The sequence below is a fragment of the Dipodomys spectabilis genome, unplaced genomic scaffold (assembly GCF_019054845.1).
Source record: "Dipodomys spectabilis isolate Male_0828 unplaced genomic scaffold, ASM1905484v1 ptg000157l, whole genome shotgun sequence".
Lineage (NCBI taxonomy): Eukaryota > Metazoa > Chordata > Mammalia > Rodentia > Heteromyidae > Dipodomys > Dipodomys spectabilis.
In genome coordinates, this window is record NW_024870834.1 from 9182602 (window position 1) to 9254690 (window position 72089).

General features: G+C 38.0%; 2 protein-coding genes across 5 annotated transcripts; one reads left to right on the forward strand and one right to left on the reverse strand.

The window, feature by feature from the left end:
• Positions 1-1337: 1337 nt before the first annotated feature.
• On the reverse strand, positions 1338-11639 carry Gpr65 (G protein-coupled receptor 65). Of its 3 annotated transcripts, XM_042692776.1 has the most exons (3): positions 11561-11639; positions 5404-6523; positions 1338-2288 (listed from the first exon to the last, which is right to left on the reverse strand). In XM_042692776.1, the coding sequence occupies exons 2-3, from the start codon at positions 6064-6066 to the stop codon at positions 2253-2255; spliced, it is 699 nt and encodes a 232-aa protein (XP_042548710.1). In that variant the 5' UTR covers positions 6067-6523; positions 11561-11639; the 3' UTR covers positions 1338-2252. The 3 variants fall into 3 exon arrangements, with proteins under 3 accessions (XP_042548710.1, XP_042548708.1, XP_042548709.1); XM_042692774.1 differs by lacking the exon at positions 1338-2288 and having other exon boundaries at positions 3984-6523; XM_042692775.1 differs by lacking the exons at positions 1338-2288; positions 11561-11639 and adding an exon at positions 10518-10588 and having other exon boundaries at positions 3984-6523.
• An 8383-nt stretch (positions 11640-20022) lies between these two features.
• Positions 20023-59020, forward strand: Galc (galactosylceramidase). Of its 2 annotated transcripts, none has more exons than XM_042692596.1 (17): positions 20023-20342; positions 24710-24778; positions 25018-25081; positions 27230-27343; positions 29654-29793; positions 31223-31261; positions 34098-34228; positions 37177-37332; positions 39399-39523; positions 41787-41914; positions 45518-45607; positions 48415-48501; positions 50856-51006; positions 51962-52142; positions 54254-54417; positions 55949-56025; positions 58382-59020. In XM_042692596.1, the coding sequence occupies exons 1-17, from the start codon at positions 20136-20138 to the stop codon at positions 58526-58528; spliced, it is 2070 nt and encodes a 689-aa protein (XP_042548530.1). In that variant the 5' UTR covers positions 20023-20135; the 3' UTR covers positions 58529-59020. The 2 variants fall into 2 exon arrangements, with proteins under 2 accessions (XP_042548530.1, XP_042548531.1); XM_042692597.1 differs by lacking the exon at positions 20023-20342 and adding an exon at positions 24354-24613.
• Positions 59021-72089: the final 13069 nt, after the last annotated feature.

Below are 72089 nucleotides of genomic sequence, written 5' to 3' on the forward strand. Positions count from 1 at the left end.
CTGCCTTTAATTTCCAGTTCTTTTTGTTTTTGGGGGGGGGGGGTGCGCTGCGGGGAGCTACACCAGCAGCCACTCTTGGCTTTTCTGAAAGTAATGAACAAGGTTCTATGACAGGACATGATTGCCACCTAGTGGTTTCAGCCAGGACATCAGCATATTATTATTATTATTAGTGTGTACACATATATTTATATATGTATATATTTGTATATATGCATATAGATGCATATATACATATATATGTGTTCAACGACAAGTTATCTAGCAAAAATAGGATTTCTGGAGTAGAAAAAGACAATCTCCATCCCACATCATTTCTTTATCCCAACTTTGACCTACAGGTGCATCCAACTAAAGTAACCAAGAACACACACCTAATGTCAATGTGCTCCATCATTAAGCTGTTTGAAATGCCGGAAGGGAAGAGCCAATAGTGCTCAAGTATCTTTTCTACTTGAATTGGATCAAGCACTTAAAATATGAATGAAAACCTGTTTGGACAATGTTTTTGCTTTCTTATAATTAAATATTTATTAGCCTCCCCCAGGTGTCTATCTAATAAATGTAAACAATCTTGATCTGAGGTAATTTTTCCCAGAATAACACAATAATGATACAAAGTAGATAGGAGTCTTCTTACCACAACTCCTCTAGCAGCCCCTTCCAGAAACAAAGAATGAGAGATGGGAAAAGAATCTCAAAAATGTCCTCCGCTCAGGCCCAGAAAAGGTGGTGAGCACCTGTAATCTGAGCTACTAGGAGTTGGAGATCAGGAGGAATGCAGATTTAGGCCAATAGGCCTTTATCTTTACCAAAAAGCCACACAGGGTGGTACATGTCTATAGCTATAGCTGTACAGGAAATATAGATAAGAATATCTTGGTCTGAGGCCAGCCTAGGCAAAAACAGAAGCTATTATCTGAAGAACTAAAGCAAAAGGGGCTGAGGGTGTGGCTCAAGTAGTAGGGCACTTGCCTGGAAGGCTCAAAGCCCTGAGTTCAAAGCCCACTACTGGAAAAATTCTTCTGAAGAATTATTTGTTGACAACAATAAATAAAACCAGATGGGGCATTATTTTAAATACCAAGAAGGTAATTTGTATTCTAGTTAATAATTGTTGATACCTTACAAAACATTCCAGGCATGTGCTCAAAGGGCACAGAGATTTAAAGGAATGTGTGTGTGTGTGTGTGTGTGTGTGAGAGAGAGAGAGAGAGAGAGAGAGAGAGAGAGAGAGAGAGAGGAGAGAGGAGAGAGGACGGGGAGAGAGAGAGAGAGAGAGGAGAGAGGAGAGAGGAGAGAGAGAGAGAGAGAGAGAGAGAGAGAGTGTTGAGGCAAATTGTGAGTGTATGTTATGTTTGCTTGTTTCCATTTGAGAAAATCTTCTGATTTCCTGACATGGGCACCTGATAGACAAAGAAGTCTATTGTCACAAAAGCCTGCTTGGGTCAGGATGTTATAGTAGAAGTTATGTTGCCATAGCAACTGGTGGATGGGATGGGTTTTACCAGAAAAGAACAGGGCCCCACGCATGGATGGCAGAATTGTGACTGTGGTTACTGGGTAGAAAGCAGCATTGAAGAAGATGAAAGTGCTGTAAAAAGAAATGGCTACATACTCTATCAGACACTATTTTAAAATCAAAACCACCAAGCTAAAAATAAGTGAACTGAGTTAACAAAGTAACAACAGGCAAATGGTAAGTAATTATTTGTCTAATCATTCCTTTAAAGAATAGATAATATCCTGGAGAAAAACATCGGTCAGTTTAACTTGAAAAAGAAAATAAAAGGAATAAATAAGTTTGGGTAAATAGATTTACTTCAGATGATCCCAGAGATAATATTATCTAATTTAGACAGAAAAAGTTGTTTTTTTAAAATATCTTTTAAATTGCCCTCCATCCATAAATATTTCCCAGACATGGTAAGAAAACTAGAGTTTTAAAAATCTATATTTAATGTCTTCCTGGATTGTCTGTATAATTAGCATTTGTTACATTCTGAATAACAAAATTCATAGTCAAATATGTTTTAAAACATTCCTTTTTTAATATGAATCACCATGTCATGATAAACATCCAAGTGGATGTTTATCCATGTGCTGAAGTTCATAGTGTGTCTCCTCTCAGAGCAGATGCTACTGAAAAGAGACCCACAGCACCACAAACCATGAAAGTCCTTGAGTAACTTGAATGGATGTAGTTAACCTTCTGGAAGGAGTCACTCAAAGCAATGTCCTGGGCCAGCTTCTCATAGTTCCTGTCTCTTGGGCAGCTGTCCGACATGCTGATGAAGATAGAGCAATTAAGTAATACTGAGACAGCTCACCACAGGCACAAAACATTTGTACATCAACTGGTTACAGAAGCAGGTATCCTGCAGCTTACAGAAACTGAGCCGTGAGAAAAATCATGAAACATTTTCAAACTGCTACTAAAGTGAAGGGCCTGCTGCTCCAACTTAGGTCTTCTAACACCAAGATTCCGCATATTACAGCTAGAAGGTGTTTTCTCTTCCAGAAATACCTTCTGTTTCAGGGGGCTATCTACTTATTTACTTATTTTCGGGAACCCTAAGGCTCTGTGGGAAACCATGGATGAATGCATGGAGAATGAATGAGGCCAGTTGAAAACTTCTGGTTGTGGGATGGCTTTGGCAGAGTGTGTCTAACCTTCTGCAGTAATCCTGTCAAAAGACAGGAATGAGTGCGAGTGTATATTTTACCGATTCCTGGTGTTTTGGATTTGTTACTAAAGCTTCTTATCTTACTGCTTCCTGATACCCTGTTATCTACCACACAGGACAATGTGGCACTATAAAAGCAAGGGTAAAGGAGACATCTTGGGTTTAATCATGCCTGTCCATTAAAATTATTCCTTGTTCATGTTATTACTGTCCATTTAAATTAGTCCTTGTTCCATGTTATTAAAAGATTATGAGTTGATAATGCATGGACATCTTTTCATCTGTCACCCCAGTGTATGCTCATTGGAACTGGAATTTATTAATTTAAATTTATTTTTTATAAATTTTCATTTGTTGTGTAAAGGGGCTTCATTTCAACACATCAATTATGAATATGATATCTCTTGATCATTATCACCCTTTCTATCTCTCCCGACATTTATTCCAGCTTCCCACCCCCATTTCCTCAAATTACCTGGTTCCATTACTTGGCTGTACATGTACTATTATGACTATGGTCACCCACCATTCCTGTCTCCATTGGTCCTTCTTTCTTCATAATAAGACATTTTAATGAAGAATCTAAAAAGTTTTTTGTTTTTATAATGAAAGAGCTAACTGTCCAATGTTAGTCATTTTAGATCATGCCTACCATGTTCTGTCCTGAACGCTATGGGTATCCTGTCTTATTAGTTCTTCCATGACTGACTCTATTCTGAGAGAAAAGACAGGCTGCTAGAAGTTTTGGTGACTGACTCAATTGGACACTAATCCTGTAACAACTAAATCAATGTTTTGCTGCTGTCACTGACGAGAACATGGGTGTTAAAGTGGCCCAGATTTGTACTGGCCATGTCTGTTTTCATAGCCAATCAAAACAATTGAATCAGCTTATTATTATCTATATTATTAATTATATTCCCAGAGGGGTTGGTTAAAGAAATAACTCCCTGACAAGTCCAGCAGTTATACTGAACAACTCTTCATGCATATGTTTTTGTTAAGCATATTCTTGGCCTCAAGATCTATCTTCGCTTTCAGCCAGTGGTGCATCCTGGGGTTACGCTCTTAATCTGACTTTCCATATGTGGGCCCAGTCGTTTCTGAATCTTTTACCTTTAAGCATATTCAACTTACATGCTGCCAATAATTTACCAGTAATTAATCAAATAGCTCATATTATTTTAATTACTCGGCATTTGCATGCTATATCTCTAGTACCTAAGTGTTGTGTGGGTATGTCTCAGAATGTAGACAGCCTATTAATTTTCTAAAAACGTCATGAACAACAGCATGTGAAGAATAAAGAATGCACCAAAGCAAGGTGGCTTTTTATTGTATACACATTGTCCCAGAAGACCTAAGTGGAAAATTACTATCATTTATTCATGAACTGATTTTTCACTAGTGAAAGGATATTAATGTTTCTTCTTATCAGGGTTCTCAGGAGCACAACAGTCAGCATCAAGATATTTGTTATCTGATCATTTGTGGAGGAGTTAAAGGATAAGAAAGAGGTGAGATGGAAGGAAAAAGAGGAAAGATTAGGATAAAAATCTTAAGAAAAATGTTTATCTGGTTCCTACTTAATGAGGCTGGACAATTTCTACAATGAAGAAACAAATAGTATACTTATACTTCCCAACTTCTCTACGTTTGAAATGAAACCTCTGAATATAAATTTTGCTATCACTATTTATCTGAATATAAGTCTGATAATTTCAACTTTCATATACTCAACTATAATTTAAAATCCAAACAAAGCTCAGAGCTTATTCACTTTTTCATCTTATATAGAAATCTCCCAAGCTTGGTGGCAAAGGTTCTGAATGAATGGAAACTTCATGAAGGTACCACAGACAATGCCTTTTGTAAACCCTGTTGTTAAAGCAACCCTTTGTATGAGGAGTAGGTTCAATAAACATTAGTGAATGATAATCTTAGAAGCAGTATTTAGTAACTCAGGTTTCTGGACACAGATAAATATCAGTGATAGAACTGATAGGTGACAACCTGAAATACAGAAGCTAACCATAAAGAGAAAGCAAGAAACATCATAAAACCAGAGATGCTACTGATTTAAAAATGAACAATCCTATACAGCTTATTAGCTCTGAAGAACTGTACCACAGATTCAATGATGGATAACATTAATGGCACTGATTCAAAGCCACTAAGAAAATACTAAGTTTTGCTTCACATACCTCATTAATAAGTGAAAGAAGTAACTGTACAATATACATTACAAATATTTCCATTGAACAAGACTGAAACATTGGCATAGAACACCTAATCCTTTTCAAAATGGGATTTTGATTACATCACACCACGCACCCTTAATCTTTCCCACCCCTCAAAACCCTTTATTCTATTCTAGGACTTCTAATTGCATGGTATCTCTTGTAGATGTAGAAAGCATGTGTTTCCTTTGTCTTTGTGCTCTACTATGTCTACAAGCACAGGACTTTAATATATTCCACATATCTGATCTTCCTGTCTCTGTGACAAAACAGTACAGGATTGGATCAGCAACACAGTTTAAACTAGTTAATGCTACAGTGATTCTGTACATTGTAAAAGTCTGCTTTCCAGACTTGTGGTCATCAAAATTCACTTCCCGTTCCAAAATGCAGCGAATCAGCACCATCACATGAAAGGGAGTAAAGCACAGGACAAAGGTCAGTGTGATGCTAATGAGCAGTTTTATGATTCTTACTTTTTCACTGTTTTCTGTGGCTTGATTGTGCCGCACAGCTTGGTAGACTTTCTGGTTGCAAACCATGATGGTAGCCAAAGGTATTACATACCCCGTGCATGTCCTGAACAGGTTGAGGTTGATCTGCCACTTCTCCAGTGGATATTTGTCATAACATAAAGTGAAGTTAGACTTCTCGGCATCGCAATATTCAACAGTTGTCTCATCTTTCCATAAAATGACTGCATTAAAGATGGACTCTAATATCCAGACAGACAGGCTGACCATGAAGGCGAACCTTCTTGTCCGTAGAAAAGTAAACTTCAGAGGGTAGACGACTGCTAAGTAACGATCGATGGCGATGCAGGTGAGGAAAGCCGTGCTGCTGTAAAAATTCAAGTACATCAAAAAGGCACTGCCTTTGCACAGGGCAGGGGAGAAAGTCCAGTTGTCTTTATTCCAAGTATAATCAATCCACAGAGGCAGAGTTAATGCATAGAGCAAATCTGACAGTGATAAACTGAAGAGGTAAATTCCTAGTTCATTTGCCTTCTTTGCCTGCAGGAAAGACACACCGAGAGACCCAATATTGGCAGGAATGCCAACTATAATCACAAATGTGTAAACAATTGGGAACAAGTAGTGATCTAGTTCATGTTGCTCTTCAACACACGTGCTATTCATGGCTTCTTTTTGTGGTGGCAATTTACATTAGTTCTTAGAAGGTACCCAGGAAAGCAAGGTTTACCTTGTTATCATTTGACAACCTCAATTTCTGATTTACTGAGATTTCTTTTTTTTTATTATTCAATTTTCTTTTGGTTTCTAATGTTCTAGTCAATTCATCAACACTTTTAAAGGGTGGGCAAAGGGAAGTTTTCTCCAAATCAGTCTTGTGGATGTGACAATCCAGGCTGTGGGCAGTTGGCTAAAGTGAATTCAATGAGCAGGATTCTGCATGTTCGTTGTCACTGAATGCTGACGAATCGCCAGGGTCAGCTGGGGTACCCCTTAGCTTCCATAGAGAATTGGGCCAATTTCTCTTCTTCAGTCTCGCAGGAGATTGGGAAATTCATATAAATATGAATAGGTAAGGCTTTATCTTCAGAGTTTGACACAACATTTTAAGATGTCTTTGTTTCTGTAATGAGAGATGAGCTAGAATAGGTTAGATGTTTTCAAGACACAGAATCTCATAACAATTAAGATTTTGGAGCAGTGTTTTATTTATTAAATATGTTGAAAATGTTTTAAGTTACAATAAAGGTATGTAAAGTGGAGAAAATTACTTAGTTGACCTCAGTAAATAAAAATCAAGGTGAGATATTTCACCTAACTCAAAGAAGAATTTCCCCCTGCATGTTGGATTAGAGAAGATATTTCTCACCAGGCAAAGCTATTCTAGCAGTTAAGGTAGAAAATTCAAGTGGGGCCTCCTCATGAGGTGGGTGGTTTATCGAGTAGGGATCTTCAAGGAAAAAACTGGTAAGAGCATGAGGCAGGGCATCAGAACTGCTCCCTTTAAGTTCTGTTGAACTCCAAGCACAGAAGACCTGCCTGCACAGAACATGAGAACCATGTCCAGAATCTAGCTCATTCTTAAAACAAAATAGAGAACTAGAAGGTCTTTAGACCTTCTAATGTTATTGCACCTAGAGATATGAATAAAGTGTGAGAGCCTTTTAAAGTGAAAGACCACTTTCTAAAGAAGAAAAGAAGTGTGATGGAAAAAGGAAGTGTTAGATGAAGGGGATAAACAGAAAAGCTGTGCTCATTCGGGAGGCACTTGGCTGGCCTACAGGAAAGGGAACTTCTGGATCACAGAACTGAGGCACAAAGTTGGATCTATACAGGTAGGAAGGGGTCATTTGTTATCAGGATCTTCTGTCTCCTAGGAAGAGGCAAATCAGAAGATAACATAAAAATCTCGACAGATGTTAGCAGACAGCACAGAAAAGTTAGCCAGTTCCTTACATAGTTCTGCCCACTTCAAGGAAACGAATGTGCTCGACTTCATTAGTCATCAAGGAAATGCACAACCACAATGAAATACCATCACACACCCCAGAAGACCTAAAATGGAGGAAAGGCAAAAAATACCAAATGCAGACTACTGCATTCTTGTTGATTGGGAAAGTATTTATGCTTATGCATATCATATAACAATTTTACTTCTAGGTATATGTTTTCTAAAAATATTTACATATGTTTGTTAAACAACACATACCAGAATCAGAATGTCCACAGTAGCACTATTTGCAGTATCTGCTATCTCTAATGCCCCTTAGCAGTAGCAAAGATAAGTAAATTGTGGTATATGAATGTAAGTGAACTCTATACATCAGTGAAAATGAACACATTATTGCCACATGCACTGACCTATTTAGAAGCTCACAGATGTAAAGCTGAGTGAAGGAAATCATATGAAGCTAATCTGAGTATGCTTTGCTTGCTGAAATTTATCAAGTTGTATGTTTAGCACGAATATACTCCATTTGTATATGATGTCCAAAATATACAAAGAGTATATGCATTCATCTGCATAAATATTACAACTATAAAGTAAAAAACTGGAGCTAAGATTGTATGGGTTAGGATGCAAAGCATCTTGGCAAAGAAGCAGTATCTATTTGATATGCAGATAGAGTACATATGCCTTGCTTAGAAGTATGACTTTACTTCTCCCCTCATATAAAAGTCAACTCAGAAAACCCAAATAAGCAAATGATTTAATTATTAAATCATCATATAATTAAATCTATTAGTTAACTTTAATCATTAAATAATTTGTTTATTTAATGATCACAGAGATATATTTACCAAAGATATAAGTTTATTGCCTAAAGCAAGTGAATTCTATGCACCTGGAAGAAAGAAATACAAATTTTCCCTTCAGGAAGCATTCCTCAGCTTAGGTTGCCAAGAATCCCAAGAAGTATGACATTCTTAAAAGAGAGAGAGGAGAGAGGGAGGGAGGGAGAGGAGAGAGAGAAGGAGAGAGAATACAACTTGGGAGCTTGAGTAGAAATAAGAAATTAAAAAAAGGCTGGGAAGGTGGCTCAGTGGTAGAGTGCTTGCCTTGCATGCCTGAGGCACTGGGTTCGATTCCTCAGCATCACATGAGCAAAAAGAAAAAAGCCGGAAGTGGCGCTGTGGCTCAATTGGTAGAGCGCTAGCCTTGAGCTGAAGAGCTGAGGGACAGCGCCCAGGCCCAGAGTTCAGGCCCCACGACTGCACCCAAAAAAAAAAAAAAAATCTTAAAAAAAAAAGAAATTAAAAAAAAACTAGATCCAGATAGATTTTGAGATTAAATATAGTAGATATGGAACACAAAAGAAGTGTGCTTAGTATGTTTAAAGAAAAAGAATAGGGAATGTGAGCAGAAGAGGAAGGAGCAAGAGAATATAAAAAAGTGATCATGCATATTTAAAAATATTAACATATACTTTCTAGAAGTAAAAAAATGCAATAAGTGCTTTTGAAATAAACAGATTAGTTCCAACTGATGAGAGACTTGGTGTGCTCCAAAATAGAATTAAAGAAATAACCAAATATCAATGTTAAATATATGGGAAAGTCAAGATCAGATTCCATATCAAAAGTGCACTTAGTTGGGTGCACTTGACTCATGACTATAATTCTAAAAACTCAGAGAAGTCCACTAGAGTCCATCTCCAAACTAAGCAGCAAGAAAAGCATGGGTGGAGGCTGTGTCTGCCTCAGAGGGATTCATAAATCCTTACATTTATGAAGCCCGTCAGTCCTAGATGGGGTTAACAGCAAATTAAAATAGAAATCTAAAGACATATTTACAACCAAACAGAAACTAAGCAAAAAAAGACTTGGAAATGATGGATTGCCTACAAAAGAAAAATCTTAAAGTGATAAAAGTCTATCAACAGCAGAAGGCAGAAGATTACTATTTCCAAGTTGCTAAGAAAATATGCCATCCTAGGATTATTCCCAAATAGAACTAAATTGTAAGGACCAGAGGAAAAAAAAAACTAGACATTTTTATACAAATCACTATTGAGAAAATGTGCTCCCATTCTTGATTTAACACAAAGGGTAAGTTTTGTTTTATGGGTCAAAGTTAGATCTAATTTATAAATATAGATGCAAACATATACGGGTTTATATGCATATATAATACAAACATTAACTGAAGTATGGTAAATGCAGGGGAGTATTCCAATGGCCTAACTCCTTTAAACAAGTTGTTATTATAATGTAACAAAATGCATAATAGGAAGCTGTAATTTGAGGCTCAGAAGTGAAGTCAAGGAGAAGGGGTAGATGAATGAAGAGAGAAAGGGTGGAGAATTCAGTCACAATATTCAATGTATCTATATCTATATATCTATCTCTATAGATATATAGATAATGGACCTAGGAAAATTGAAGGGATGGATGGGGTTGGGAGAGAGAGAGGAGAATAATAAAAAGATGTTTTACTCATCAGCTGATATGTTGAATTGAAATCCTTTGTACAACTACGTAAAGACAATTTCAAAAATAAATAAAAAGCAACATCTCATCTAAAGGCTGTAACAAAACAGGTAAAGAATACTATGGCAAAGTGTGAGATACACAAAGGATTAAGAAAGCTTCTGAGGATGGATGGAGTCCTCTCATAAATGCTCAACATCACCTCTACAACAAGGCTTATGCAGCTAGCGACAACACCGAACAGCGACAGTGTCCCGAGAGAATGAACAAGCAGGTGCCACTTCCTCCTTTGCCCGTGTTATGCACTTGCTTTTTAAAATCTCTAACAAAGTAAGAGAGAAAAATGATTTTAGGAGGGATGTTTAAAGTTCTCAGTGGAATGAATTTCTTTAGCGGCTGAGATCATCTCCTGCCTTGCCCCAAACAACCACGGACTGAATGGCTTTTGAAGCAGGGTCCTGGCTGTTGCATCACAGGGTCAGTAGAAGCTTGTGATTATGAGCCTGGATTCTGTCAACAATGATAAAGGCTCTCAATAGCTACTGAGGGATCTATGACCCCGTATGTTTCTTCTCTTCAGTTCCAGTTTCCAAACGTGTAGGTTAGCACCCACGTCATAGGGGTTGATGTGGAGGTTAAAGAAGACGACCCACTCAGCAAAGAATCCAACACAGGGAAAATTTTACCATATAGTAGTGGTTCCTGTTGAGTCAATGACAGTCAGTAATGTGTTGTTCTGTGGCTGTCTGCTACATTTCCTGGAAGGAGATTATCTTTGACCATTTGGGCAGAGCACTCAGTGTGATTTCTGTAGTAACACCTTACACTGATACTACTGGTTATATATAATACTCCATAATTTAATGGGCATGGATCTTAAAATTCAGAGGAACAGGTAACAACTCCTATTATACATGCTATCTTTTCAAATATCACTTTGGTGACTTTAATCAAATTTTAATAAAAAATGTATTTAAAACCAGCACTAAGAAATTTGGATCCTTTCTATGCTTCTTGTAATTTTTATTAACCAAATGTCCTCCATCAAAGATATTCTATAGTATCTTAAAGCATCTCTAATCTTAGCTAGCTCTAAAAAATAATACAAATCCCTGATGACTCATAGAAACGGCCTTCCTATACTGTTCTAAAAAAGAAAAATGCTAACTTTCATTTACCAGTTTATTAGCTGCTTATCAAGCCTCTCTGTTTCAGACATTGTGATAGTGGCTTAGAAACTTATGATCACAATCAGTACTTATTGATATTGGAAACATCATTTCCAATTTTACATTTCTTGATGGATATAAAAAGTATTTTTGTAGATTATTGTACAGAAGAGCAAAACAGTGCTAGAGAGCTTTGTAGCTAGGAGATGGTTGATTTCTTCCTAAATCACGCAGCTTGCCAATTATACCATTTCCTGAGAAGGATGTGGAGGACAAGCATCCTCCTTTTGTATATCCATAGTTTTACCTAACTTGCTCTAAATTTAAATTTTGACATCCTTTTACCACTGACAAAGTGGAGGAAACCATGTGTCTTCCTCATTTCTTTTCCTTTCTCATCAGGCGCGGTATTTCAACACTTACACAGCCTAAACCAGCGAAGATGCCATGATCATTCTCTTCAATTCTAGTTTCCACATGGGTATGTTAGCAACCATAAGCATGGCAAAGAAGCCTCTCCACTTGTAAACCTTATTGAATGTTTCTAATCTTCTACTTACCTGTTTCTTGGAGTGATGGTTTTGTTGACCGGGGAGGCTGATAAATCGGCTTGCATCAAGAAAAGAAACCAGCATTGTGAAGGGGGCAGGAAATTGCACTCACACTTCGTCACGAACCAATGAGGAAGCTGAGCCCTAGTGAGAAGCCTCACATTGACCAAGTTTGAAGGAAAGGGAGTCTCTTAAATTATTTGTAACCCTTTTAATTGGTCATTTACTGCAGTACTTTTTATGTCCTTTTCTCTTTATGTCTTTATTACAAATACATTAGACATGTTTTTCTTAACAGAATCTAGACTCAATCATTGTCTATCATATCATCAGGACATTATAGTGGGAAATGGATAGGACTTGGCTATTACTCAAAGAGGAAACTATCAAGTGAAGGAGGGCTATTCAATTATAAGCAGGATGCAATGGAAATGCAGATGACTCTAAAAAATGTAATGTACAAGTAGAGTAAGATGAGTTTGCTTGGATATGTGAGATAGGGCAGGGTATTGTAGATGAAGTCAAGGTGATCAATTTCCTGGGAACAAGACATAAGAGGAGGAATGGGGGTTGGGTGATTTATAGTGGATATTGTGTGGTTTAATAGCAGTATGAGAATGGAGTTTGGAGGAGGTTAGGGTGACCAACTTTGTAGTCCTATGGTTTTTCCTTTTGAGGGATTATTTGGCTCAGCTATATAATATTGGAGAACCATTTTCTCTTTTATTTTCCCCTAAAGCCCGTTGAACAAGTTGGCTTAGGCAAATAATTGCATGAACCTTGAAATTTCACTTGAGAATAATATAGGTATTTAAAAAAACTCTTGCAGTGATTTGATAAGTTAAAATTTATTGCTAGGTCTATAAGTGGTTTAATACAAAGTGAAATGAGCTCCTAGAACTTCATACTTTTGAAATGTAAAAAGGTAGACATTAGTCTTCAAATGTGTCATCATAAATTTTTATTTAAATTGAGGGGAGACTATTAGTTTACAAGGCAGGAATTGACTTGGGATGCGTTTTTTTTTTTTTGGGTCCGGTCGTGGGTCTGAACTCTGGGCCTGGGTGCTGTCCCGCAGCTCTTCAGCTCAAGGCTAGCACTCTACCACTTGAGCCACAGCGCCACTTCCGGCTTTTTTTCCCCCTGTATATGTGGTGGTGAGGAATCAAACCCAGGGCCTCATGCATGCAAGGCAAGCGCTCTACCACTGAGCCACCTTCCCAGCCCATTGGGATGGAAATTTTAAGCTTAATTTTAGAGTTAATTGGCTGTGTGTTTGTAAAGAGAGTAAAGGTTGATACTGGTGGTTTGGCTTTACCCAGGGATAGGAAAGGAGAACTTGTGATATAGCCAAGATCTTTCCATTTTGGAGTTAGTCAGGGTATGAAGAATATCAACGTTTCTGAACTTTAAAAAAATTTTTATTTTGTTGTAAAGATGCTGTACATTAGTAAGGTAATGAGTACATTTCTTGTTGGGCTTTGCTACCCACTCCTGAAACTTTTTTTTGTGGGTCTTTCTTGACAAGAATAAAATGTAACACATTTAACCAGGTGCTGGTGGCTTGTGCCTGTAAACTTTGCTACTAAAGAGGTTGAGATCTGAGGACTGTAGTTCAAAACCAGCCCAGCCAGAGGCATAGTATGGCTCAAGTGGTAGAGTGCCACTTGAGCAAAAGGACAAGTGAGAGAGTGAGAGTCTTGGGATCAAGTACCAGTAATGGCAGAAAAGAAGTGTAAAGTGCCCAAGAGTTTGCAAAGTATACAGTGACTTAAAATTCAAAATAGGGTATTATTGAAATGATGAAGAATTAATACACAATATGGAAGTTTAGTAACAAAACTTCTAAACATTTACAAACATGAAAGTAATGGCTTTAGTTTACTCATGACTACAATCCAAACTTTTCATTTTTTACTTGTTTTTTTTTTTTCACATCTGCTTCCCTGTAGTTTCTATTTATGGGTGTTTTATGACTCACACAGCATCTTGTTTTATCTAAATAGACTCTACTTCTGCTTTTAGGGAAAAAAAGTATTTTTATACTAATAGGAAATACCTATGTATTTTGCTGTTCAAAAAAAAAAAGGATGTAGTTAAAGAACACAAGAAATACAACTAAACTTTAACTTCCCTTTATTAAACAGGAGAAAAATTATGACTAACCTACTATAAAAATGTGATAATTTCACACAATAAGAAATCTAGCAGCTGGTTTCAAATTGGCTTCTTGGGTAGCCCAGAAAAAATTCGTAGTGCTACATCTTTTTTTTTTTTTAATTTTTAATTATAACATTGATGAATAGATGGACATTTCAGAGCCCAGAGGCCCAGTGACACCTGATCAGGTTAAAGGTAAGACCAGACTAATTTTCAGCTGTTTAGATCATGGGCATTATGGAGTCTATCTTCTTGTCCATTCAGTTTTCTGGTAGGCATCAGACTTTGGTCATCCGCAGGGCAGTGGGCTGCACACAGGAACAGAGGAAAAGAATGTGGATCTGCCTGGTTCCAACTTCTCCACAGGGCAGACAGTGCTGGGGTCCCGTTCTGCTGATGAATGGTCCTTTGTGTGGCCACATCCTCTGTCTGGCGCAATTTCACTTGTGAAAGCATCTAAATAGGAGAGATTTTGAAATACTACATTCTTCTCAGCCTCATTTCTTTGTACCCAGCCCTCACATTCAATGAACCATTTTGTATTGAGAGGACATTCTTGACCAGAAGTTAGGAAAAGGGAAAAGAGCATTGTGTGAGTTTAGAGTTGCAAAAGTTGGAAGCAACCGAGTGGAATAGAAAAGTCTGGGGCAAGCTGGGTGCCAGTGACTCATGCCTGTAATCCTAGCTACTCAGGAGGCTGAGATCTGAGGATCATGGTTCAAAGTCACCGGGCAGGAAAGGCCATGAAACTCTTATCTCTAATAAACCACTCAGAAAACTGGAAGTGGCACTGTATCTCAAGTGGTAGGGCGCTAGCCTTGAGCTGACAAGCTGAAGGACAGTGTCCAGGCCCAGAGTTCAGGCCCCACAACCAATCAAAAAAAAAAAAAAAGAATAAAAAAAGAAAATCCTCAACAAAATGCAGTAAATAAAATTCAACTAGAAATCATTTACTGTGATCATGTGAGATTTATTCTGGAAATACAAATGTAGTTTGATAGACAGAAATCATGAGTGTAATCTGTCACATTCTATTGCCCCAAGAGATATAGGAATTTATATGATAGATTCACATTCTTTTGTGATAAAACTTTCAATAAATTAGGTGTAGAATGAATGTTCTTCAATATGACAAAGGCCATATATAATAAGCCTACAGCAGCAGCACTGTAAGTGGTAAAAATTTGAAAATTTCTCCTTAAAATCAGCAATAAAATAAAGATGCCTACTATTGTCAGTTCTATTCAACATAGTAGTGCAGTGCTGACCAGAGCAACGAGGCAAGAGAAAAACACATAAAAGGCATCCAACTGGAATTGATGACTTAAATTGTCCCTTTTGGCAGATAACATGGCCATCCATATAAGAAACTCTAAAAATTCCCCACAAACCTGTTAGAACCAGTAAATAAGTTCAGTAAAGTAATAGAACATAAAAGCAACAACAAAAAACCATAGAGCATCTATGTACTAACAATAAACTATCTGCAAAAAGGTTAAGTGAATAATTCCATTTACAATAGCAGCAAATAAATTCTAAATGAACTTTAAATGTAGGAATAAAGTAAAACCAAATGATGAAAGAACTGAACATGGAAAATTATGAAACATTAATGACACTATTAAAGTTATAAATAAATGAAAAATATCCTATTGGTGGGTTGAAATATTATTTCTTTGTGAAAATGTCCAAATCACCCAAAACTATCTACAGATGTAATGCCACTCAAAATCCTGATAACATTTTTTCCACAGACATTAAAAAAAATCCTAAAATGTGTATGAGACCACAAAAGACTCTAAACAGCAATCTTGGGCAAAGAGAACAAAGCCTGAAGAATCACACTATCTTACTTCAAAATCTACTGCAAATTTGTAATAATCAAAATGACTTGAAACTAACATAGAAACACACAGAGACCAGTATAGCAGACTGGAGTGTCCAGAAATAAATTGCTGCATTTCTTATCAGTTGATTTTTGACAAAAGTACTATGGGCATACAATGACAAAGACAATGTCTTGAATAAGTAATATTAAGAAACTGGGTATTTACATGCATAAAAATTAAACCTTTTGGGAGGGGATGGTAGGGGGAAAACAATGGAGGGGGTAACAATGTTCAAGAGGAAGTGTACTCATAACCTCACTCATGTAACTGTAACCCTCTGTATAGTAGCTTTACAATAAAAAAAAAAAAGAAAAAAAAAATTAAACCTTTTTCTCATACCTTATAAAGATAAATCTAAAATGAAGTGAAACTTAAATGAAATACTTGAACTTATATAACTACTCGAAGACTTGGAGGAAAAATTTGCTGACAACAGAACGGACAATATGTTTTTGACCATGATCTTAAAGATGCACAGACAAGAGAAATGAAACAAGGCAGATGGGATCAGCTTAACTAAAAAGGTAAAACGCATATGTGTGGCTGGGTGCCGGTGGCTCACGCCTATAATCCTAGCTACTCAAGAGGCTGAGATACGAGGATCGCAGTTCAAAGCCAGCCTGGGCAGGAAAGTCTGTGAAACTCTTATCTTGAATAAAGCCCTAGAAAACTGGAAGTGGCACTGTGGCTCAAGGGGTAGAGTGCTAGCCTTGAGCTCAGGGACAGCACCCAGGCCCAGAGTTCAAGCCCCATGACTGACCAAAAAAAAGCATATGCTTATCCAAGGAAGTTATCAACAGAATAAAGAGACAACTTATAGAATGAGAGAAAATAACCATATATCTAAGAGACTAACATCTATCTATATATATACACACATATATATATACACACATCTATACATACATATACATATATCAACATCACATGTCACCAGGGACATGCAAATTAGAATTGCAATTTTTTGAGGTATGATTTCATGTCTGATGGAATGGCTATTATCAAAGAGAGGGAAGATATAAATTGATACAGCCATATGAAAAACTACAAGGAATTCTCAAAACAAATTAACATGGAACTGCCATATGATACAGCAATACTTCTACTGGGAATGTATCCAAATGAAGTAGAATCAGCTTTGTGAGAAAAGCTCTTTTCTGCCAAAGTAGTGTGCTTCTTTTTGTTAATCTTGAGAAAACTTTTTCTCATGGGCTCTGCTTTGGCTAGGTGGATTGGCTCTTCTTAATTACATTTTAGTTACATCCTTTTCCTGAGTACTTTAATAAGACATCTTGTTAGAAGCTCCTCGGATTTTAATTGCATCCTATTAATTAAGACACATCTTTTATTTTGCAGATTGTGAACCCGAGCTCAGCCAATAAGAGCAGAGGGGCAGGGTCTGTTGGGTTAGGGATAAAAAGGTTACCCTCCCTGTTCTGTGTGTTGGCTTGACAGATTTTTAGTTGATAGTGCACGCTTCTGAGGAAGTAAATTTTACTTTGTCAAGTTCCTTTACAGCTGGTGTCCTTATTCCTGTGAGACACTCCAACATCCCATGCTATTTCTTTTTTTTTTTTTTTTTTTGTCGGTCGTGGGGCTTGAACTCTGGGCCTGGGCGCTGTCCCTCAGCTCTTCAGCTCAAGGCAAGCGCTCTACCACTTGAGCTACAGCGCCACTTCCGGTTTCCTGGTGGTTTATTGGAGATAGGAGTCTCACGGTCTCTCCTGCCCGGGCTGGCTTTGAACCGTGATCCTCAGATCTCAGCCTCCTGAGTAGCTAGGATTACAGGCGTGAGCCACCAGCGCCCGGCCCCATGCTATTTCTAACAATTTGTTAGAGATCTTTGCACCACCACACACATTGCTGCAATATCCAGAGCTATTAGTATATCATTGGATGAACAGATAAATAGAACGTGATATATATATATATATAATGAATGCTATTTAGATTTAAGAAGTCAGGGAACTTTTCCCTCTGTGATAACATAGACAAATCTGGTGGACATCAAAAACAAGGCACAGAAAGACAAATGCTGCAGTTATATGAAGAATCTAAAAGAGTTGAACACACAAAAGTAGAAATTAAGATTTGTGGTTATCAGCAATTGGGGGTAAAGATGTTTTGGGGAGATAAGACCAAAAGATACAAAATTTGTTACATGGGAGAATTAAGTTCAAGAGAACTATTGTATAGGGTGATAGCTAAAAGTTATTGTATTCTTGAAAATTACTGAGAGTAGACTTTTAAGTGTTCTTACTACAAAAATAGTGGGGACAATTCCTATGTTAAGTATCCCAATTTAGCCATTCCATAATGTATATATGCTATTGGGTCACGCATGACCCAATTAAGGATATTTATCAATTAAAGATTAACTTAAGAAAGAAAAAAATTGGACATACAAAGAGACATCAGTTATCTGCACAGAAGAAAGTTATCTACACATCCATAAACTAAGGAGAGAGACTTCAGGAGACACCAAACTTACACTCTCTTCTTGGACTTCTAGCTTTCAGTGAGAAATGCCATTCAGTCTGTGGTATGTTGTCATACAGCTATAGCAAACTACAGAGACACTTATCTGTCACTGAAATCATGTGATCTTTGCATACCAAAAAGACTATTAATTCAAATTCAGCTGTTTCATATGCACAAAATACACTCAAGAAATGTGAAGAGCACAAAATGAATGTTTACGTTGAATACAATAAAATGATGTTTTAGATATTTGTGGTTAAATAAAATATACCTAAAACTACATGTTTCCTACTTTAATGTAGTTACTAGAAAATTTTAAATTGGTTATGCATTTTGCATTATATTTCTGTTGGACAGGATTGTACTAGGTATTTAAAAAAAGATCTTCAGGGCTGAGATTGTAGCTTACTGGTAGATTGCTTGCTTAGCAAGTGTGGACTATGGGTTCTATCTCCAGCACCACTCACACCAGACCCACACACAAAATTGTCTTAAACTGTCAGTTTCTTTATGCCTGGGGCTTTGGAAGCTAGGTGGACTCCTAATGGGTATTGAGAATCCAAAGGGGAATGAACATCTCACAAGTACAATAGAGGAGGATCACAAACTTTCTTGCAGTTCCATCCTTCAAGTAAATCCATGCAGTAACAATTACTGATAGGTTTTAAAGTGGGGAGAATGCACACACAGAGGCTGAGAATTCTTTGCTATGATCTCATTAGCAAATGAGTGGTTAGAACTACGTAGGTGTGAATGTCTCAAAGTTCTTTGCTGTAGGCAACAGAAACTATCTGTGGTTGCCCTGGACAGAAAAATGAATGACTTGGTGAGCATTCAGGAGATGACACAGGGCTGACGAAGCAGCATCAAGCATTGGAACCAGGATTATTGAATTGGTTTGAGTCAGGATCAAAAGACAGCTAGGTCACCCTGCTTGGGCCTTCAGACTGGGATGATACTGTTGACTCTGCTGTGCTGGGCTCTTGAGGTCGCCTCTGATGGTTTTTCTGTGTGGCTGCCTCCTCTCCATTCTGTTAGGGTTCCATCTCAGCTTCTAGTACATTGGTTACCTTTCCAAGTTGAAGATGCAGATTCAAGGAACTGGCTGATAGAGATAGTCACTGTCAAAACTTTTGCTGCTTGATAGCAAAAGAGGGAGGGTCTGGCTCCTTTATTCATGAAGGAGGCAGACTTGCTTTCTATCCTGACTCATGTAGGGGAATCAGCTGCATTAGATCTGGGTTTGGGTGATTATAGACCAAAAACAAAAAAGCAAGCAAGCAAACAAACAAAAAAACCCAAAACTCCAAAGCAAAACCAAAACATACACTAAAAAATTTACACAGATTCATACTTTAAATAACAAAAAATACAGACTAACACAAAGAGAAGAATAATCCATTTATTTTTTTGTTCCTGATGACCTTACATGTGGAAAGAGAAGTACATTCAAAGCCTTATTTTATGTGTCCTGCCTTCCGCTCCTTTGCTAGGTGTGTGTGTGTGGGGGGGGGGGGTCCCCGGAATGGGTGGCTGTCAATGTTGCCCTGGTACAGATGGTCACTTACTGTGTGGTGCTGGGTACTCTGAGCGAGGAATGACTAAAACTTGATGCACTTCATCGGTCTCTCCTTTACAAATGGACGGCCTGAACTCCAGAGGTGAAACGCCTTAGTCATAATTGCCTAGTAGGTGGTGGGGAGAGGTTCGTCTTGCTCTGCCGTTCAGTGGCACGTGGTGGGTGCACCCCAAGACTGGGGTAGGTCATGGTGGGGCCACGCATGGCTCTGATCCTCAGGGGGACCCTGGCTATTTACCATGTTCCATCGGGTGAAGACCAACGGAGTGGCTTAGAAACGTGAAGGCCCACGTCTACCCAATCACTCGCAACCCAACTAAAGGAAAAACCAGATTTTCTCCCCTCACTTCCCCTCCCCATACATCCTCGGGCTAAACGCGGCCCGTAGTCAAAATGGCGGCGTGGGCGTCAGCCACCTCCTGCCCTTTTCCATCATGGCGGCGGCCTGACCCGCCTCCCCAGGCGCTGGAGTCATATGACCCACACAATGGCTGTGAGCCCACGGGAGGCTTCCCGGCAACGCCGAATCCAAGACATGACAGCCGCCGCGGGTTCGGCGGGCCGCGCCGCGGTGCCTCTGCTGCTGTGCGCGCTGCTGGCGCCCGGCGGCGCGTACGTGCTGGACGACTCCGACGGGCTGGGCCTGGAGTTCGACGGCATCGGCGCGATCAGCGGCGGCGGGGTGAGCGGCGGGACGCGCGAGCGCGCGGGGAGCGCCGGGGCTGCGGAGGAGCGGGCCGGGGGCGCGCGGCGCGAGGGAGGGCCGCCGAGCCCGCCCCGCCCCGCCCCGCCCCGTCCCGTCGGCCCCCGCGGCGGGCCGGGGGCTCGATCCCTCCCCTCTCGGCTCGCGGGCGCCTCGCGGCCGGCGGTGGGCGCGTTCCGCCGCGCCCCGCGGCATGGAGGGCTCTAGATAGCTCCAGAGGCGGTTAGGACGGAACGCACGAGCGTCCCGGGGCTGGGAGGTAGAGGATGGGGGGGAATGAATGGGGGCCGGGACGCGGGGAAGGGGCGCGGCGTCTCCCCTCCGCGGGACAGGCTCCATCTGGGGTGCTGGTGGCTGGGTCCCGTGTGGCCAGGAGGAAGAAGGCCGGGTACCCCGAGCCCTCCCGTCCCCGGCCCCCGCCGCCGGCGCCGCCCCGACGGCCGGGGTCGTGGGAACTGCCAGCTGCAGGTGTGGCCCCTCTGGGAAGGCCCCGCGGGCCCGCCAGGGCAGGTGTCCGCCTCCCGCCACCCGTGTGTACGCGGGGAGTCGGTCCTGTTCCCGAAGACTCCAGATGCTTCTTCCAGACTCAAAGACACGCTCAGATTTTCCCTCCCTGATTTTACATCCACAGAGACATAACCAGGTGGTAGTGCTTTCGTCTGGATCCTCTCATCCCATGCCACAAAGCCACAGCCCACACTACTCGCCAGCCTCTAGGTTATGGGATCTCCTTCGTTCATAGTCCCTGGTGGGAGGCGGGGCGGGGGGGGGGGGTTCTGTTCTAATAGTTAACTAGGGTAACTGTGCAGGTAGCTGGCCTGTGTTCCTGGTCTTGGTTATGGCGATTGGGATTAAATATGGCTTGTTTGAAAAGGAAATTCCAAGGTTATTGTAGCTTTAGATGTAAATATTTCCTTAATTTACCCAATGTGGCCTCTGGAACTTTTTTTTTTTAATAGCTTTAATTCATAGTTATGAGCAGTGAACTAATAATCATTGGTTCCTCAGTATTAACATTCATACATATGTAAATGTGTATTAATAAATGTGAATATATGCTATCTCTGAAATAGTTAACTCTTTCATATAACTGAAACTGGGACCCCAGACCCACACTCCAGGAGTTTCACATGTCAGGGTCTCCACTTGCCATATACCTCAAATAAAGAGAGAGGGTGAAGGGTCATAGATTTATTGCATGACAAGAAGTTCACTGAAAGATAGTATGTCATTAAGTCTTAGTCCAGACATTTGCCTTTGTTGTTCTTGGAGTATTTTTCCTTATCTTTGTTACCCTTATCTTTGTTTTGCCACTTTATTTGCAACTTCTTTTGCCCCATGAGATTTATGCTGTCAGATACTTGGACAAGGTTTTCTTTGTTTTGTACCTCAGATCACATGTAGTGCTAATTTTGATTGAGAACGTTAAGGCTCAACTCTTAAAAGTTGCTGGTTTTATTGGGTTCAATGAGAGGGACCTTACATCTTTCAATTCAACTCAGAACAAACCTGAAGGCTTATGTGCTGCAATTCAGCCTGCAGTTGGATCACAGATAACCTCTTGGGGGGATGGTGCTTTCTTGATTTTTTTTTTAAACTAGCTTCAATTTCTAGTTATAAGCAGTGAGCTAATGCATTGGTTTTTCAGTATTAGCATTCATATACATGCAAGTATATATGAATATATATTCTATCTCTGAACTAGTTAAATCTTTCATATAGCTGAAACTGGGACCCAAGGCCCACACTCCAGGAGTTTCACCTGTCAGGGTCTCCACTTGCCTCTATACCTCAAAGAGATATGGTGAAGAGTCAAGAGATTTATTACATGACAAGAAGTTCACTGACAGTATGTCAGTAAGTCTCCATGCAGACATTTGCCTTAGGTTGAGTAGAATTGGTGGTAGGTAGGGGGTGAGGAGGTATGCAAAGATCAAATAGTTTCAAGTCACAGATGGGTTCTGAGGTGGTCAGAGTTGGCCTCAGAAGTGCTCTGATGGTCCATCCTCCCAGGATTGGTCAGATAGACATTACCAGAGTCTTTGATCCTGAAAGCTAGTTTTCTTCTTGGATTTTAAAATGGCTGCAAAAAGTTACTGCAAGAGAAAAAGGAAAGAGATGGAATTAAAAAAAAAAAAGTTTAGTGTACCTAGTTTGTCCTGCTCTCAGTTAATTTGTGGGAGTTAATGATTCTTAACAAAAAGCAGCTTTTAAGAATCTCTTAGATAATGAGGTTCAACCTTTCTGATCTTTACTGTGATATATTTGATGTATAAGTCAAATTTGTATTTATTTAGCTCAACTTGATTCTTAAAATAAAAAAATAAGAATAGGAAAGCCAGAAGACCAATAAATAATGAGAATGATGGCAGCATTGTGTTTGCATACCAGTTAAAATGAATGTCCATGGCTCATGCCCGTGATTCTAGTTACTCAAGATGCTAAGATCTGGTGATTGTGGTTCAAAGCCAGCCAGGCTGGAAAGTCCCCGAGACTCTGATCTCCACTGAACTACTGAAAAAGCCTGAAGCAGAATGGTGCTTCAAGTAGTAGAACCAAAAGCCTTGAGCAAAATAAGATTAGGGACAATACCCAGATTTTGAGTTCAAGCCCAGGACTAGCACCCCTCCTCCCAAACAAAACATTTTTGTTAGTCTCTGACGCCTAATGCAGTATGTAATAGTGTTATAAAAGGCTCTCATTTAGTTGCCAGTATCATAGGGAAACATTTTGATAGTAATGAAGAATTCAGGTCCCAGAAATTATTGTGTACATTTTATCACTTGCCACTTTATGGAAACTTAAAATACTTGGCAGGTTACTTAATTTCTCTACTTGCCTGGTAGAGCTTTGCAAAGGGTAAATATAAGTGAGTATAATTTCTGGCCCAGTAATTTTGGAGATTAGGGAAGAGGAAGTTAACAAAAGTTGAGAGGGAAGGGTGGAGAAAGTAATTTTGAAATCTTTCAAAAGATTTCAAATGTTTTCAAGGCTTATCAGGTGTAAGAAGAGGGTTTAATGATTATTATTGCTTTGGGAATATTAATGTGATAAACAGTTTTGAGGGAAGTACATCAGACAGTGATGGTACCCTATTCTAATAAGGGGAGCGCCTAAGTTACATCAGTGGAGTTGAAGAGTCGAAATGAACTTGAGATGATTATTTAGGATCATTGTTAACTGAGGGAGATGAGAAATTTGATGAGATGGAGAACTCAGGCCAATGTTACTTTTTTTTTCTTCCGTTATGATGGTCTCAGGGGCTAGAGTCTTCCTGTGCTTTTTTGTTCAAGGCTAATACTCTATAACTTAAGCCACACAGCTCCATTTCTGGATTTTGTTGGTTAATTGGAGTTTCACAGACTTTCCTGCGCGGCTGGCTTCCAACAGTGACCCTCAGTTTGTGACTTTCTGAGTCACTAATGTTACAGAAGTGAGCCACTGCTTCCCAGCTGCAATGATATTTATTTTTTTAGTAAGATAGCAAAAGCAGGAGCAGGAGCAGAAGTGCTCCTACAGGAGCACTGCAGGATGTGTTGAGCTACATGAGGTGAGTCTGTGACTCAGTGTCAGGGACTTGAGAAGTTCTGAGTGTGAAAGACTAGATATGGGCACTACTCATGTCTAGGTATGACAGTGTAGAATGGAAGGTTGAGTCCATAAACATTAAGTAACTGGCTCCTGGCATTTACCTGGCAAGTCAATAGTTTGAACATAGGGCCCTATCTGGTTTCCAAGTGTAGGATAGGCTTCTGTTCCTGTTGAAAATCTACCTTTTATTTCCCTTGCTTATCTTGCTCACCAAAAAGAACAGATTTTTGCTAGTTTTGTGATTTCTCTCTGTAAAACTGTCATCTGTCATAGTCTAGGTATGAATGGGTATTGCCCCAATGCTCGCAGTATATGTTTTTCCATTCTTCCTGGTGCTGATCTTGTTTACGATTTCCTTAGTGCATGCTGCCTGGCTGTAGGGATCATTCTTAATAATAATAGATGGAGAAGGAGGGACAAGTTTCCTTTTAGCATTGCTGCTTGTAGAATTTGTTTCAGCCCCAAGCTATTGTTGACAAATGATCCTAGCATAGAATGTCTTAAGTTTCAAGCCAAGTTTATAGTAATGATGTTTAAGACTCTCAGGCCAGAACAATTAGCTGCTGGAAAAACACGAGCTCTAATTATCCAAGGACTGGCAAAGCAAATTCTGCCCAGCAACTTTGGAAATGAACTGTACTTGTCTAAGAGGTAGCCAGGTATGGATGTTCCAGATGGTAGGTATGAAAATTTTAGGCAACTATTTATGACTTGATTTTATTTATTTATACTTTTGATTTTTTTTCTTTTTTTAGGCAACCTCCCGATTTTTAGTCAGTTACCCAGAGCCCTTTCGTTCTGAAATATTGGATTATCTCTTTAAGGTAATTAAAAATAATTATTTGATCAAATGTGATAATGTAGAAAGTTTATGGTGAATTTCAGCTTTAAAATTGATCAGCATTACATTTGAGAAAAATATGGCAAATAACTTCTGGAATAGGCTGCCATTGCAAGTTTTGCTTTTGTTTTCTCACTTGTAAAGCCCAAGGCAGTTACTGATAATTGTCTTGAAGTTTCATCCGATGTAGCACAGTGACAGTACTGTTACTTCTTTCCACAGCCAAATTTTGGTGCCTCTTTGCATATTCTGAAAGTGGAAATAGGCGGTGATGGGCAAACAACAGGTAGGAGCTTTTGGGAAATAGAGTTCTTACCCCAGCATTTTCATCCACCCTGAACCTGTGGAATAAGATATCAGCCTTGTAATAATACCAGTTCTTTTGAGGTTGATTGCTGCTTAGCAGGTTCTTATGTTTTCCTTTCCCTCTTGTTACTCAAAAATTTTATTAAATTATGAATTTTCCAAAAGTATTCAGACTTCAGGTTGCTTATTTAGTTTGGGTAATCAGGAATCAACACCTGCATAGTTTTCTAAAAACTTTATACAATAGAGTAGAGGGACAATTTGAGATGTTTATGGAGAAGTTAAAAAATGATTTGAATTTAGTCTTGAGCATGTAGTGTTGTTAACTTTAAAAGTACGTTGTAAAAATGTAAGTTATCTGTATTTTAGAGTTACAGCTTTAACAATATTATTTTTTAACCATAAATCTTCAGTCTTTATGGCCACCATGTTGAGTGTAGTACCTGTTACCACTTAGTAGTTCATTGGTTCCTGTTTGCCCAGAAGAAAATAAAATAATTTAATAATTAGATATAGCTTAATATTTGTAGGTCAGATTCCCTTATATCTATCTTAACTATAGAGTATCTTCTGTCTACTTGTGTGTTGGTATTCAGTAGACTTTTAGGGTGAAGGGCTTGGCTTTCAAAGGCCCAATGGAATAGGCTCAGTCACCTGCCATATTACGTCAAACAAAGAGTGCGGCCATACTAGGAAGAACAGGAAAGGTGAAGCAGAAACTGTTTTTGAGGGATTGACAGGGAATTTAAGATTTTATTAAAAGGAGAACAAAGCAAGAGTTGAGGGCATTTGTATAGCTAGAGGCTTTTTTTGCATAGCTGGGAACAGTTGGTCAGACTATGGGTAGGTTGACACTAACTCAGGATTGATTCTACAGAGCTGTGAAGAAGTGCTCATGAGAAGCCGAATTGAGTTCCTCCCACCATCTGTTCTGCAGGGTTCATTGTTCCTTGGGGGTAGTTTTGGCCCCTTGTCATAAAAATGTTTATTTTTAATATTTTCATAGTTGCAAGTAATCTATTTTGGTGGTATTGTTTCATCCTCTTTATTAGCCCAACCCTCTTGTGTTAGTAGCCAGCCTCCTGCTACTGATGTTTATTAATTATATACCTGTTCTTAGAATCCAAGGTAACTAGCCACAGGAGACATGACTGAGGAGAGAACTCAGAAGCAAAAAAAGGGGAAGAGGCAGAATGGAGTCAGAAAGGGACAAAATGAAGTTAGTTAGGTCAGTGACTAGTCTCACCTCCAGAATTGAGTGTTTATGTTGGAAGAAAAAAAATGTAAATCGGAATCAAAGGAAGCTCCTATAATAGAAACTTTTCCTTAGCTCCTATAAGATGTCTGGCCAGCTTCTTTTGCTGAAATTATTTAGAAGTAGATATCCCTAAGCAAAAGCAGTTCTTGTCTATTCTGATATTTACCTTTAAGAAGAAATGTATCAGTTTTTTGGTAAAGCCAAGGACAGAGGTTTGTGAAGTATGAAAACATATGAAGACTTTGATGTCAGTTACCTGTCTCTGAGCTTAATGATGTTGCATGTACTATGGATGTTAGCTTGGAATTTTGTTATTGTTGTAGTTGACATGTGTACTAGTTCCTTTTTTCTGGAAATTTATTATATCAAGGTAGTCTATAGATTTTATGTTATAAGGTGTAATAAGAATAAGATTGCAGAGAATAGGATCTCAGAAGTTCAGGGATTCATATTTGGAATGTCTTTGAAAGGTCAAGGTCCAGCTGAATCTCTATCTCTATCTCTATCTCCTTTGGTTATTTGAGGTGATCTCAGTTTTCTTATATATTATTATATATCATATATTCTTCATATTTGGAATGTCTTTGAAAGGTCAAGGTCCAGCTGAATCTCTATCTCTATCTCTATCTGTATCTCCTTTGGTTACTTGAGGTGATCTCAGTTTTATTAATGCTACTTTTAATGTAAAGTTGTAATTCTGTTATTTAAGACCTTTAATGTGCTTTGAAAATGAAGGAAATAATATATCATTCATATAAGATTATTCTTACTTGTCTAGTATTAGGATTGGAACCTGAACACTGCTTTGTGTGTGTGTGTGTGTGGCACCATTATAAACTATTTCCTTTCTTTCTGTTCCTCCACATTCAGATGGAACTGAGCCCTCTCACATGCACTACACATTAGATGAGAATTATTTTCGAGGCTATGAGTGGTGGTTAATGAAGGAAGCTAAGAAGAGGAACCCTGATATTATACTTATGGGTAAGAAGAGAAGCTCATGTTTCTTCAGTCTCTTTCACTTTTTGTGAATCTAGTCTGTTGATAATGAAATAATAACAGTGTTGTCAAGGCCGTGGGCTATCAGCTATAAAACAGGAATTTGTGTCAGGAGTGACTTTTTGTTGCTCTTGCCATATTATGTTTTATCTTTATGATGCTTCCACAGTGAAGTGTTACTCTTCTTGTTTTACAGTAGAGGCAGGGCCAGGGCTAGAGAGATTGTGTAACTGATCTAAGGTCACACGTAATAAAATTCAAAATCAGGTTTAGAACCTGATTCCTTTGCTGTTGTTATTATTGTCTGGTATGTGTAATGTGTTCCTTAATTCAACACCTCAACACAATCTCGCTAATTTGTAAAAGTATACTACTACTTATAATACTAAATTTTGCACTAGTAGGCTCCAATTTTAGAAGAGATACACATGAGATCATGTATTTGCTTTATTTATTTTTTTGTATTTGAACTTAGAGCCTCAAACTTGCTGTCATTTGCTATCACTTGCTACAACTTAGTCTTGCTCTACCACTGCAGCTACACTTCTAGCTCTTTAGCTACTTTTCAGATAGGATGTCATGCTTTTTTACCTAGACCAGCCTTGGACAGTGATCCCGCTTTTGTCTCCCCTGTTAATGTTTTCACATTCACAGATGTAAGCCTACTCTTCCATGGGTTGAGCAATACAGTTCTCAATTCCTATGTACATTGGATATAATTTCTTTGGATAATTGCTCAAGTAAGATTGGATTCATTTCTTGGTTAATTATAGAGCATTACTTACAGAGCCTGTAAAGTATTTCAAACATCCAGAGTAGTAGGATGGTTGCATTGTTTAAAATTTTGCTATTTTGAAACAGGCTTATAAACATTCAGCTTAAGTAATCATCTCTTAAATATTTAACTTCAAGTTATTTAAAAATAATTTTCTCAAAAATCAAAGGAAAATAACACTTTGTAAAATGAACAAAAAACAAAACAATAAGTGAGTTTGTTCTTTCAAATGGGCTTTTGTGAGAAATTACAGAAATGTTTTGAACAATAAAAGCATCACTGGATAGAGCTGTTTTCAAGGCCAAACCTCATTTCAGTATAGAAAGTCAAGCATGTCTAACAAAAACATTCAGTAGCTGAGCATTAAGGTGGTATTTACCATTTCATTGTTTTCAAATGTTCCATTAATTTATTTTTTTAAGTTTGGGGCTCCTGGCATTTAAATTCAGGGCGTCTTACTTGCTAGGCTGGTTTTCAGCACTGTTATTCACTAGTTATTTTTAGGATAGGATCTTACTTCCTACCTGGACACATGCCTGAGTCATGACCTACCTAGTTTCAGCTTCCTGTTGTAGCTGGAATCACAGGCATGCACCCCTGAATCCAGCTCCTCTCTGTGGAAATCCAGTTTTAGCATGTTTAGTGCTCAGCTGTGGGTGAGAAGGGGTCTTCTGAGCTTTGGTGCCTGCGTTGGACTTGCATTTCAGTCCTCCCATCCTCAGCCTCCCAAATGGCTAGGAGTACTGTCCTCTGGTGCTCAGCTAAGGTCACACACTTTTTAATGTAGTGTAGTTAGTTATTTAGAAAAACAAGGATTTCATTGTTTGAATTTTTTCAGTAGTGAGCTAGATTGAAAATATATTTAATACCTCAAGAACTTACCTGTTGAGCTCCTTTTAATATATTATAAATAATATATATTAATATATTATAAGTAATATATTATAAATTATTTAGGATTTGAAATGATAATTAGTGCCTTTCTACTATGGCTATTTTTAAACTTAATCAGTTATTTGAAGAATATGGATTTACTTGATTTATATCATTTGATATACATTTTCCTGTTGAGTCATTAGCATTTACATTGGTATCAATACGAAGTTAGGTTTGCCAAATTTGATTGTTCAACCTATTAATATTTTAAGTAGCCTGAAATTATAAGATGTACTTGTGAATGAGAAATTGCATCATTTGAAATTACCTCAGAGAGGTAGGGCTGTCCTCTGAGAACAGGAATTCAATATTCAACATCTCTACAGGCAGTAGAAATGTTAAGCGAAAAATGTACTATTTTTCTATTAGTAAGTGTCTTTGAGAGCATGATTTATTTTTATTTCATCTTCGTGAAGGGACGTTTGGAATTTGACTCTGGGGATCAATAAGAACTTTCAGTGCCCATAATAGAGAGGGATTTTAGGGATGTGTATGTTTGGTCTCTGGCCTCACTGAGTGATTTTTGGTTGGTTTGTTTCTGAAGTGCCAGCATTTCTCACTCACCTCTTTCCCTCTGTGTACAGGATTGCCATGGTCATTCCCTGGATGGCTGGGCAAAGGCTTAAACTGGCCTTACAAAAATATTCAGCTGACTGCCTACTATATCGTGAGCTGGATTGTGGGTGCCAAGCGTTACCATAATTTAGACATTGATTATATTGGAGTAAGTAGTGTATTTAAGATACAATTTGTTTTTAGACTTTTATTTAAAATAATTTTTAAAAGTAATTTGATTCTATGGTACTTTGTTGGTTGACTGTTTTGTGTCATGTGGCTAATTAGTTTCACTAGTGTCTACTAATAACACAAATTAACCACATATGACCTTTGATTATTCTCTACCCATCCAACTTCTTTCCCACCTTAAAAAGACAAACTGTATGGAGAATATATCTTCTGAACTAGTTTTTAATTTTTTTAAATGCCAATATTATGTTTAAATATTTAAACATAATATTGTGTCTTTCCAGAGCTGCTCCATTGACAGGCTGAAGTATGTTTTAGACTGCATTGTACCTATAGAGTCTCACACATAGTAGATTTCTGCCAAAATTGACCTTGAAGTTTTTCATGCAGTCATGACTTAGATTATCAGCGAGCACATACTGATGAGTTCCTACTGGTGTCGCATGAGTATAACTATAATATTCTGGGAATAACAAAATAAGCCCTTGAGCTTAGTGAGAGAGATAGACATTGGAACAGATGTACTCAACTATTACAAGAAGATTTAGGACAGGAGGAAGAATAGTGCTGTAGGAAGTCAGCAATGTGAACGCATTTGATTTTGTTCTCCTTTTTCAGAATATAATTGAAAATTACGCTGAGAATTCTCTTAAATGTCATAACATCTTTAACTCATAGTGAGACTGAATGTAGGATTGCATTACAATAGTTTTTTATGATGTTAGATATTTAAAAAATGTTACTTGTAAATAATGGGTGAGTCATATCTCAAACTCTTGAAGATCACTTGCTGTAGAGAAGGACTTTGATATGAAACTTACTGTAGCACTTGGACTCAAGGCTCATCTCTGTTGCTGATTGTCTTTGACTACAAAAGCTATAGTTAGAGCTCTAAGTTCCCTTTTAAGTCTAAAGCCCCATGCTCTTAAGAGATTTGATACATTTCCTTTTATTCTTCCTTTTTCATGAAGAGTTTTCTTTGCGTATTCTACCACATCTTTGAGATTCTGCCTTCAAAATTGTTCTGTACAGTATCCTTACTAAGATTCAGCTTTTAAGTATACCTTTAGAGGTCAGGTTGGAATTGGTATAGCAATCCTTATATCTATTAGTTCTCCACTGCTCAATATAGTCCTAGTACAAAAAAAAAACTACCATCCTTTCTTGGATGAATGTATATTTCATTGTTGGAAATCCCTGTATTTAGAAAACATCCACAAAATATTTTAAGGATTTTTAAAGAATAATAGTTTAGAAAGATAAGTGCTGTCTGATTTGTATCTGTAAATTCTATGAAAACATATCCTGTAAGGTGGGAAAATGGCTTATTAGATACAATAAGAAGTGGAACGAGAAGACAAATATCTTAACTCTGAATTTAAACTTTCTGACTATTTGTTTTACAGATTTGGAATGAAAGGTCATTTGATGTCAATTATATCAAGGTTTGTACAACTTCATTATTTTACATATTATTTTGTTACTTGTGAATAATTCTTTATGTTTCCATACATGGAAATAATAAGAAATTAATAGTAGAAACACTACACTTTTTCATAGAACAATTATTATTTTGGTAGTTTTGATATTAAACTGTAATCCTCTGCTAGGATTATTCTAGACATATACTAATTATTACAAATGAGAGAAACCATGAAGCCTATGTTTCTTTGGGTCTGGCTTACTTCACTTAATATGATTTTTTTCCCAAGTCTTTCCATTTCCTTACAAATGGAGTGATGCCATTTTTTCTGATGAAAGCATAGAATTCCATTGTGTATATATATTGCATTTTTTGATCCATTCATCTACTAAGGGCATCTGGGTTGGTTCCCTATCTTAGCTATTGTAAATAATGTTGCAGTGAGCATGGTTGTGCTGGTGGCTTTATTATGGCCTTGTTTGTGGTCACTTGGGTAAATGCCCAGGAGTGGGATTGCTGGGTCATAGGGGAGCTCTATGTTTAGTCTTTTGAGGAATCTCCATACTGCTTTCCAGAGTGGTTGAACAAGTTTACACTCTCACCAACAATGTAGTAGCATTCCCTTTTGGTCACATCCCTACCAGCATCTAGTGTTGATTTCTTGATAATGGCTATTTTACCTGGGGAGCTGTATACATACGACCATATAAAATGATGCTTATTGAAATGAACTCCAAGATATAGAAACAAGAGTTTTTTCTTTGTTGTTGTTGTTGATTTTAATGTGCTGTGTGAAGCTATTTCTTTTTTTTTTCTTTCTTCCCTTCGGTTTATCCCCTGTTGTCACTGTATTTGATTTTGGTACCCTGTGTCTTGTACACACATTTATCTGATTTGGGAAAGGGAAGTGCAACAACAAAATGGTGAGACAGAGGACAAATGGTGAACCAATACAGCAGTGATACTCACAAGACACTATGTTGGAAATGAATTTTACAACTTTGTGAAGGGAAGTTGGGCGGGAGGGAAAGTGGGAGGAAAATGAGGGAGAGTTAACAATGTTTGACAAGAAATGTGCTCATTACCTTACATAGTTAACGGCAACCCCTCTATATATCACTTTGACAATACCATTAAATTAAAAGATAAAATTGCAGTAAAATCTTAAAATTAAAGCACATGTAATCCTCTGATATTTCTGTATCTAAAGAGTTTGATTGAGTTTCCCTATTTTAAAATTCACTAGCTTAATGGGGTTGAGGGATTGTAGCTCAGGGTGGAGGGTATACTTAACATGAAAAAACAAATACTAGTTTTAGACGGATAGATATAAAGCAGTGTAACAATTTTGAATGGACTCTTACTTTATAACTTGTACATTTTGAAATGTTCTAATATATTGTGTATAGAGTACAGGATCTTAATGGTGATTATCTAGGAGAGCTAGAAAAATCTAGAAATAGTCATGGTTCCAAGTGCACAACTTGACCAAGTTATTCTTTTTCAGCTCTTCTTGCTGAATGGATACAAACAAGTCACTCTGCTTTAAATTCACAGTGTTTGAAAATGGCAAGTGCACAGTAGCAGATGCTCAACATTATTGATCAAATTAATAAAAATAATCAAGAATAATTTTATAAGTTCTCTTTTTACATTTGATTTTTTCTGAATGTCGGAAATTTCCAAATAACAACAAATAACAAAATATCTAATTAAATCTGTGGTGTATTTTACAATAGTTTCTCAAAACTGATGTGTTGTTACATATTTAGAAAATGTGAGAATAAGAGTGACAAGCCAAATTTATCTTCCAAGCAAGCTCATTTGAGTCCAAGGGTATCCTGAAAACAATTGACTATCAAGCAGTTCCTTAGAGTAAATACAGACTCATGCTCAGAGATACTCTGAGTTACAGCAGATGGGGAATCCCTATCTCTCTATAAGGAGATACATGCATTATGAGCTCCATTACAAGTTCTTTTTGCACAATCCTGGGGATCTACTACTTGAGTCTGACTTCTAGTTCTAGTTCTTTTGTTGGGTTAATTGGCGATGAGAGCCTCAAGTATTAGTTTACTTGGCTGGCTCCAAACCACAATCCTCAGGTTGTGGAGGCTGAGGCCTCCAAGTAGCAAGGATTATAGGCATAAATCACCCTGGTGCCTAACTGTTTTGGTGTTCAAATGTGTGTTTGCACCAGACCCTGTTTTATGCTTCTTTTATAGTTCTTGTGGGACTCAAGAATAGTATTCAGTGCCGATGAAGGGCTCTGTACTCTTTGTTGATTTATTTCCTGTTAAGCTTCTTTTAATTTTTGTAGATAAATGGTACTATAGATAGATTTTATTTTCCTATCTTTTTTAACCATGAAAGTCTTGATATTAAGAATGGAATATTTCTTATTTATACTGGTGTAGTCTAAAATATTAAGAATTATGATGTTCTGTTGTTATACAAATTATTAAGCAATTTAAGACCTTGGAAAATACTTAAATAGAATGATAGGCTAAAATATTTTACCAAATTGTGTGACTAGGAGCCCAATTTTATTGTTAAGTCTGTATAGGAAATTCCTAGAAGGAAGCATACCAAAATAATAGTAATTACATCTGGGCTTACTTCCTACCATTTGATTATTTTTACTTATGTTGCCCCCTTTCTATACTCCAATTTCTATGGTTCAACATACTTTTAAAGTCAGAAGGGAAATCTCTCTAAAACTTCTTTTCCCTATGAACAGTTGAGAAACACTATTGAAACTGTCATCCTGAGTGCTGAGCTTTTGAAGCTACTTCATTAGCTATTTTTGTTATAATTCAATAGCTACAAACCCTTCCTTTGATCTTATCTCTCAAAAGGTATTAAGAAGGATGCTGAACTACCAGGGTTTCCAGCAAGTGAAAATCATAGCAAGTGATAATCTTTGGGAGCCTATTTCTTCTTCTATGCTGTTTGACCCTGAACTCTTGAAGGTGATTGATGTAATAGGGTAAGGCCTGTTTTCCACTGGTTGATTGCTCTAGGTGTGACTGTGATTTTCTTCCCTCCTATTTGATTATATTCTGGGTAGGTAATTGTTTACTTAAGGGAAATGTGTACAGCCCATACTTTATCTTATTCTCTTTGAGATTTAGGTATTTGAGGAATCTTTCTACAACATACACTTAAAAAATGTTGATATTTGGAGTCATAAAATGAGGCCCTTATTTTGAGTAAGTGATAGTATTTAATTTTAGGAATTATGAAAGCAGTGTTGTAAAGTTAGTTCTTTAGGTTTCCTGCAGCTGGGAGGCCTTATATTTGTAAATGGTTTGGCATGTGTGCTGACTAACTTTTATCATAAATCCTTAGTAATGTAGCTCTGATCCCATTCTTTATTCCATTTCTACTTTATAGTCCTGTTTTCTCTCTCATCTTATTAAGGTACCACAGTATTTTTTTTAAAGTAAATTTGTATTTTACCTATCATGAGACAGTTCATAGCATTTAAAAAATAGAATATATATTTGTGGATTTGCTAATCTGTTATGAAGACTGTGACTCTGCTTGATGTCTTTTTAAAAAATGTATTTTTTGTTGTTGTTGGTAATGCTATTCTTCTCCTTTCCCTTTTCCTTTTATCCTTTCTCGTTCCCTTTTCCATGCCCTCTCTCCTTCCTTTCCTCTCTTCCTTGTTTTTAGTGCTAGGGATCAAACCTATGACCATGTACATGGTAGAAAAGTCCTCTAGTACTAAGTTATACCCCCAGCTTAAGAATTTTGAATGTACACAAAAGCAAGCAGGCTAGTATAACAAATATCTTAAGTTCCAATCACTTGGCATCAAAAACAGAGAAGCCATGACCAATTCTTTTCCTAAATGCCTATTCATTTCTTTTTACTTCTTTCTCACATTACTTTCAAATAAACCTCAAATGTTATTTCTTCTTTAAAACTTTTCCATGTCCCTGTAAATATAAGGACTTTTTTCTCCCCCACCACAAATAATATCTAAGTGATATTGTCTGCTTTAGCTATCTGGAGTTACCAGGGATGTTTGTTCCCTCCTCTTAGTGGATTTTTGTTTCAGTCATAGGAAGTTTTGGCTGTATGATAGTTACCACTTTGTTAATTGGTACTATGATTTGTAACTGTTATCAATAGAAAATACCATTTTCTTGTCTCATTAAATTTTCTCGACTACATGGTATAATGAAGAAATTCCTGCTTCCTTTACTTGTATGTTTCTGCTTTTTGCCTTTCAAGATAATTTTGTTTGAGTGTTGTAGAATGCTGTTATGTTTTTTGTTTACTTCCTAATTTGTAATTTTTGTATTGTTGTTCTTTACACCTGTTCTGAAAAATCTTGATATTTTGATGAGTTAACTAAACACATGGTATTTTTTGGTATAACTGATATTTGTGTTCTTCATGTTGCAATAATGTCTTGCCTACTGAGTGATTTATACCTCTAGCAGTGCAAAATGTTTTACTGTGAGGTTTGCTTTCTTTATTCTTGCTTAAGAATAAAGAATGAAGATTTCTTTATTCAAGCTTAAGAATAAAGATTTTTCCTTTTTTATCTTTTGCTTTTAGGAAGACTTATTTTTTGATTCCAGAGATGGAGTTATATGAAGTTGTAGCTATATTTGTTGCTTTATAATGAGTTGTTCTCAGCTAGAGGTAATTTTGTCTTCCAGGGTACATTTGGCAATATCTGAAGCTTTTTCTGGCATCCAACTACTGATTCTACCTTTCTTTGCTAAATTACTTGCTCTGATTTTGAACATAGTTAACAGTTTCATCATTTTTTGAATTGAGGGATATACCTCCTATAACTGTAGTGTAGAGTATTTTTCAAGTTACTAAAGTAATACATGCTTATTACAGCAGAGTAGGACAATGTAGAACATTGTGAAGATATAGTTAGAATTTACTCAGAATTGACTCAGAATCTAAACATGTTCGTCACTGGTAGCATAATAGTGTATACTTTCTAGGATTTATTTTTGTATGTGTGTGTGTATGTGTGTATATGTGTCTGTGTGTGTGTTTGTACTAGGTGTTGAACTCAGGATCTGGGCCCCCTGTCCCTTGGCTTTTCACTCAAGGTTGGTGCTTTATCACTGTATTCAACCGGTGCTCAACTGCGATACTCTTATTTTCCCCCTATAAATCTTTGTTTCAATGGTCTGTTCCTGTGCATTGTAGAATGTATAGCAACATTTTTCCTCTGATTACTACATACAGTTATCAAACTTCCCTTCTCTAGAATAGAACATTAGGAAAACTGTCTCTGGATTTTGCCAAATATCCTTTTCAGGGTCAGATCATTCAGGTTGAGAACCATTAATGGTTTGAGATAGTAACTGTGTTTTCCCATTTGTATTTTTTGTTGTTTTGTTTTCTTTTTGCTTTTATTATATTATTATTATTATTTTGCCTGGAAGTTAATGCCAAATTTATGTCTACTAGTGGTAGAAATATGGAAAAAAGTGTTTCTTCATATAATAGGTGTTTGTGTCTTATTTTTGGCATCTTTGCTTATTCCCTATTCCTGTTCCTAGCTCTCTAGCTCCCCCTGGGATGTCCAAATCCTAACTCGATCTTGCTGTCTTCCTACAGTGTTCTAGGCTCTGGCCTTTTCTTCCATTAGTCAATATGGTTTTATCCACTTCAAGAATCTTCTTGTCCATTAATGATCTGTGTGACTGAATCTACTCCTAGATTCAGTGTGTGGCTGTAATGCTATCCCTTTTTGTTTTCTTTGTTGTCATGTCATGGTTACTGAAAGTAGGCAGCAAATGCTGGCATTCTGTCTTTCATCTATTTGGAAACTGCTCAGTTGTTTTAAAGTAGAAAACTGGAGAACACTTATATCTTAATTCAGTTAACACATATTCATGAAACTGTTTTATCCTGACCATTATTTACTTATGGTTATACTTTCTTTCCTAGGGCTCATTATCCTGGAACCCTTTCAGCACACAATGCACAGTTGACTGGGAAGAAACTTTGGTCTTCTGAAGATTTTAGTACATTAAACAGTGATGTGGGCGCAGGCTGTTGGGCTCGAATATTAAATCAGAATTATATTAATGGCTATATGACTTCGTAAGTTATTAAGAACCTTTTAAGAATTTTATTATAAAAAATTCTGAAAACAAGTAGAAAATGCTACTCTTGTATTCTTACGGTCTCTATTTGATGATCTTAAATCATCATTTGCTTGTTGGCTTCATTTACACCTAATTTACATCTAATCTGAACTCATTTTCCTATATATGCGTATAGCTTATATTAAGAAAAGTTAGTTTGTTGAGGCACAGTTAATGGGTAGTAAAATTTATAAAAAATGATAATTTGTATAAAAATTATAAATTGCTTTATGTGCTTTGCCACTGTATACCTACATAGTTCTGTCTGTGTTTCCCAAACATAAGGATATTTTTACATGACTACACTATAATTTCTATGCATATTGATATTTAAAAAATACTTTGTCAGTACTGGGGTTTGAACTTAGGTCTCGTGCTTTCCAGGTACATACTCTACTACTTGAGTCCCACCCCACCTTTCTTGCTTTGGTTAATTTTTGAGTAGTGTCTGACATAGTATGCTGGTCTGGGCTGTACTAAGGTCCTCCTGTGTATGCTTTCTGTGTAGCTGGAATAGTAGGCTTGTACTACCATACATGGATTTTGTTGGTGAAAATGAAGTCTCAAAAACTTTTTCCCTGGGCTGACTTCAAATTGTAACCCTCCTGATCTCCATCTCCTGAATAGCTAGGATTATTGATGTGAACCCAAACTTGCCTTGTCGGAAGAAGCACCTGGGATCCTAGTTACGTTGATTGCTAGGTTGCTGTGAGGCCTCACTGAATCCGGGTCTACAAGGAGGGATCTTGGGATATTGTTTGTCTAGTCCAGGAGATTTTGATTCTGCACAAGTTTGGGAAACACCAGTGTTGAGAATGTATTATGCCTCATTGAATATTTTTCTCTTCCTAGAAAAATACAAGTTATTTTAATCCATAGCTTCATACAAATTGAAATGATTAGCCACATATAAATATATTTGTGCATACCTGTAAATATTTTCTTAGGGTGTATCCTTAGATATGAAATATCTAGGTGAGAGGTAATAGAGTTTGAAGGCTTTTGTACATCTTTTACAAAATGCCTTCCAGAAAGTTTATCTGATTGATTGATCTATCTCTAATCAGAGAAGATACCAGGACTTACCAAAACTCTGAGCAAAATCATGTAATGTTCACTGATAGAATTTTCAAAGTTGAGAGTATTATTTCTACTTTGTTTTGAAATAATTAGAAAAATTTTATTGCCTAAGTATGGCAGTCTGACATTTTGTGATAAGTTCCAGCTTGATCAGAAAAATAAAATTCTATAAGTAAACTATTATTATTATCATTAATATTACTACTACTACTATTTAGATGTGAGAAACTCAGACTGGTATAAGAACTTCTCTTCTGTGTTTGGCTTTTCTGAGTCACAATTTTAGGGTTCAGTATTTTCTGTGGACTTTTAGGACTGATCAATTGAAAGAATAAGCCATAAAACACACCAGCAAGTAGATCCAACTAATGTTCATAGCTGAAACAAAATGCTATATCAGTAGTAAAGCTCAGACCTTGATCTTGATTCTTTTTTATATGCTTTAATATGTTTAATATTCCCAACCAACTTGTGATTTAAGTACACATACTATCCTTATTTTATAGATGAGAGTACTGAGATCCAGAGAGGTTAAATGTTAGAGTCAGTGTCTGAACCCAGACAGTCTGACACTTCAGAGTTCTCCATTGTAAAACTTTGCAATAGCAAGTTCATAAAAAATTATGTCATAAGATGGGGACATTATTGAAGGCTGGCTGTTGAAAGGAAAGCAGGTATAGACAGCTTTCATTTACATTTGGCACTAATCAGGAATGTGTTATTGTTGGCTATGAATTTGTACATCCCATATGCTTTTGTATTTTTTATGATGTGATTCATCATTAAAATGTTTAATTATTTCAAAGTGTGAGTAAAGTTAAGCAATTTTTATTTTCTTGGTTTGGGTGATCATTTTATATTCATTTACATGATAATTATGGTAAGTATTCTTTACTCCATGTTTTTATCACATGCTTTTATTTTTTTAATCCAATACTTTAGGACAATCGCTTGGAATTTGGTGGCTAGTTACTATGAGGAATTGCCTTATGGCCGATGTGGACTGATGACTGCCCAGGAGCCGTGGAGTGGGCACTATGTAGTGGAATCTCCCATTTGGGTGTCAGGTATGGTTCACATTCTTTTTTTCTTTTTTTTTTTTGGTCCAGTCGTGGGGCCTGAACTCTGGGCCTGAGCGCTGTCCCTCAGCTCTTCAGCTCAAGGCTAGCGCTCTACCACTTGAGCCACAGTGCCACTTCCGGCTTTTTTTCTTTTTGCTTATGTGGTGCTGAGGAATCGAACCCAGGGCCTCATGCATGCAAGGCAAGCACTCTACCACTGAGCCACCTTCCCAGCCCCTTCACATTCTATCCTACCCTAAATTCCTCTCTACAAGGCAAAGCAGAAAAAACCTACAGGAGATGCTGTACACTCCATGTATCACAAAATCTCTGTCCATGTTTTGTGTGTCTCTGTTTTAAAAGAGATTTGTCAGTGTTTTAATAAAATTATTTTGAGAAATTAGACTACTTTCTGTATTCTGTATTTGATTTTTCATGGACCAAAATCTTAGAAATGACACAAAGAAGGGAAAGGAGCAGGGGAAGAAGGAATGTTAGTGATGGAGACAGAAATAATCACCTAGAACATATAATCACAAGTCATAATGGCTAATAAAGTGAGATATCGATAAAGATTTATTTCAGTTAACAGTATCTAAATTAGGTCTTAGAGACACTTTATTCTTTTAGATTAACTCAGTTTTGTGATCATTGTGCTAAGAAAATACTAATTTACAACAATTATATTTATTGAATTGTTGAGTAAGTAAAATACCATGACTGTTCCCCAAATCTATAAGTATGCATTGTTAAAAGGTAATTTTCAGAAAAAGACACAATCTTGTCTTGAATATAAATAGGCACACATGCTAAAGATTTTGTGTTACTTGTGTGAAGAAAATGTTAGAACCAGTTCAGAGGAAAAATCAACATAGCACAAATTTGAGATGAATTATAAATGGAGATAAGTTGAGTTTTCTGCAGTTGAGTTAAATGTCTTTTAGAGAAAAAACATAATTAACATAGTTCAAAGACAGGCCTATTGATCCAGCCATTTTTTTTAGTTCTTTCATTCTTTCTTATTTTTTATTTTTATTTTTTTTGCTAGTCATGGGGCTTGAAATCTGGACATGTGTGTTGTTCCTGAGTTTTTGTGCTTAAGGCTAGTTAACTCTCCCACTTGAGCTACAGCTCCATTTTCCGGTTTTCAATTTTTATTTTTTTATTTTTTATTTTCCTGCCTGGACTGGCTTTAAATTGCGATCCTCAGATCTCAGCCTCTTGAGTAACTCTGATTATAGGCGTGAGCCACCGACACTGGCTCAGATCCCGCCACTTCTGTTGAATAACAAAACGACATTGTAGTGTCATTCATTAGTCACAAAGAAAGTTGAGGTCACATAGATGATGAATGGTGTGTTCCACTTTTTCATTGAGGGTTGTAATTATATTAATGACAAAATGAATGTAACAAATTTTAAAATCTGTTGTTTAATAAAATTTTTGGGTTTTGGTAAAAATATTTAACATTGGTGACTATTTTGTTTCTAAAATCATAACCACTCACTGTACTTAAAAAAAAAAAGATTTCTCCAAATGTAAGATGCTTTCAGAGAAGAATTATAAATCAAAGTGAACATGCTCAAATCTTAAACCTTTATTTTCTTGATTATCTCTTTTAGTTGATATGCTGTCCTCAGAAATTTTTAATCATGACCTTAGTAGTTATGTTGTAATATTATTCTAAATTACTTGACTTGTTCTTCTGAATATGTGAAAAATTAAGCTAGACTTACATGTCTTTTTTGATGAACTATTTAAGTGTTTAAATTGTTGTTTCCAATTTCCTAGGCAATACGTACTTCTAGTCTGGGTGTGGGGGTGGGAATGTGAAATACTGTTTATTAGTACAATGACAAATTTGGAGGTGACAACAAAACATATATTGTAAGACAATTAAGGCCATAAAAGCAGTTTTTGAAATGCATTATTATAATTCTTTGTTAGTTCTATTAGGTTGGGTTAATGGAGATAAGCAAAGAGAGGTGTAGCTAGAGGAATAACTTAACTTTGCTCTTGGTGAAAAATAACCACCCAATGTATACTAATGTAAGTTTATTTTTACCACTCTGTCATTCCAAGAATCTTTGTGCAGTTATACCATTTAAGTGGATTAGTTAAATGTGATTGGCATATATTTTCCTCTAAAGTAGAAAATAGCTTGCTAGAATAAATCAGACTCCAATTGGTTAAACTGCCATATTATTTTTTTATAGAAAATGTCATCACCATTTTTATCTTACTTGCATATCTCTCTGCTTTCCTACAGCACATACATCTCAGTTTACTCAACCAGGTTGGTACTACTTGAAGACAGTTGGCCATTTAAAAGAAGGAGGAAGCTATGTAGCTCTGACTGATGGCTTAGGTAACCTCACCATCATCATTGAAACTATGGTAATTGTTTTGTTGTTGATATTGGATTACTTCATTTGTTTAGTGTTGGAAAAGTAGTATGATACAAAATTGAACACACATATACACCCTGCATATATTCACATATACAGAAAGCTGCCAAGGTTTTATAGCTTTCATTTAAAAATTTAGTCACGAGTCAATAAAACAGCAGCACAACTCACTAGTTTTACCTGTTTATTAACCTCCAAGACTTTCCGTTGTCCTGATATGTTAGGACAGGGAAGCTGTGGCTCTTCCATTGTCTATCTTAGATGGGCTGTTTGAGGGATATTTTTAGTCTATTGAGAGAATGGTTTTAAGTGTCTGGGAGGCTGTACTGGGGAAAAGGGATGGCAGGGATGAACAGAAGGATGGAGAAGACAGGGCCTGGAAATGAGTGGAAGACTGAAGGATGAAAAGAAGCAAGTGGAAAGATTAAGTTATACAGGTGCCAGATTGGAGAGATCTTAAGCTTCCCAAAACACTAGTGAAATTCCAACTAGGAGGCAGCAGGCATTACTGGTATTCAGCAGAGGTTTGAGCAGAGGGTTTCAGTTTACTAAGAAGTTTGCATGGGAGAAGAAGGATCTGAGTGAGAGAACAGAGCATCCATAAAAAATATGTGTTGAGTAGCGACTATGATTGGTTTACCATTTGGCCATCTCCTGGTCAACATTTAAGAAGATCCTTTAAAGGTATATTATTTATCAGGTTCCAGAGGACAAACAATAAATATTATAGGCAATTCTGATTCTTTTTAAACCAAAGTTGTCTGTTGAATGACTCAATTGAACCAAAAATTGGTAAGCCCTTCATGACTTGAGCTTCTCATGGACCAAAGAGGACTTCTCAAAAAAGGGCACAAACAGCTCTTTACCAAGATCCAGAACCATTCCCAAAGACAGCCCAAAGAAAGGACAGATGTTCCCTCCAACCCTATAGCTGGAAACAGAATGCTACCTGCAAATGGGATACAGTCTACATTTGGTATAGCCATATTCTTGGAGCTTCCTGCCCCCAAAAAGATGAAGTTGTGTGCTTGCACAGAGAAAACTGACAGTCCACCTGTTGTCAGATGAGATTGGGCTGTTGACAACTGAGACTGAGGGTATTAGTCAAGCCAGTCATAGGACTTAAATTGGGACAAATATAAAAGTGAAATTTAGCTGTCCTTTGGGAAAAAAGGACCAAATTCATATAAGAATCACAAACCAAACAATTGTCTCCTGATAATCTGAATTTGGAAGGGGGAGGATAAGAAGGATTTTTTAAAAGTCTTCTTCTCTTGCCAGTTGGTAGCATCATGTAGCATCACGCAACAGGCTGCTCCAAATGTAGCTTGTCTTCCACCTGTTCCTTTGTGTTGTTACTGACAAATGTATTACATTTCTGTCTATTGTTAGTTAAACAGTACAATTATATGCATATTGTATAAAATACTTTTAAAGTAAGTTACAAGAAAAAAGGATAAAAACTACATGTTTACTGTCTTTAATATGATTGTTGTATTTTATGAAAGCTGTACCTGTTGCCAGCACATTTAGTTTTTGTATATCTGGGATGTGTTTTGCCCTCATTTTGTGAAAGATATTTTTGGATGGATATAAGATTTTTGATTGAGAGCTTCTTTGGCATTTTGACATATTGCTTTCACAGATGAAAAAGAATCAGCTGCTAATCTTATAAAGTTCTTCTTATAAGATTATAAAGATGATCAGTCATTTCCAGTCTTGCTCTTAAAATCTTTTTATCTTTGATTTTTGGCCTTTATTATGATGTGTCTGTGTGTTTATCTCCTTGCATTTATTTTCATAGTTTGTTGAAATTAATGAATATGTAGACTAATTTTTAAAGTCATACTTTTAAAGTTTTAAGGCTTTATTTATTTGAGGATTTTTTTGTCATCTTTTTTCTTATGGACCATAGATTATTTAGAAATTTATTTGTTTTCTGAATATTTTAGAATGATTCTGAAGTTTTTTTCAGTTATTCTCATTTTAATTATATGGTGGGAAATGTTATACTTTGTGTGACTAGAACCTTTCAAATTTATTATGATTTGTGTATTGGTTAGGATGTGGGAGACCTTGGTCAGTTCTCCATGTACTCTTGAAGGGGATATGCATTCTGCTGTCACTGGATGGAGTGACTTACAGATCTCAGTCAAAGCAAGCTGCTTGACACTGTTGAAATAGTGTTGAAATCTCCTATATATGCTTACTGATTTTCTATTTGTACTCTCAGTTATTTTATTTTTAAATTATATTTTTATTATCTCTTAAGTAGTTTTTTAAAGGGGTTATTGTTACATGTTAGTGTATGAGTATGCATATTAATCAACATCACCCCTTTCACCAATCTCCCTCCCTCATTCCTCCAATCCAACCCATCCCCTCAATTTTCCTAGTTGAAGTGTCTATTTATGATGATTTTTAATTTTTTTTTTTTTTTTTTTTTTGGTTGTTGGGGTTGAACTCTGGGCTTGGGCGCTATCCCTCAGCTTTTCAGCTCAAGGCCTGTGCTCTACTGCTTGAGCCACAGCACCACTTCCTGTTTTCAGGTGGTTTATTGGAGATAAGAGTCTCATGGACTTTCCTGTCCAGGCTGGCTTTGAACTGTGATCCTCAGATCTCAGCCTCCTGAGTAGCTAGGATTACAGGCATGAGCCACCTGTGCTGGTGATTTTTTAAAATTTTATAATTGTCTGTTAAGCCTGGGACAGAACCTTTTTTAAAAAAAAAATAAGTTTTTTTTTATTGTGAAAATACTGTACCAGAGGGGTTTCAGTTACATGAGCAAGGTAATGAGTACATTTCTTATCAAGCATTGTTGCCTCCTCCTTTGTTTTTCCCTACCATCCCTTCCCTCCCATCTCCACGATTACTTCCCTCCTCCCACCTAAATAGCTGAGTCCTGTAATTATTGAATTCTCTAAAGTAGAATTCATGTCTCAGCTTTTTTTTGTTTCCAGCTCATAATCGTGACTTGTGAAAAATGACAGCAATATGAGAGCTACTCGTATCTATTAAGCTGACCTTTGTGTGAATTTGAAAGATATAGTTATATGGTATATCATGGTTATATGGTATAACATTTTTTTTGTAGGTCTTGGGGCTTAAACTCAGAGACTGGGCACTGTCCTTGAGCTCTTTTGCTCAAAGCTAGCACTCCTTATCATTTTAAGTGGTAGCACCACTTCCAGTTTTTGGGTGGATAATTGGAGATTAGTCTCCAATTAGTCTCACAGACTTTACTGTCTGGGCTGGCTTCAAACCACGATCTTCAGATCTCTGCCTCCTGAGTACTTAGGGTTATAGGCCTGAGCCTCTGGTTCCTGGCTAAAGCTTTTTTTTTTTTTTCCACTTGATATATTTTACTTGGAAAGTGTTTATAACAAAAAATTGAACAGTTGAAGTGTAATTGGGATTTGCTTTGTCTAGTCATACAAAACACACATTCATTAAGAGTACAGCAGAAAAATTGTTAACATTTGAGATAAATTCATAGTTATGTAATGTGTGCTACTTATATTAATCTTGGGATACTAGTTATTTATAGCTTGTATAATATCATGTGGATAACTTAACTTCGTTTTATCTTCAGAGTCACAAACATTCTATGTGTATCCGGCCATTTCTTCCCTATTACAATGTATCACAACAATTGGCTACCTTTTTTCTTCAGGGAACTCTTGTAAGTACATATGTATCACATTATTACTTCTATCACAGTCCAGCAGTTCTTATGTGATAAGTCATACATATGAGTTAATAATTTGCATTTGTATCTCCTGACTCCTTTTAAAGAAATAGGACAGAAGCCAGTACATGTCAAAGGTCTCTGTGGCTTTGAGGAACACTTATAAAAGTCACTTGTAAGAAAATTATCCTTGGAGCTGGGTGCCGGTGGCTCACGCCTGTAATCCTTGCTACTCAGGAGGCTGAAATCTGAGGATCCCAGTTCAAAGCCAGCCCAGGCAGGAACATCTGTGAGACTCTTATCTTCAATTAACCACTAGAAAACCAGAAGTGGTGCTGTGGCTGAGAGTGCTAGCCTTGAGCTGAGGAGCTGAGGGACAGCGCCCATGCTCAGAGTTCAAGCCCCATGACTTACCAAAAAAAAAAAAAAATTATCCTTGGTGGCTTGAGCATCAGTTATATACTATAAAACTATGCTTAGGGCTGGGAAGGTGGCTCAGTGGTAGAGCGCTTGCCTTGCATGCCTGAGGCCCTGGGTTCAATTCCTCAGCACCACATAAGCAAAAAGAAAAAGGCTGAAAGTGGAGCTGTGGCTCAAGTGGTAGAGCCCTAGCCTTGAGCTGAAGAACTAAGGGACAGCGCCCAGGTCCAGAGTTCAGACCCCATGACTGGACCAAAAAACAAAAAAACAAAACAAAAAAACTGTGCTTAAACAGTGATCTTTGGAATACTCTAAAATACTCAGTACTCTGTACCAAAACAACAATACAAATCACCAAAGGCACTATTTGTTTACTTTATACTGAAAAGCGGGTAAAAAGGCACCATATTTCTACTTCTTCTCAACAAAATTTTGGCCAATCGACTTCAACAATCCATCCAAAAAATCATATACCATGATCAAACAGGATTCATTTCAGGGATGCAAAGCTGGTTCAATATACGCAAATCAATTAATATAATTCATCACATCAACAAGAGCAAGGATAAGAACCACATGGTTATCTTAATAGATGCAGAAAAAGCATTTGACAAGATCCAACACCCCTTTATGATGAAGGTCTTGGAAAAATTAGGAATCCATGGAACATTCCTCAATACAATAAAGGCTGTATATGACAAACCTACAGCCAGCATTATACTTAATGGTGAAAAACTAAAGCCATTTCCTCTTAACTCAGGAACAAGACAAGGATGTCCACTCTCTCCACTTCTCTTCAATCTAGTATCAGAATGCCTAGCTACAGCAATTAGACAAGATGCAAACATAAAGGGGATCCAAATAAGGAAAGAAGAAGTAAAACTCTCCCTCTTTGCAGATGACATGATCTTGTATTTAAAGAATCCCATAGATTCCACTCCCAAATTACTCAAGCTGATTCAAAACTTTGGCAAAATAGCAGGATATAAAATTAACCCTCAAAAATCAATGGCTTTTCTGTATGCCAACAATGAGAAAAGTGTGGCTGAAATTAGGAAAGCAACTCCATTTGTAATAGCCCCACAAAAAATAAGATACCTCGGAATTCACTTAACCAAAGAAGTGAAAGACCTCTATGATGAAAACTTTAAAAACTTGAAAAAGGAAATCAAAACAGAACTTAGAAAGTGGCAAAAACTCCCATGCTCCTGGATTGGAAAGATCAACATCGTGAAAATTGTTAGATTTTTTTTTTTTTTAACCAGCGATTGAATTTAGGATCCTGTGCTTGCTTGGCTTACTTGCTCACAGTGGGTGTTCTACTACTTGAGCCTTGCTTCTAGTTGAGCTTTTCTCTGGCTTGTTTTCAAGATAGAGTTTGTTGGGTTTTTCTGTCCTGGCTGGCTTTGAAACTCATTCTTCCAGATCGTGGCCTCCTGAGAAGCTAGGATTGTAGGTGTGAGCCACTGGCACCTAGTTCTTTTGTTAGATTTGAATTGAGAACGTTCAGTACCTTTTAAATTAATGCATATAAAATTATTTTTGTACTAGAAGATTCTTAAAAAGGTTTTTATGCAGATACAATAGTGAGTACTTTTGAAGCAAAGGCTTTTTTTTTTTAAACATTTGGCAGAGTTCTTTAGTATTCCTATCTTGGTTAATACAATACCAAAGATCATAACCAGGAGATAAAGATGGAGATTTATCACCTGTGACAGGTAAGAAGAGCACTGTAGGCTTCCCCTCCCTCCCCCCCAAAGCAATGATCTCCTGGAAAAGCAGCATGGGTATTTTATTCAGGGAGCCTGTGCATGTTGATATACAAAAGCACACTGGAGATGGGTACATCAGAGCATGATGTATATGGTGGATATTTCTCAGCATGCTCAGTTTAAAGTAACAATTCAAGAACAAAAAATGATAAGGCACACTTCTGAGCATGCTTAAATTAGCTCAAGGCCATAGAGCAGGTGTTCATACAGGAAAGATGGTAGACAAGATTGCTTCTGTGTGTGCTCTATTCATTGTTACCACAAGCTAAGTTTACTCTGGGTCTAGGTCACCTAAAAGAATAGTGGTTAGCATGTTCTCTGCAAGTTTCTCTGAAGAGTCTTATCTGAAACAAAGTAAGGGCCCTTCTGAAAGTCTATTAATGCAGAGGTTTGTTCTTGAAAATGCCTAGCTATCTTGCTTAGTAGCTGAAATTTATGAGAAATAAAGTATTAGCTTAAACAATGTCTTACTAATTTAAAAATATAACTACTTAATAGTTGATTTTTTTGGTAAATCACACATTATCATTGTGTTTATCTTTTAACTAGTACATATTTGGGAAATGAAATATTAACCCATGCTTTGTTTTTTTTTTTTTTTTTCTCTAGAGTGATATACCAGAGCTACAGGTGTGGTATACTAAGCTTGGAATACCATCTGAGAGATTCCTTTTTAAACGACTGGATTCTATATGGGTAGTTTTAAAGTCCTTTATTTTAATTTGTTTATTTATTTATTTTAATTTTTGTCAGTTTATGAGTCTGGGTGCTGTCTCTGTGCTCCTCAGCGCAAGGCTAGTGCTCTACCACGTTAGCTACAGTGCCACTTCCTTTTATTTTAATTTTTTATTACAGTAAGACAGTTTAAAAAGTGCCAGGAATTGGCTAATGAATGAAGAATTTGAAAGTTTGTAATTGATTTTATGTTTTATTTTTAAATTTTCTTTTACTGTAAAGGTGCTATACAGAGGAGTTAGTTACTTGAGTATGGCTGAAGCAAATGAGTGTTTTCTATTTCTTAACTAGAAATCCTGTTTAAGGAATTGTAGATGTCTGTGTGTTTATAGATGTTTTTGGCTCTTTAGTCTTAGTTTGCCTCAGTTGCTGCCCAGGTGAGAAATTCAACTCTTATTTTTTTCCCCTCTCTATCCCACTATGATCACATAAAGACGATTCTGTCATCTATATATTTTTCTCATTTCCAATTTCTACTGCTATGGCAAGTTTAACTTGCTCATTATTGCTCGCATGGATTTCAGACTTTGCCTCCTGGTATTCTAGCCCCAGTGTTGACTTCCTCAAGGATAGCTTACCACACGGCCACCAGAGGGGGGCATGTTTGTAATGTGGGTCTGATTTGTGTCTGTGCCTTGTTCAAAATATGTCAGTGATTTTTCACTGTCATATTCATTCCTTAGTGTAGCATCTGACCTTCATTGGCTCATCAGAGGTGAAAGATGGCTTTTTTTCTTATTAAATTGTCCACTCTTTACTAAACTTCTATAGTTTTCAAAGCATGTATAAGTGTTTACTTACTTCTGTGACTGAACATGCTTTTTCTTCTCCCAGGATGGCTTCTCCTGTCTGTTATCTTTCCAAGTTTAGCTCATCTGACATTTGAGCTTTCTCTATCAGTCATCCTACAGCTACCTAGGACTGTGTGCTGACCGACTTAAACATGAGTCTTAATACAGTGTTCTTACTACTGTGCTTAGCATAGGCTGTTTTTTCATGAAAGGTTTCAAAGAATGAATTGGCCCAAGCAAGCATACTACTTCACTTAATTGACATGATTGGCTACATTTCTGATAATTACTAATGTTCTAATAATTGTTCATTATTAATTATTAAACACCCATTGAAAAAGAACATTGTACATTTTGTCTAATCAGTTGCTAGAAATAGTATAATGAACTAGGATTTTCTCCTATTGGAAAAAAGATAATCTAGAGCCCAAATTTGGCATCTGATATTTCATATCTGGCCATCAACTAACTACTAAGGGTATATGAACCATTTAACTTCTAAGTAGAAAGAGAATTTTTCACAATTGTATAAAATGAGCATAACTTTGCTTCCTACCTTAATAGTATATGAAAGGGTTGGTAGTGCCTTTGGAGGTTTATGGTTAACAAACAGCAATAATACAGGCAGTTGTGTTTCCTGTCAGTCCCTCATTGAGATAAGCATTTCATAATCATTGTCTGCCTTCATCCTTACAACACCCCTTTCAGGTATATATTTTTCCCCTTTATTTTATGTGAGGGGAAAAAACTTGAAAACATTAAGTTGTCAAAGTCATAAACATTATATAAACTTACCTTGCTTATTAAAATTTATATTGAATTTATAATGATCAGAACTTCTCTTTCTTGAGAACCATTTTCTGTGATTAACAGTTGAGTGATTAGTGAGGTTTTAGTGAGTTTTTCTCCCTTCTAAAAGTCTTAAGGGAGAAATGAGCAGAGCCTTCAGTTGCATGTATTAAATATATACAAGTTCTAAGGAGCTTACTGTACAATTGAAAAGAATAGGCTAATAGATATGTTTGGGCACCATTTATTCCTTTCTCCATGCAATGACATTCTTTTTTTTTCCTATGAAGTATAGAAGGAAATCTTCTAAAATCGATTCAACGATAAAGTCCTTGTAAATAGGCATAGAACATTACCAAGGGCCTTGATATGGTGTCTCATGAGGATTGAGGCAATCCTAACAGGAATGAGTTGGTCTTTGTGTTAAGATTATTTTATTTTTATTTTTATTTTTTTTGGTCTGGTCGTGGGGCCTGAACTCTGGGCCTGGGAGCTGTCCCTCAGCGCTTCAGCTCAAGGCTAGCATTCTACCACTTGAGCCACAGCACCACTTCCGGCTTTTTTTTTCTTTTTGCTTATGTGGTGCTGAGGAATCGAACCCAGGGCCTTGAGCATGCAAGGCAAGTGCTCTACCACTGAGCCACCTTCCCAGCCCTAAGATTATTTTTCTCAAGATGTTTTGAGGCAGTGATGTGAGCTACCCTTGGCCTTGAATGTGGGCATTTTCTCTTCCAGCTCCTTGACAGTGGTGGCACTTTCACATTGGAACTGCAAGAGGATGAGATATTCACGCTCACCACTCTCACCACAGGTCGGAAAGGCCAGTTCCCATTTCCTCCCAAATCCCGGCCCTTCCCATCTATCTATGATGATGATTTCAATGTTGGTAAGTTTTTTTTAAAATATTTCTTTTTGTGATACTGGGTTTGACGGTTCATTCAGCTCTCAGGTCTCTGTGTGGTAAGAGGAGGCATAGCTTTATGTTTTTCAGTGCTAGAAATGTGTAGAGGTCATTGTCAGAATGAAAGTTACAATTCTAGGTTGCTTCTGGTGTGACTGAAGATTTGAAACTTTTATGCCTCATTAACTATCACTGACATTTTTCTTCGGTGTGAAGGTTAAGCCATGTTAATGTATGTCTTTCCATGGTACTGGTGAATTGATTAATTAGAAGTAATTGTGTTATCCTTGGGTAACCCAACTTACCACATACCCTCTAGCTATGCCTTTGAGTTTTCTATTATAATTCTCCTTCTGGTGTTTAGGAGGATTTGACCTAAAGCCAATAGAGAAGCCCTTGATTGGTCATTTGGCAAAAGTTAGGACATGGTCATTGTCATATTCATAGATCACTCAGCAAGCAGCACAACTTTTTGACTAAGAAGTACTATTGTATAGGATTATAGGTGTCACTGATGGATCATGTGGGTCTATAATCTCCTAAAATCTGTGCCTATAGAAGAATAGCAGGGAGGAAATTAACATTACTGGGGAGTGACTTGAATCTCCTATTGGCTTCAGGGCTGCTTAGAGACTCTCTCCCCTGCTAGTCACTGCTGTAGGAACTCAGCTCACTCTCCTAGGAAAAACCATCTTCCAGCTGATTGGCATATGTAGCTCTGAGGACTGTTTGTACTGGAGTCTGCCCAACCATTTGGATAATATAAATGTTGGATTATATGAACATCAGTATCCCCTAGACCTAAATTGTAAGCTTTGGTTATAAGTATTATTTTGTTTATAAAACTTCCCCAAGTGCTTGAAAATGTACTATTTCAGAGAGGAGAGATTTTGTAAAGTTATTAAGATACTAAGTGGATAATTTATTATGTTCTGAACAGAGTACCCATTTTTTAGTGAAGCTCCATTTTTTGCTGATCAGACGGGTATATTTGAATACTACATGAACACTGAAGACCCAGGAGAGCATCAGTTCACTCTACGACAAGTTCTCAATCAACGCCCGATTACTTGGGCTGCTGATGCTTTCAGTCCAATCAGCATTATAGGAGATTACCAATGGTATGTAAGATCTGGATGAAATAACCTTGTAATGTTGGGTACATTCTGAAATGAGGTGTTTTCAACTGTTTTCCTTTTGCCAAGAACCCAATAGGTATGTAATTATTAAATATCATGATGAGTACAAATCATCAATTTGTGTGTGTGTGTGTGTGTGTGTGTGTGTGTGTGTGTGTGTATCTGTGTCCTTCCTTCAAATTAGCCTAATTTAATAGTGACTCTTGTAGGGAGGTTTTATTTTAGTATAAAAATTGAGGGCTTTGGGACCTAATTAAAATTTAATGTTGATTTACAGCTTTTGAGATTTTGAGTGTTTTTTTTAAATTTACTAATCTCATGTTTCCACCTGCTGGATCAGTAGTAGAATTACATGGTCTTAACTTGTAGAAAATAAAATTACCAACTTTATCTTCTCTAGTACTGTAGTTCAGTGTGCTGGCTTATTATACCTAGTTATTTTCAGAATATTCCTATTACAAGTATAATTCTACTGTAGAAACACACACACAAACACACACACAGCAGTATATCCAAAGTGTGAAAATTAGACAGGAAAGAAGAGATAAATCTGAAAAATCCTTGAATTGTTTAGCTGTAGGCTGCAGAAAATCTGCAGAAAATCCTTTGTATTCCTCAACCATGGTTATAAATTGTGATTCTAGTCCTGAGCTCTGACATAAGTCTTAAGAATTTTGTTCTCCAGAGTCTATGGAACCTTTATAGTACATGGTGTCCTTAAGAGTTACTGATATATAATGAAGATTTCTTCCCCAATTTGGACGAATGACCTTGGTGGCTTGTTTTTTTGAACAATACAAACACTATTTTTTAAATTGTCGCTGAGGTAGACACTACATCTGGATTTTTTGAGAGTGGTGGTAGAGTTTGTCTTCTTCATTTGTTTTGTAAGACAGGTGACTAGGTTTAAATGTCCAAAGCATGGGCCCCATTATTTAGATAGATCACTTATTTTACTGCTTGGTTGTATGCCTTCCCCCACCATTTGCTGTTAGACATTGAATAGCAAGTGAATTAAAAAAATGTCATGTTGGTTGGGATGATTGTATTGTCTCTGAAAGGGAAAGTGTTGTGTTTCCTAGCATGCTGAAAAGGAAACCTGCAAGAGAACTCATTGTAAAAACTATAGTTCCTGGCTAGCTGAATCTTTCCTCTCCTTTAATATCCTCTTAATGGATCCAGGCTCTTAGAACCAAGGTTTTGTTCCTCTGTTTAGATAGATGCTCTGTAGGGTACAATGGTTCAGAAAGTGGGATTCCTGAACCAGTAGCATTAGCATCACCTGGACAATTCTTACTTGAGTACTTCCAAAGAGTCTACCCAAGACTTAATCAGACGCCGAGGGGATGGGGCCATCAGCTTAAGTTTAACCAGCCCTCTAAAGCTGCTCCAATTTGAGAAGCCCTGTAGCAGTTAGCACAGAGGTGACTGCCTTTGAAGGTGTTGTTAAATCTTGATAGATTTAAATTTAAAAACTGGCTTTGAAATTGTTTATGTTCTCCCTGAGGCTTCTCCCATTTCCTTCATTGATTCTCCTTGATGATGGAAGTGAATAAGTCTTTTTTAAAAATGATATTTTTATTTAAGTAGTTGTACAAAGGAGTTACTATTTGACAAAATGTTAATGAATACAATGCGTCTTGAATGACATAACCTCTTTCAACATTCTCCCTCCTCCCTCCCAATCCTACCCTTCCCCTCAATTTCCTAAATTTTTATATGGTGTGCATTTAATTTTATGACTACAGTCTACCTACTTCCTTTCTTCATTTGTCTTTTGTTCAGAATTATGTGGAAAATTTTATCTTTATAGTGTTAAGAGAAAAAAGTAGCTTCTCAAAATTTGGATAATGAGTTTTATTATAGAAAGCAAAAAATAATATCCACTCCCCATTTAACTAGCAATAAAAGGCATGATTTGCATATTTAAAGTTTAAAAGATTTTTCAAGCCTATCCATGCTACAAGCTCAGACTTAGTAAGTCATTTTCTCCTCTCATTACAAGATTAAAACCATCCATTATGAAATAACCTATTTGTGCTATATCAGAATGGCATAATTTAAGAATACTAGTCAACTGTTTTATTCTGCAGGACCAATCTCACTATTGAGTGTGATGTTTACATAGAGACTCCAGAGAAGGGAGGTGTATTCATTGCAGGAAGAGTAAACAAAGGTGGTATTTTGGTCAGAAGTGCCACAGGAGTTTTCTTCTGGATTTTTGCAAGTGGATTTTACAGACTTACAGCTGATCTAGGTAAGTGACATTTTTTTACGTGACTTACTTGGTGGTATTTTATTTGAGCATCCACTTGTTATTTATGGACGCAATAAAGATCCCCCCACCCCAAGATGCTGTGCATCTGATTGGTTAGATTTAACTCATGGCAGCACATAGCAAACAATTCATAATAACAGTTACTTAATTTGTATGGAGGTGGGCAGCTCACTGCTGAGAATGTAGTTATGCAAGGCTGCTTAGGGTATTGTGGGGATGGGCTGAACTGTGAGGGTCAGATTTGTGTAGGCTGGGGTGAAGTAGTAATAGGAGGAAGTGATACAGAGATTTTAAGAATGCTGCTGTTGGGTTTATGGAAATTAGGGATGGGATTGATCTACTTAAAGTGGAGGAATTCTGTTTCCTAATTTACTTAACACTTGGAAACATCTTTACTTTTCTCATTGATCTTAACTATGCTTGTCCTATGTAGAATAATACTTGGAAGAATAGGGGCTTAGAATAAGTTGGGTGTTGAACTTTATACAGTTCATACATCTGCTTTATTGACATTAGACCTTTGTGATGTTGACCTTTCTTGGTTTTGTTTCTTGACTTTCCTCCTGAGTTGATTAACATGTCTTTTATAGCTTTCTGTTTTTTACCTTGGCTCTATAAATAAAGGAGTGGGTGGTAAAGACATTGGTATAAGGACTTATTATAACATATCTAATCTGGAAGTTCTTCATGGATTTTCTAAACTATACAGAAAGCCACAGATGTTAATTGATTTGCCCCAAGTCTCAAAAACTAGTTAATTGGAACCATTGCAACTAGGAACTAAATCTTCATCTAATGTCCTCAAGTTCTAGGTTTACTTAGGCATTCAAATGTAATAAGTTTAACTTACTCTTTTCTCCCTGTAATTCTAAGTTAGTGCTGTTAACATGTAAGTAATTCTACTAGCTAGAAATCTGATTGGAGTTTGGGACTACTTCTGTTCTCTGTATTCAGTCCTTTCAAGTACAAATGTCTATCTAAATGGTGTGTGTAACTCTTTGTATTGTGGTTGTTTCTCAGTTTAATTTTACTAATTCTTTTGTGAGCTTACCTATAGTTTATGGCTTGAATAGAATCTCAATAAGTGCTTATTGAATGTATGACAGAAGAAGGGATATTTTGTGTTAAATCGGTTGTAAAATGAAGGGGTTTAGATGTTTATGAAGACTGGCCAGCTGGGAACCTTTGATTTTGTGATTATAGGAGTCTCTGATTCTGGGTTTTGTTTTTTGTTTTTGTTCTGGTCCTAGTGCTTGAACTGAGGGTCTGGGAGCTGTCCCTGGACTTCTTTTGCTCAAGGCTAGCGCAGCTCCACTTCCAGCTCCTTTGTAGTTAATTGAAGATAAAAGTTTCACGGACTTTAATACCTGGGCTGGTTTCAAATCGAGATCTTCAGATCTCAGCCTCCTGAGTAGCAAGGATTACAGATGTGAGCACAGTGCCTGGCTCTGTGAATTAAATCTTAATGTGTCCATTAGGCTAATTTTTTTCATGTGTGTGTGTGTTACAGCTGGGTGGATGATGTATACTTCAGGACATGCTGAAATTAGAGCACAAGAATGGTATACACTCACCTTAATAATTAAGGCAAGTATTCCTAACCAGAATGCCTAGAGGTAAAATATTCTTTTAACTTTCTAGGGTTTTCAGTTAATAAAATAAATGGAGGAAAGTAAGATAAATAATGAAGAGTAAAGGAACCAGAAAAACATCTGCTGTCATAGGATGAAACTATTTACAGAGTAAACCCACATAGTAACAAACAGTTGACTCTGCCTCTTTTCAGTTGCTTTATTTTTACCCATTGCTTCTATCAGCACTTGAAACCACATATATTCATTCCACTCTGTGCGCTGTGTGTTTGCTACAGCTGCACCTGTGTTAGTTGTTTCTTCTGATAGTCTTTTCATATATATAATTTCCTTTAGACATTAGAATATCAAGATAGATCGTGATGTGGAAGACTTACACCCATCCTACCACTCAGCCAGACTAATGATTGTTCTATCATCTGTATATATTCTGTTTTGTCCTTGTGGCTTAGCTTTATGCTATATGCTGTCAGTGTCTTTCTCCAGTTATCCAGTCTGGAGATAGACAAGAAGTAAATGAACGGATGTGCCTATATTTTGATAAAATTTTACTTTAAAAAATGTATCTGACCTCAGGGCTAGAGTTTGCGGATCCTTGTTCTAAGGCAGTAATTGAGTACAAATGGGGTAACTCCTCTACTCTTTATTTTGTAACTGGGGTGGGGGTGGTGGTGGTCAGGATGGTGTTTGAGCTTAGATCTGAATGGCTAGAACAACAAGAGTAGACCACACAGCTGGTGCTAAGGGCAAACAGGGCTGGTCTGGGATAGCGAGCAGTTGGGTAAGGCAGGATGGCCGGAGCAAGTAAGGGGGTTAGGAGGAGGTTAGCCACTGTTAAGCTTAGTATTTAGTCTGTGTTAATTCACTATCCTAAAAGTAGCAGTAGATCTTAGAATGCATTTGTAGAACTGAAGGTAGTGGTTCATACTAAGACTGTGGCTATTGTTGGAATTGGATGTCTTGGATTCCATTCCTAGCTTTGCTGGTAGATATGTGACTTTAGGTTTTAATTTTATTAAACCTCAGTGTCTTCATTCATAAAATGACAGCCAAACTATGGCTTGTTGGATTATAATTTTAAGAAAAAAACAATTTATTTTTGTTTTTGGCGTAAGGCTTTTATTTATCAGCACTTCACCTTTTGAGAGTAGTTACTTTCCCATGCTTAGCTGTGAGGGTATGCATTGAGTTTAGTGCTCTAGAATAATGGTAGTAAGAGACAGTATCTGTTGTTCACTGTGTGCCAAGCACTGAGCAACCTTCTGAGGAAGACATAATTTTTTCTTTCTCTGTCAGTGACCAGTAAAGCACACTGGATACTTCCCTTTTTCTATCCCATTTCTCTACCCTATCATCAGCTTAGCCAGTGATTACTATGATTCTCAGGTAAGAAAAGGAGTTGCTTATATATTTGCATATATATATATGTTAATTTTTTTTTTCTGGTCATGGGGCTTGAACTCTGGGCTTGGGCACTATCCCTGAGCTCTTCAGCTCAAGGCAAGCACTTTATGGCTTGAGCCACAGCACCACTTCTGGTTTTCTGGTGATTTATTGGAGGTAAGAGTCTCATGGACTTTCCTGCCCGGGCTGGCTTTGAACAAACCATGATCCTCAGATCTCAGCCTCCTGAGTAGTTGGATTACAGGCATGAGCCACTGGCTCCTGGCTTGCATATGCTTTTATAGTGATATTCTCTATAAACTAAGGCTAGAAGTTAAGGTTTCCCTCCTGCCTGGGCAGAGAAAATGAAGGCCTTAAATAGTGAGATAGTGGCAGATGTTTGGGCTCAGGCAACGCCGTATCTGAAGAGGTGCTGCTTGTTTCTCACAAGGCTGTATGTGCACCTACAGTAAAGAAAATTTTAGGGGCTGGGAAGGTGGCTCATGCATGACACCCTGGGTTTGATTCCTCAGCACCACATAAGCAAAAAAAAAAAAAAAGAAAAAAGCCAGAAGTGGTGCTGTGGCTCAAGTGGTAGAGTGCTAGCCTTGAGCTGAAGAGCTGAGGGAGAGCGCCCAGGCCCAGAGTTCAGGCCCCACGACTGGACCCCCCGCCAAAAAAAGAAAATTTTAATTTCATATTCACCAAACCTTAGTGTCTAAAACCTTATAATAATGTTATAGAAAGTATTATTCTTTTGTTGTCTTTACATTTTGTTGGAGGATCAGGAACTGTTCACACAGTCCTAGAAATATTTTCCTGTATTTGAGATTTTTGCTCAAATATGAGGAACTATGTTTTGTAGTACTAAGTCTAGAGTGAGACTAAGACAGGCTACATGATCATGACACAGACTTGAGGGGATTCTGTCCATGTGTTTTCAAGGGCCGTCATTCTCTCTATTCCAGGGTCCTCTTTCCTCTGGCATGTTGAATGGCCAATTTTTGTGGAAAAATGTCCCGGTACATTACCCAAGGAATGGCTGGGCAGCGATTGGAACTCACTCCTTTGAATTTGCACAGTTTGACAACTTTCATGTGGAAGCTGAACATTAGTTCATACAGAGCATGATTTGGATTTTGGATTTTCTTCTTTTTGATTTTGGTTCCAGAGCTAATCATTGTTTCGGTGGACCAACGTGTAAGCCCTTTGAGGCTAAACTGATGGAGACTAAGTGGGGAGAGAGATACAAATTTTTGCTTGATCTGGTGAAAATTTTTTATTAGAAATAATTCCAACAGGAATGTAAGCAAATCTTCGGCATTTTCTGATGGTTCAGATCATGAAGCCTTGGTGCTGATACTGAGGCAGCTCTCTTCATCTCATTTTCAAGTGATCATCCAGATGGCCAGGACTCTGTAACCACGGAGATATATTGGAGTGCCAATCATATGTACAAGTATGCTGATCATCATAAGATGACGCTCTGTGAAAGAAGCTGAAGGCCACTTGAGCATGCGGTCGTCACTCCCAGAAGTACTTCTTTCTCTGTCTTCTTTGGAAAGGAGATACTTTGGAATTGCAGAATATGATGAGTGGGATGATTTTAAAAAGATCTCATTAATAAACTAAAGCTATTTCTGAAATAATAAATATTAGCAGATTAAATGGGTCCATTTGCATTCTCTCATTCTTTGAATTCCAACTCTGAATCTTGTAACTTTTCTAATTCTCTGAGAACGTTTTCTCAGATGACTGGAGAGAAAGATACCCAGCTCAAGCTAGTGCTCTGAGTGGGTCTAGAGATGGTTGTAGCAGCCTGTCTATATGTCATTTGACTGTGTCTTTTGTAGTTTATCCTCATGTCTACCACAGGTGAAACGCTAATGAATGTTTTCATCTCCTTACATGGAGAAAGCAGAGAACACATATTTTTATTAGCTCACCGAAATGGATCATTTCCTACAGCTTTGTATGATGAGATGCATTTACTATGCTTCTCAGTGTGTTTATATATAAATATGGGTGAGCCTGTTTCTCATTAGTAATGATTTATATCTAAGCACTAATGTAGTTCTTAGTAGCAACTCAATTATTCATGTGGGTGAAGTAAATTGTAGAACTTTTTTTTTAAGGAATGAATTACCCATTGAACTAATTCTACTGCTCAGGAATTTATAATAGTCTAACATAGGCTAAGCTCAAATACAATTTTGCATTATTTTTTAAGACAAGCTAATGACTAGAATAAATCATATTACAAAGAAAATTCAAAAATTAAGGTCGTGATTTCAAGTTTATATCTAAATATTTTTGAAAACTAACATATAGGTTTAATTTTTATACACAGTATAAGGTTCCCATTTTAAGCGGGGCTTGAACTCTGGGCCTGGGAGCTGTCCCTCAGCTCTTCAGCTCAAGGTGAGCACTCTACCACTTGAGCCACAGCACCACTTCCAGTTTTCTAGTGGTTTACTGGAGATAAGAGTCTCATGGACTTTCCTGCCCGGGCTGGCTTCGAACCGCAGTCCTCAGATCTCAGCCCCCTGAGTAGCTAGGATTACAGGCGTGAGCCACCAGTGCCTGGCTAATTCAGTGAGTTTTGATAAATAGTTATACCTATGTAAACAACTCTCCAGTCAAGCTCATGACTTTTTTATCACTCCAAAAAAAATCATTGATATGATTTCTGTTACTATGGATTGTCTTTTCTCGCAAATAAAAAAGGTATTATAATTTTCTCCTTATTTTTGTGAATGGTTCTTTCAGTCAGCATCATGCTTTTGAAATTTGTCTATGTTGTTAGGTTGCTTCTTCTTATTACTGAAAATTGATAGTGTAGAGACACTACCTTGATCTTTCCTTCTCTCAGTTTTCAGCATTGCAAATAAGACTGCTATCAGCATTTATATTTTGTGTGGCTATATGTTTTTATTTTTTCTTAGGTTAAATATATGTTTAACTTTATAAGAAACCACCAAACAGTTTCCAAAGTGATTGTATAACTTTGTACTCCCATCAGGAATTTTTGAGAATTTTAATTATACTGTGTGTGTGTGTGTGTGTGTGTGTGTGTGTGCGTGCATGTGCATACACATGAGTGTATGTCCCACCTATGGGGCTTGAACTCAGGGCCTGAACACTGTCACATAGCAAGGCTGGCACTTTACCACTCCGCTTGAGCCACAGCTTGACTTCCATTTTTTTTTTTTTGGTTAATTGGAGATAAGGTAAGAGTATTAATGTTTTTTTTCTTCCAGGGATGGCTACAAACCACGATGCTCAGTTCTCAGCCTGACTAGCTAGGATTACAGGTGTGAGCTCCCAGTGTCTAGCTTATTCTATATTCTTTCCAGGAGTTCATTTCATTAAAAAAATTTTAATCCTTTGTTGTGGTGTATAATATGTACATTTCTCCAGTGACTAGAGGGTGTTGAATATCTTTCAAGGGACTTATTGTCCAGTCATACATTTTTATCTTATGAAATACTTGTCTAAATATTTTTCTCCTTGAAAAATTGTATTATCTTTTCATTGATTTCACTATAAAGAGTACTTAATATATTCCATGTAATTTTCTCTATATCTGCAAGAAACCAGATGGAATTTTGATTTTATGTGTGTTTAAACCATAAATCCATTTGGGGAAAATCGGCGGCTAAAATATATGGACCCTTCAGTCTATGAGCAGTATGTCTCAATGCATTTAGGATATAATTTATAGTTTTAGACATTTATTAATTTATCCTTAAATATTTTGTTGTTAATGTAATTTTAAATTTTGTGTCATTGGCTTTTTCAGTTACTTGTTTGCTCATACATGGAAATATTGTCAATTTTTATATATTGACCTGCAATCCTATATCCTTGAAAATTCATTTTACTTTTTGAAAATTTATTTTAAAATTATTTTTCAATAGTACAAAGGGGTTTCCATTCAATATGTCAGTTTATGAATACAGTGCATTTTGATCAGCGTTGTCATTAGAGAATATGCTATGTTCATTTCAACTATTTGAAGTGTACTAATATGATCTGGTTTATCTTTTTTCTATTTTTTATTATCTTTAAGTAATTGTCCAATGGGGTTTTAGTTCAACAATTTATTGTACCTTGAAAATAATTTCCCTTCAGTGATTGACTATAATCTTTAAAACCGTTGTAAGACTTTTATGCACTTAATTGTTTTCTGTCAATTCTTCTACCAATTGCTAATTGAGAAGTAGTAAAGTCTTCAGATACAAAGCTAGGCATGGTAGCCTGTTCCTGCAAACCCAGCTAGCTACTTGGGAGTCAGGGGCATTGTGAATTTAGGGTGGCTTGTCATGCTCTCTTAATTACTCCCCCTCCCCAGTTAAACAGAAGAAAACAAAATGTCTTCAGACACAATTGTGTGTTCAGTTTCCTAGTTCATCTGACCCGTTGATTATGGGATGCTTTCTAAACCTGGTATAGCCCAGGCATTTAGGCATGGGGATTGCCTGTGAGTTGATCTGACTGTAGTTGTTTACATCTTTAATATCTTCCAGCCTTGTAAAAAATGTTGTAGTTTTTCATCCGGTAGGTTCCTGTTAACGCTTCCTTTTCTGGCCAGTGGGGTTTCATGCTGGGAATATATTGCTTAGTCTAGAGCCGTAGATGTAAGTTGACCCCAGCAGAGCTTTCTGGCTGCTTCTCCTGCACAGTCCCTTCCCTCGGTACTCGGCACTGTGAATTTCAGGTGCTTTGACCCCATTTACTTTTTTTTTTTTTTTTTTCTTGTCATGGGGCTTGAACTCAGGGCTGGATACTGTCTCTGAGCTTCTTTGGCTCAAAGCTAGCACTCTACCACTTGAGCCACAGTGCTACTTCAGGCTTTTTTTTTTTTTTTTTTTTTTTTTTCTGTTTATGTGGTACTGAGGAATTGAACCCAGGGCTTCAATGCATGCTAGCCAAGCACTCTTACCACTAAGCCACGTTCCCAGCCTGAACCCATTTACTTTTGATGTTTCTGTCTTCAGTTCTACAATATCCTTATACTCTGGATAAGGTTATAGTTCCTCTTCATGAATTGCTTCTAGACAGAAGCTGGAGATAACAGCTTATTTGTTCCCTTTCTTTCAGGAAGCATTCATTGTCCTGGGCTGGCTGTTGTCTACTCTCTGACACAATTGTTTCAGTGGAAGGATCAGGTTAGTTTCAGTTACTACTCAAGGCTGTAACAGGCTGGGCTGTGCAGGAATGATTTTCTGGCAAAGTGATGGTACACCTCAAAGTGCGTGCATTAGGGCTGATTGCCTGAAGTAGTTGTCAGGGTTTGGAGATTCTATCATCTTAACAAAATGAAGTTGCTAAGTGGCTGGAAAAGGAGGCCTTCTCCTTATGGCTCCTCCCTAAATGATCGGATAACCGCTCAGTGGCTGCCAGGATGTGGGAGGTCGTGTAACTATGCTTTTGAGGAGGTGAAGACAGGCACCTGTGTATTTATTTTTGCCCTTTCCTGTTTAGTGCCCAAAGTGAAAAGTTATATAGAGAATATTACACACTCAGAGCACATTGTATGACTTTTATATGAGGCTTGTGTTCTTAATCATTGGACCAGGGGTGAGCTCATTAGGGTTTTGTGATTCTGCCTCTGGGAAGGGGAATAGACTCTTGGAGTCTTGTTCCTGTTTCTGTCTATTTAGCTGCCTACATGAACACAAACCGAAACCCAGAGAGGGACAGTAAATCCTAGAGGGAAGTTCAGGGTACTTGTGAGATTTCCTGGTCTTCTCATACTGTATCTACTAACCCATAATTCTTATTTCAAGTTTAATCAAAGACAGGATATTATCTAGCCCTGTGGTGGTATGTTATTTCTTTTCATAACGTATAACTACCTGCCATTTGGGAATCAGCATGCTCAAGTAAGAGTTTTCAAATTCTTGCTGTTCCACATTATTTTGAGGAGTGGATGGATTGTTCCCATTCTTAGCATCTTGAAATAATAACAGTAGGAATTTATTGAGAATTAGTTTGCAAGATCCATGGAAGCTGGGATCAGGTTTGATTTCATGAGCCACTGTATCAAGTGCCTAATGTAGCCCTTGATGCTCAACATGAAATGCAACAAATAAATAGCTGTTCGCTGAGGAGACCTAGCGTTTATGAGGTGGCAGACATCCTGCTAAGCACTTACAATGACTTGTTGCATTTCAACCTTGTAACCAGCCCCTGTGGTATATAATGTTTGAAACTAAAATTTCAAAACATAACCCAATGATTCAAACAAATGGAGTATGGGCATCTGCATTAACCTCCCTGAACTCTTCCAGAGTCATTAGGGCAGTTGGATGATTGAAGATGGCTATTGAGTACCATATAAAATGAATAAAACGATCGTTAAACTAAATAGGAATTTAAAAAGCCTGGTGAGTTAGCCTGTTATCAGCACTAAAGATGACTTAACCAAAAAATGGAAGAAAAAAAAGGTTATAACCTTTTAACTCAAGACACTTCAAGTTTTGGGGAGAAATGGAGAGGGATTGGGTGGTGGTACAAATAATAGTTTCCACCCTATCTTGTTTTAGATGTTGAGAGGTTTTCTTCTGAGCCTTGCATGCTAACTGAAAATGTTTCACGTGTTAGGACATGTAGAGAGTGAATGGGAGACATGGCTGACATGGTTCTGCGTCTTCCAAAGGCAGCCGTCAGCTGGTGCAGGGGCAGAGGAGAGCAGTGGCTGTGGGGAATCGTCTCTTTGTGCCTCCAGCCCTCCTCCTCACCTCCACTGTGGGAACATGTTGGTATGTGTAGCTGTCCTTGTCTTCGCTTATGGTTCCCCTGAGATTTTTAATGCTAGCAATCTATCTTAGGTGCTGCTGCTGATATAGTCCTGTGCCTCAGAACCCCTAGTGATCCAAACCTTCATATCTAGAACAGAATCTCTACATCGGACCTGTGGATCTGACTGAGCCTAGTTGTCCTTGGATTCAGATTCAGATCTTTTGAGAGGTGGTACTGAAGTTTGAACTTCAGGCCTTGTTCTTGCTAGGCAGGTGCTCTATCACTTGGGTTATGCGCCCAGCCCTTTTTCTTTCTTTCTTTTTTTGGGGGGGTGCTGGATAGGCTCTCTCATTTTCCCCACGGCCAGGCTTTGGCCCACTTCTTCCCCCTCCCCCCAGCCTTTCCCTTCTTTCTTTTTCTACTTCTGCCTACTGTATCTCTGGGCTTATTTATTTATTTTAGGATGGGGGATCTCGTTAACATTTTTTCTTTGAATGTCCTCAAAGCAATTCTCCTGATCGCTTCCTGAGCCAGTGACATTCCTTTAAAGGCATTGTTTTTTTCCTTCTCACTGTATTTCCAGAGCTGAATTGCTCTCAACTCCGGGTGCATATAGGGACATCTAAGGAGATTTAAAACACTGATGTCTGGTTTTGATCCCAAAGAGTCTGATGTGATTGGCTTGTGGAAGTTTGTGGACATTGGTATTTATGTTATAGATGGTCCCATCTGATGCTGAATGTATAGTCAGGGTGGAGTGACCATTATTACTTTGTTTGTTTTCCCCCTATCCTGTGTCCTGTCTCATGTAGCATGTCAGCTTCTCTGGGATGGCATGTTCAGGTTCATCAAAGACTGCAGTGCACTGGGGTCAGATGGGTGTCAGGGAAGGCCACCGTGAAAAGCACAGTTAAGTGGTATGTTCAGTGAATGAACTTCCTTGAATTTCAATCATATTAAACATGTATGAACTGGAAAAGTTTTAATAATTTTTCTGTAGCCAATAAATTAAAATGCAGATAATATCCTAACAGATGGAAATGATCATGGAAAAGCTGAATCATTTTCCATAAAAGTGGAGGAGGTGCAGTTTCCATTTGCGCAATTTTAAATGATGGAGGACCCACAGTGAAACTTATCAATGGTCTTTAGGAAGCAAGCATAACACTGGTTTTAAAAATGAGAAAACACTCAAAGGTAACTAGCTACTCTGATGAGTCTTTCCTAAGAATATTGAGTGCAAACCCCAAATAAAATGCAGGGAAATAGAATTGACAGTGAGAAGATGATGCCATGGCCGAATGGGACTCCTTTGGACAAATCCGAGGTGGGTCAATAGTGGAAGCCTGCTGAGTGATTCTGTATATTAATTGGTAAAGAAAGGGAGAGTGCTGATTTCTGTCGATGTGACAGAGGCAATTGGTGTAAGTCAAGTAGTAAAATAACAATAGATCATATTCGTGAAAATTGATTATGCTTAATGGTGAAACACTAGAACTATCTTGTTTTCCCTTCCTTCCTTCCTTCCTTCCTTCCTTCCTTCCTTCCTTCCTTCCTTCCTTCCTTCCTTCCTTCCTTCCTTCCTTCCTTCCTTCCTCCCTCCCTCCCTCCCTCTATCCCTCCTTCCCTTCCTCCCTCCCTCTTTTCCTCCCTAGCTCCCTACCTCCCTACCTCCATTTCTTTCCTTCCTTCCACTCTCTCTTTCTGTTATAATAGTTCATAGTAATTTGTTAAGTGTACATCCTGTAAGTTTTGAAAAGTTCAGTTCAAAACCATATGGTTGGGCTGGGAAGATGGCTCAGTGGTAGAGCACTTGCCTTGCATACTTGAGGCCCTGGGTTCGATTCCTCAGCATCACATAAGCAGAAAAAAAAAAGTGGTGCTGTGGCTCTTCACCCTTGAGCTGAAGAGCTGCGGGACAGCGCCCAGGCCCAGAGTTCAGGCCCCACGACCAGACACAAAAAAACAAAAAAACTTATGCTTGGGCTGGGAAGTTGGCTTAGTGGTAGAATGCTTGCCTCGCATGCATGAGGCCCTGGATTCAATTCCTCAGCACCACATAAGCAGAAAAAAGCCAGAAAGTGGTACTGTGGCTCTAATGGTAGAGTGGTAGCCTTGAGCTGAAGAGCTGAGGGACAGTGCCCAGGCCCAGAGTTCAAGCCACATGACAAACACAAAAACAAAACAACCCAAAACAACAACAAAAAATACCATATGCTTCTTACTCATGTTACATGGATATAATGAATGTGGGATAAAGAAAATAATGAAAAGAGACAAATTTACCACTGTTAAGTTTCTGAATATGACTGTGTGTGTGTGTGTGTGTGTACGTTTGTTTTGGTGGTACTGGAGTTTGAATTTAGGGATGGGCAGGTGCTCTACTGCTGAGCTATATCCTGAGCCCTTTGCTCATTATTAGTGAGACTATGGTTTCATTTCCTGACCCAGGTTCATGTTACCTGGACTGTGGTCAACCTATTTTCAGCTAGGATCCACCTTTCAGAACCAGAATTAGAGGAGTGTACCACTATGCTCAGCTAGAACCATTTTCTAAAGCTAGAGACAAGGATACTACTATCCAAGTACACTCTCCAGAAGTGAAAGAACTGGGATTTGAATAATGGGTGATTTGAATGAAGGGAAATTGGAAGACATTTTTGGAAAGGTGACATTTTCTCTGAATTTGTGAATTACTCTCCAACTATAATACTAAAAGACTATTCTTGAGACAGTGACTAACATTTTTCCAAAGGAATAAATTCAAGAATAGCCAGAAGTAGTAAAATTAAAAGGGAGATAAAAGTTCAGATTTAGAGGTTTTAGATTAATTATATAAAGATTCAGAGTCAAGTTTTGCAACCAAAAAATACCTACTTATAGCCTAGTACTGGTGGCTTGCACCTGTAATCCTAGCTACTTAGGAATGCTGAGATCTGAGGATCACAGTTCAAAGCCAGCCTGGGCAAGAAAGTCTGTGAGACTCTTATCTCCAGTTAACCATTAGAAAACAAGAAGTGGTTTTGTGGCTCAAAGTGGTAGAGTGCTAGCCTTGAGCAAAAGAGCTCAGGAACAGTTATCCAGGCCCCACAACACAGTTCAAAGCCAGCCTGGGCAAGAAAGTCTGTGAGACTCTTATCTCCAGTTAACCATTAGAAAACAAGAAGTGTTTTTGTGGCTCAAAGTGGTAGAGTGCTAGCCTTGAGCAAAAGAGCTCAGGAACAGTTATCCAGGCCCCACAACAGACCACAGAAATCTACTTACTAAAAGTATGTTAATGCTTAACTATACAAAAATGATGAAATGAGTACATTTATAGAACATTTATCTGGTAGGCCAGATCATTTGGAGGGAATTCCCAACATGACCTCATATACCTCTGAGGAGACAGAGAAATCCTTATTTAGATATACATGTTTTTCTTGTCCAGGATGGTGAGCTCTCCACTCTTGGTGGTTTCTGAGAAGGGACTTAACATAGTGGTAGTGTAGTAAGCATGGGAACAGGCCATGGATGAACACAAAACTAGGTGCAGAACATGGGCCAGCAAACCTAGGCTAGCATGTCAAATATGACCCCATGTGACATTTATTTTCATCCTATCTGTGACCACTTTCACATTACCAATGCAGAGATGAGGAGTTGTGAGCAGAGACTGCATGGATGGCAAAGCCCTAATGCACTCTGCTTCTTAATGGAGCTCACCGATCTCCGGGACAGAAAAAGTCTAGTTCCCATTGATGGGGGTGTGGTGGGGGTGGAGGTGTGGGGGTAGAGGGGAGCTGAAAAATCAGGGAGATCATTGGTGATGGTTACCTTATGTTACAACACACAAATAGTAATGAAAGTAGTTCTAAAAACTGTATAAAATAGGTATAAAGACAGTTTCAAAACAGGATCACAAATAGAAATTTAAGTGGCAAGGGGACACTTTTGCAAACAGTATTGGAAGAGAAATAGCAAACTTGGAATGAGGTTTCTAGAACCTGTTTAGCAGGGTTTAACATTTAATAATCTGAGTTCATTTACAGATGGTAGAACTCATAAGTTTTAAATTAAGGAATTAATGCACAGAATTAGGTGATTACTAAATCATTGGAAGGGCTGAGGAGAATTCCAGAGCCAGCTGGCTAAGGACACTGCTACTCCAAAGTAGCATTTTGTTGCAGAAGCTGCTGTCCAATGTGCTGGCCATGGGGGTCACATGATCAAGCATCAGGAAGTTGTGGCGAGAACTGCTGGCTCATAGGTCCCGCTGAGTCCATTTACCCCACAGAGCAGCAAACACAAATATTATATATACCCCACAGGCCTCCTGAATGTCTTCCATTTCTCCTATTAGTGTGGCCAAGTGGTGGGGTGACATCACATTTGAAAGTTAGCTGGACGGGAATCTTGACTATCTGAACATTTAAAAAGGTTTCTTGGAACAGGAGGAGGGTTAGAGCTGTGCTAAAAGAGTCACACGGTATCACCTATTGTGCATACTGGCATGTATGTAGGGAGACAAGTGAAAAGTGAACCAGGAAAAGATGAGCACCCTGATGAAAGAGCAGCAAAAGGAAAAGACAGGAAAAAATGCAAGAAGTCAAGGAGAAATCACCTAGGACAAACCTGATGGCCCTCTCCTCCCCAAGATAAAAGGTCAGCCTTTGTGATCCTCTGACTCAGCAGTTCTGTTTCAAGAAGTGTCTACTGAGAAAGGTGATGGCTTCATTAAGCCAGCAAGGGAGATATGCAAACATGTCTGTCACATGTTGCTCATAATTGCCAAGTGCTAGCGACAGTCTAATCTAGTAGGAGTTGAAATAATTAATGGTGTGGCATTGCCTGGAGAGGGCGCTGTGTGGCCACTATGTGGACGCAGGCTTTGGAAACAGGGCCCGATTTGAATCATGATTGCACCCCCCTGTGTGGTGTGTCAGTGGAACTTTCTTTTTCAAGGCATCCTTTTATCTGTCAAACAGAGATAATACCAGTCAAGTAGCCATCATAACAGGTACCTTATGTGGCTGGTGTGTTGTGAGAGTTAAGTGAATTAATACAATACTTCCTTTATAGTTCTCACAGTAAATGAGAGACACAGCAACAGAAGTTTCCAGTAGGATTGATAGTTAAGCTCCTATTCAAATGACATTTCAGATGATTTTACCTTATTTGCATTGTACAGTATTTGTGTCTGTAAGACAGACATGTATTTATAAGGTACAGGTTGTATTTTTTAAGCTATTAAAATTTATTAACAACAACAACTAGGGCCAGGGTTTAAATCCTTTTCTTTTATTATATTAGTGAAAGTCAGACACAATTCACTCCTGACAGATGGGCTGTGAGGTCACTGAAGAGAATCTTAGAGTGTCAATCAAGCTTGGAAGCTCACTGTCCCTCAGCAGGGCCCACGGGGCACCCACTGGGCATCAGGCACCAGTTCAGATCACCATGGCAACTACAACCAACCATTAAATACGGATCTTTGAAGGAAGAAACTGCTTTTCTGTATCATCCCGAAAAAAAATAAGAAGTCTTTAATTTTATTTATTATTGACAGTAATCTTCTTTCCTCTATCATCAAAGTCCTAGAGCAAGACTTCCAATCCTTTGACCATACAGCTGAACAACAAAATGGGATGAATTGCATAGAAGCCGTTTTCATCAACACAGCTTTTTTTTTTTTTTGACAGCATTTTCTTCTAATGGCCTGTGGGCTTATGGAAATGATTGTTTCACAAGCATACAAATGAGTGGTATCCTCTTCAAAATAGGATCAAGTAAATCCATTACTTATTTGACAGTAGCGTGGGAAGTTGATGGGGCTCCCCAGGTGATGGTTTGGTTTGTTTGATCCCTCCTGCGACAGGCACCCCCAACCCCTCCGTAGAGATGTTCTCATTGTCAGAGTTATACTTATTAGAAATAATTGTTATTGAGCACACAAATTAGCCTTTTTGGAACTTCCATAAACAGACTCAAGTTCTAGATCAGAATCAAACTCTGAGAAAGTCTAATCCTTCAAAGCTTTTCAAGTACATAAAGGCCACTACTACTGACCATCCTGGAGCATGACATTTACTAGCTCTAACATATTTTAGGATGCCTTAAGTAACAGGGGCCTAAGGATGAATCGTATCTCCATTTTGTAGGACTGTTTGAGAAATGACCATTGTTTTTCCTTGACTTTCTCTAATGTTACCTTTTGATCTGGTTATCCTTTCAAAAATCACAGTAAGTAATGTTGGTCTGAGTGTCCTGATTTGAGAATTGCTGGCTGTACTGCTGCTTCTGCCCTATGTGATGTGAGGGTCTATTTTCACACCCCTGTCTCCTTCAACACTGTATGGAGGTATGGATAGGGTGCCTTTCAAATCTCCATCTTACTCCAGGAATCCATGCCAGTCTAGCTGGCACAGATGTCAGGGGACTTGACCCCTTGCTTCTGATGGATGTGCTAGTGCAGTCTACGAGGTCGTTACTTTATTCATTGTTAGTGTTTACCAGTTTGACTTGCCATAACAGAACGCCACAGTCTGGATGGCTTGAAGAACAAATACATTTGTCTCACAGTTCTGGAGGCTGGAAGTCCAAGATCAAAGCGTGAGTAGATCTCTGTCTGATGAGGGCTCCCTTCCTGACTTGTACAGGGAGCTGTGCAGAGAGAGCCATAACTGCTGACTGTCTTACTACAGTGCTCATCTTACCATGGGGGCCCCATTCTCTGCCTCCTAACACCATCACTTTCGGTGGGGGGAGATATTCAGTGTTGGAATTTGGGAAACATTTAGGTTGTAACAGTGACTGTGTGGTTCAGCTGCCAACAGACTTGAATGATCCTGTTTTACAAAGTGAGATGTCACAGAACTTTGAGAACTCCAGTGAGGGGCACAGAGCAGTTGCGGTGACACAGTCTTTCAGTGTGACATTTTTGAATTGTCTATCTTGGATCTGAGCATATATGTTGGTGTAACAGTTGGGTGTGGAGTCAGGTATGGGATGTTCTGGTCCTAGAATTGTCTGCACAGCTGACAAAAAGTTGGGGCCTGAATTGTCTACATGTCTTTGTGAGGCACACTAGCTGTCTTCTTGTTGAACCACCTCTCCAGGGATAGATGGCTGACCCACCCAGCTGAGAAGCAGCAGTCTCTCAGGGAAGGAAACCCTTCGGATCCCAACAGATGCTATGAGCATTCCAGTCTCATTTGCTGTCCATTCTATCTACCTCCCTAAAGCTGCTGGGACCAGGAGAGAAGGTAGAGCCCAGAGGCGGCTCTGTGAAGCTGTCTGCACTACTTCCCCACGTGAGGCAGGAACAGTTGGCAGCCTATGGTTCTAGAGAGAGAGTGCTTCAGAAGTGAGGGGGGCAGCTCTCCCTAAAGAGTGGCCTAGGCGGAAGGAGGACCCTGGAAGCCCCGCAGAGGTGCTGAGGAAGCAGGAGGAGGTAGGTGTGGCAAGGAGACTACACTGTACTCTCGTGAGAATCCCGTGTGTTCCTAAGAATCCTGTCAATTCCGGTCACACGCAGGGGACTGATCCAGGCTAGGATAGACAGAGAAAGGGGCAGGCCGTCTTGGCCTGGTGGGTGCCTGGGCCACTTCCTCCTCTTGCCTCATCGCCATGGCAGTAAGCGGGGAAAGACAGAGAAGTCCATGGAAGCAGCCCAGCCAATGATCTAGGGATCCAACAAGCCCTGTAATGAACTGGATGAACCCGAGAGTACGGGAAAATCAGAAAACCCACTCACCCGTCCATCATCCGTGTGTCTTCCTGCATGTCTCCCGTGTAGAATTTATAACAAGTTACAACTCTTTGTTTAACTTTGGTATTTTATTTTTCTCCTCCAGTACACTCTTTATTTTTTGAAGCCTGCCCTGCGGCTTCAACTCAGGGTCTGGGTGCTGTCCCTGAGCCTCTTTGTGCTCAAGGGTAGTACTCTAC

What these genes read in the sequence shown, in the direction of transcription:
- Gpr65 (XM_042692774.1), bottom strand. Translation starts at nt 6,066, where the DNA reads ATGAATAGCACGTGTGTTGAAGAGCAACATGAACTAGATCACTACTTG.
- Galc (XM_042692596.1), top strand. Translation starts at nt 20,136, where the DNA reads ATGACCCACACAATGGCTGTGAGCCCACGGGAGGCTTCCCGGCAACGC. An exon ending in CAGACTTACAGCTGATCTAG is followed by an intron (nt 54,418 to 55,948) that starts GTAAGTGACATT and finishes TGTGTGTTACAG; the next exon opens with CTGGGTGGATGATGTATACT. An exon ending in CACTCACCTTAATAATTAAG is followed by an intron (nt 56,026 to 58,381) that starts GCAAGTATTCCT and finishes TCTCTATTCCAG; the next exon opens with GGTCCTCTTTCCTCTGGCAT.